At 34.4% G+C, this 72,089-nt stretch overlaps 2 protein-coding genes across 2 annotated transcripts; both read right to left on the bottom strand.

Annotated features, from left to right (window-relative positions):
• Positions 1–18,352: 18,352 nt before the first annotated feature.
• LOC133296054 (uncharacterized) lies at positions 18,353–20,389 on the bottom strand. Its single transcript, XM_061495008.1, has 2 exons — positions 19,481–20,389; positions 18,353–18,819 (listed from the first exon to the last, which is right to left on the bottom strand). The coding sequence occupies exons 1-2, from the start codon at positions 20,192–20,194 to the stop codon at positions 18,703–18,705; spliced, it is 831 nt and encodes a 276-aa protein (XP_061350992.1). The 5' UTR covers positions 20,195–20,389; the 3' UTR covers positions 18,353–18,702.
• Positions 20,390–50,687: 30,298 nt separating this feature from the next.
• Positions 50,688–57,213, bottom strand: LOC133296055 (5'-adenylylsulfate reductase-like 5). The gene is made up of 4 exons (XM_061495009.1): positions 56,683–57,213; positions 52,063–52,244; positions 51,788–51,912; positions 50,688–51,442 (listed from the first exon to the last, which is right to left on the bottom strand). The coding sequence occupies exons 1-4, from the start codon at positions 56,875–56,877 to the stop codon at positions 51,006–51,008; spliced, it is 939 nt and encodes a 312-aa protein (XP_061350993.1). The 5' UTR covers positions 56,878–57,213; the 3' UTR covers positions 50,688–51,005.
• Between the last annotated feature and the right edge of the window lie 14,876 nt (positions 57,214–72,089).

The following is a 72,089-nucleotide window of genomic DNA, read 5'->3' as shown; positions in this document are numbered from 1 at the left end:
AGATCCTTTTAATGGAACCTCTGCCCTCTCTTGGCAAGGTTTTTGCTCTGGTTATTCAAGAGGAACGTCAACGACATATTCAGACCAATTTCCATTCCAATGATTCTACAGTGATGTATCTCAAGGAAATGCTTCGATCTTAAATGGTTCTCAGACAAATCCCTTGATCGTGAATGCTTCTCGAGCAAATTCGGGCAACTTCAGGCAGCCTCCACGACGACCTTACTGCACCCATTGCAACATGAATGGACATACCATTGAAAAATGCTTTCAGATTCATGGGTACCCACCCAGTTTCAAGGGCAAACAGTGTCCACCTGGGTCCCATCCAGTCCATAACTCCACAGCCCTTGTGTCCATTGATGGGCGTACTAACTCTATTGGGTCGTCTAGCCCAAATCCTTCTTTGAGCCCAGGCCAAATATCTCAATTGCTGGCTTTTCTTCACACTTCTTCATCATCGTCTTCCAAGTCGTCTTCCTCGTCACAGCCTTCTGTTGAACCTGGACCTGGCATTTTTGCTTCAGTGTCCTCCGTTGCTCATGGGTCAGGTGAGTCATCTAGTCTTTTCTCTTCTTCTTGGATCTTGGACACAGGGGCAACACATCATGTTTGTTGTGACCTAAGTTTCTTCCATTCATCTCGTCCCCTTCATAGTTTCTGTGTTAATCTACCGAATGGCACATATATTCCTGTTACTCGTATATGGTATGTCCATCTATCACCTCTTTTGATTCTCTCAAATGTTTTATTTGTCCCTAATTTCCAATATAATCTCTTATCTGTGAGCTCTTTGACATCTTGTTTTCCCCTTAATGTTTCCTTCTCTTCTTCATCTTGTGTTCTACAGGATCCTACCACGGGGCACAAGATTGGGACTGCTGAACGTTAAGGGAATTTATATGTGTTGCATGCACTCCCTGCTGGTGATACGGCTCATGCTTTATCTGTTGATCTTTGTTCTCTTTGGCACCATCGTCTTGGTCACCTTTCCTTTCCTCGTTTACGGTTTTTTAAAAATGTTTTAGGATTGTCTTCTCTCTCAGATACGTCTGACTCATGTCATGTTTGTCCCTTGTCCAAACAGAGGCGCTTGCCCTTTATTTCAAATAATAATATTTCTAATTTTCCTTTTGAGTTGCTTCATCTGGATATTTGGGGCCCCTTTTCAACTATCTCTGTTGATGGATTTCGTTTTTTCTTGACCATTGTTGATGATTGCAGCAGGTATACTTGGGTGTATTTTCTCCATGCTAAGACTGATGTTTTACGCATTTTTCCAGAATTATGTGCCACGATAGGTACTCAATTTGGAACCACCATTAAGAGTATACGTTCATATAATGCCCCTGAGTTTAACTTCACTGAGTTTTTCAAACAAAAGGGAATTGTTCATCAACATTCTTGTGTGGACCGACCCCAACAAAATGCGATTGTGGAACACAAGCATCAACATTTACTGAATGTTGCTCGATCCTTGTTCTTCCAATCCAATGTTCCATTAAATTAATGGAATGATCGTGTACTCACAGCTACCTATTTGATGAACAGGTTTCCCACTGCATTCCTAGTTGATAAGTCTCCATTTGAAGTCTTGATGGGTAAACCGCCTTCTTACACTCATCTTCGAACGTTTGGTTGTCTCTGTTTTTCTTCAACACTACCTCGTGATCGTCATAAGTTTTCTTCAAGAGCTATACCAGTGGTGTTTCTTGGATATCCTCCAGGACATAAGGCTTATAAGGTTCTTGACATGACCACAAACAGAGTTTTTATCTCAAGAGATGTTGTTTTTCATGAAACAAAATTCCCATTTAAACACTTACCACCTGCCACTGATCTTTTCTCTTATTCGGTTTTGCCTGCTCATACATACCCTCACCTCCCTTGAAATCCTCCACTCGCACAATTCAACCTCCTTCTTACCTTAGGGACTACCTCTGTTCTTCAGTCAGATCAGATACTCCCTATCCGCTGCATACTATTTTATCCAAATCACATTTGTCTCCTTCCTATGATGTTTACCTCAATTCGGTTACTATGCATCCAGAACCCTCTTCCTTTCATGAGGCTGCAAAAGTACCTTCCTGGCAAGCTGCTATGCAATTGGAAATTGCAGCCTTGGAGGATAACAAGACCTAGTCCCTAGTACCCTTACCTCTTGGGAAGAAACCCATTGGCTGTAAATGGGTGTACAAAGTCAAGCTCAATGCTGATGGATCTTTGGAGCAATACAAAGTCCGTTTGGTTGCTCAAGGGTTCACTCAACAAGAAGGTATAGATTACTTTGATACTTTCTCACCAGTAGCCAAGATTTCTTCCGTTCGAATGCTTTTAGCTTTATCTGTTGTTAAGGGTTGGTCTCTCACTCATTTGGACATCAACAATGCCTTTTTGCATGGTGACTTTACCGAGGAGGTATATATGCTTCCTCCTCCTGGATATCACCATGAGGGGGAGTCTCTACCTAATCTTGTTTGCAAACTGCAGAAATCATGTATGGCCTTAAACAGGCATCAAGGCAGTGGTACATCAAACTTTCTAATGTTTTAACTGACAATGGTTATCTGCAATCAAAAGCTGATTCTTCTCTTTTTATTAAGACACGTGATGATTCTTTCTTGGCAGTTTTAATTTATGTAGATGACATAGTCATAGCTAGCAATAATGATGTGCTGGTTTAGTCCTTAAAAATTCTCTTTAGTAGCTATTTTAAACTTAAAGATCTTGGTGATTTGAGATACTTTCTTGGGGTTGAAATAGCTCGATCATCTAAGGGAATCAGTATTTGTCAACGTGGTTATGCTTTACAAATCCTATCAGATGCAGGATTAACTGGTTGTAAACCCAAAACTACACCAATGGAAACAAATTTGAAATTATCTCAAGAGGAGGGAGACCTAGTTGATGATCCTTTGGTTTATAGAAGATTAATTGGTAGATTATTATATCTAACCATCACAAGGCCTGACTTGTCTTATGCAGAAAATAGTCTTAGTCAGTTCTTAGTTCTGTTAGTATATGGATGTCCTAGAGACAATATTTTGATTAAATTAGGACATATGTGGACCTTTTTATATTGTCGCAAATAAATAATAAGCACTCTTTATCCTGTTTCATATTTTGTCTCAATATTATTGTTAATATATTATATGAGTAACTGGATAAACCCCTTGGAATAAAATAGGTATTTATTGAGTATCTGTGATGAGATCACGATCATGAGGATTTAAGGATACCAGATGTTTATCCCTAATTTTATGTTCCTGGTCTAGAGACACTGAGAATGGGGATCAGTAATCTCGGGTAAGACTAACACGACTTATCTACTTGTATTCGGATACAAGGTAAAGACCCCATGAGCTACAGATATGGAGATGTCTTAGCTAAATTCGTGGGTGGACCTATAAGGGTATAGCTCGCACTGAACAGACCCACAAAGAGACTCTATGAGGAAATCTTACAAAAGTATCATTAGAACAGTCTCTTAATATTTGGGTATGTCTTTCCTTAGACCATAAGTTGTCACCTAGACTGTGTTCTAGAAGGCATGTTTTGATTGTATACCTTGTCTGCCTGAAACATGGAGACTCATAGGTATACTTTTGGGCATGTCCTGAAAAAGCACAGGCCTAGGGTGATAAGCTGAAGGAATTCGTCAAATCTCTGTAAGGGATTAGGTTATCTATAAACCAGAGAAATCGGGATGACATTTACAAGACTCGGGAATCTATGCATAGTAAAAGAGATCATGAGATAATCTGCCTTTAGAGTCAGTAAATTGAAGATTCTCTATTTCGAATTAAAGCTTACCCTAAACCGCAAGGGTTGATACGTAACCTCACCCTAGGTTTAATGGGAAGGTAACCGAGACAAAAGAAAATGCATACGACAACCAAATATGTGTAATAGGATGATCAAGTCATTAATCTAACTAGTTCTGGGGAAACAAAGCATTGCTAGTGCTCTGTGTTGTCATTAAATGGGTTGTGGGCTTGTTGGGCCCGAGCCCATTTATGTCAGTGGCTATGTTGGACTTAATGGGTCACACACTAACACCTTATTGTCATGATGATCTAGCATTAAAGGTATTGGGCCTAATAATGGTTGTTAGCCCAAGAAGAAGTTTGGAAGCCCACCTAAAAGGGAAAAAGGCGCATGGATCATGTAGTGGGCTTGGATGGTCCAAGACATTCTAATTAATTTAATTAGTTAAATTAATTATCAAATATTTAAATTTTGAATTTTGAATTTTGAATTTTGAAATTTGAATTTTGAAATTTGAATTTTGAAATTTGAATTTTGAATTTCAATTTTGAATTTTGAGTTTAGAATATAAATTTAGATTTTGAATTTAGAATTTAAATGTTTGAACGTTTGAATTTGAATTTGAATTAGCTATGAAAAGTTATTTCATAACAAAAGGATAAGATAAGATCTTGTTGGAACAAATCCCTTGTATCAAGAGGAAATCTTTGGAGATCACCAAGAGCTAGTTGGGGCACTGATTTGGTGTGATCATAAGTGTCATCTAGTCAACCAAATAAGCTCCAATCAAATTTGGTTGGTTGAGAGAATCAGTGAGTGAGTTGGTTCAAATTTGAATGCAACTGCTCAACGTATCTGGACCCCTTTTGGGGCTGAATGGGGCGCATAGATGGCTGGCCATATGATGGCCATTAGGTCAGAATTTTGACTAGATAAAGATCTAGTCTCATGAGGATTGTATGGTAGGTTGTTGGGAATTTTGAATTACAACAACTCCACCCGTTCTCTCCATTTATGTGCGCCATTTGTGATCAGAATTTGGGGTAGAAAATCTGATTGCATCCTTTCTTCATCTCATCCTTTTGGTGCGCCACTTTTGTTAGGTTTTTCCTTAAGTGTTTTTGGAATTAACCTAGCCTTTTCTAAGAGCATCCATGCCCCACTTTTGTGAAGTTTTCATGCTGAAGACTTCACTCTTCTAAACACCTTTACCTAGCCTTCTCCTTCACACATTGGACGCCTAGCAAGCTTTTGTGGTGATCAATTGGTGGCTTTTCAAGAAGAGTTCTTGCATCTTGACGTGGGGTGGTGTGGATCAACGTTAGAGGGTTTGAACCCTTCAAACCTGACACTGATCTCCTTGGTGTTTGAATCACAAACAAAGGTAACATCATGCTGTCTTAAAGCATGAATCTTGATTGTATGTGTTATTCCGCTTGAAAAATTTTGTTTTTTCCTCTCACATGCTTCGACCTTCAAGGTCACTTTTCTATCAAGTTCATCCTCGGGTTCCTCATCTACAGGCAGTTCATAGAATACTTCACTATGTTAAAGGAACCATTGGTCAATGACTGTTTTACCCAAGTGCAGGTGAACTGAAATTAAAAGCCTTCTCAGATTCAGATTGGGCATCTTGTGTAGATACCAGAAGATCTGTGACTGGCTTCTGTGTGTTCTTAGGTGATTCTCTCATCAGTTGGAAATCAAAGAAGCAACCAACTGTCTCCAGGTCTTCAGCAGAAGCAGAATATAGAGCAATGGCAAATGTGACCTGTGAATTGGTTTGGCTACGCACACTCTTGTCAGACTTTGGTATTCTACACCCGGAACCTGCATTGATGTTCTGTGACAACCAGGAAGCCTTACATATTGCAGAGAATTCTGTTTTCCATGAGAAAACAAAACACATTGAGATAGATTGTCACCTAGTGAGAGAAAAGATCTTGAATGGAGAAGTGAAAGCTTTGCATGTTCCTTCACAATCTCAGTTGGCAGACGTACTTACCAAGCCTTTATTTCGAACTCAGTTTGCATCTTTATTAAGCAAGATGGGAGTACTTAATATCCATACTCCATCTTGAGGGGGAGTATTAGAGTTAATGAATATTTACTCTGATTAAGGGTGATATCGGTCATTGTACCTTAGCTAGTATGGTTTGTTATTTTGTTGATCTGTATTGTTATTTTGCTGATCTGTATTCTTTCCTTTTCAAAGTTTGTTAGAGTTTGTTGTTTTTCCCCCCTTTTCACGGATCGGTTAGCACTACCCTTATGGTTGTTAGATTCCTTTTTTTGGCTATATATATTATCCCTTTGTATTGCAATTCTGATTAATGAGAATGATCTCTATTTTTTCATTTCTTATTTGTAATAGTTTAAGCCTTTTTTTAAGAATTTCTTGGTTTGTTTCTGCACTTTGATTTCATGTAGGAAACTCTGGTCTTTCTTTTGGGTGATTTCCTTCACAGTATTCAATATTTTTTAATTTAGTGCTCTTTTTCTTGAACTGAGACCTTTACTATCACGTATGTCTAATTTTTACAAGGATTTTATTATTCATTTAACATGGATGATGACAGTTGAGGTTTGAACCTTGTCATGAAATCCTAGTTGAAGATGAGTGCTAGCATATAGTTTTTTATTTTTTATTTTTAAAAAAACTGCACTTGTGCATAAAAGAATTTCGTTGAGTCTTACACTCCCATTTCTCAACTTTTGTGTAAAGCAACCAATTTAAATTCACAGCTTAAGCCAGTAAGTAATATCCATATAGGATTTTTATATTAATATCTCTAATACATCTCATCACATAAGAGTTTTTGTGCTTGAAATTTGAATAATACAAAATCCATTATTTCGAAATCGCGACCACTTGTTGGTCATCAACTCTGATACTAGTCATGTATACCTTAGTAGTTTTTTTATTAATATCTCTAATAGCTTGTGTTTACTATCCAAAATCAAATCTTCTGTTCATACCGTATACTGTCCAAAGAAGCCTGCAAGAAGTTAACGTGAATGAAGAAATTTTTTCTTGAACTTGGCCATGACCAAGACAAATACGAGCTGAAACGTGACAATCAAAGTGCTATTCACTTGGAAAATAATTCGACCTACCACCCTTGTACTAAACATATAGATGTGAGGTATCAACTGATCCGAGATGTGTTAGAAGATTTCGTGCTCGAACTCGTCAAGGTGCACACTGACCATAATTGGTCCGACATGACGAAGTTGGTGCCAGCAAGGAAGTTTAAAAATTGTTGTCGAGATGTCGGGATGCTAAACCCAATGCATTAAAGTAGGAAAAGGGCAGATATATTGGGATGTGTTTCTCCATTAATGATTGATGTCTACAAAAACCCACACTAATAAAATAAGAAAATAGGATTTTGCCACGCTTAAGAGAAATTAATTAACTAAGAAATCTAATTAATAAGATAAAATCACTTTTTAGACAAAAGTTATATTTTAGTAATTTTTGGAAAAATACAGTAATTTTATAGTTATCAAAAATTTTAAATGAGATAATGAGAAAATATCTCATAAGTTGGGTAAATTCATGGGTTATGAGTTAACACACACACTTTTGAGTAAAATATTGAGTCATGGCTAGAAATCAATGTTATTAAACTCTGCCTGATTATTGACCCGGTCGAGGTACTGGATCAATGGATCACTAGTGTAACCAGTGGGTTATTGGTTGAACCGCATGACCCGATAAGTATATATAAATAATAAATGTATAATTTATATATAAAAAATTATAAACATATTTAAATATCTGTAAAAAATAATATCAATTCCAAATATTCTAAAATTATTAATAATAAATATCACGTTTCTTATTCCAAAAAAAAATCAGGTTTCAAATACAATTTGACATAAACTCTCCAAAAGCACTATGGCTTAGCAAACTAAGCATTCCACTTTCCAAGACAATATAATAAATGCAATGCAGTGCATTTCACTTTCCATGACAATATAACAAATGCAATCCAATGCATCCCACGTGTTGTCTTGTCTGTTTACCTACTCCTCTTCTTCTTTCCCATAGTTGCCATTGTAGTCATGGCCTTAACAAGTTCAAGCATCACCACATCCTCACCCTCCTCGTCGCTGCAATGCTTGCCCTATTGCTGCAACGCTCGCCTCGGTCTCCTTGTCACTGCAGTGATTGCCTCCGCCACCTCTGGTGAGACATCTATTCCACTATATGGCCTTCCCTAGTGGACCCCATTACTGGCCAAGTCATCTCCACCATCCCTGGCATCCACCATTCCATTTTCTCTGACGCTTTCCCTTCCTTTCCCTTTTGTTTTTGACTCGGAGAGCCACCGATTTTAGTAAAACCGGCCGGTTCACACCGGGTCACACCGATTTGTTTGCATGTCTTATTATTACTCTATTCGGATCGCTCACATAACCGATTTACCTGTTTTCAGTTCGAACCGGCTAGTCCGGGACAATTTTTATAATACTACATGAAATGAGTAAGAAAATAAAGGTAAAATAAAAAATTAACATGTTTAGTAGTGTGACCAAATACTACTAGCCACGTAAGTAACTAAAGAAAAACAAGAAAGAGACACAAGACAACACACTTCACTCTTCTTCTTTCTTCTCATCCGTCGACCAGCCATGGAAAAAGGGAAAAAGAGAACAAAACTTCAAAAATTTGTAGATTGAGCTAGACACAATGAAATTCAACGATTCCAAATCCAAAAGCACTTCAAATCTTCCCCTATTTCTAACCCATGGCTTATTTTCAGTTGAGGTTCATTGTGAAGTGAGATATTTTTTCCTCAAAGCGATGAGTTTGTGAGGATTTTGATGATTTTGGGGGTGTTTTAAGTGCAAGAAAGCCTGGGAAGTCCTTCCTCTTCGTTCTAGGTCGAATTGTGGTAAGTTTCCCCCACTCAAATATCATTTTCATGAATTTTCAAGAAAGTTTGGTTGTATGTGAATAATACCACAAAATTTTGATGATTGGAGGTGTTAAAGGTTATTTTGTATATGATGTCCTTTGTTAAACATGCTTAAAAATGTTTCTTGTGAGCGAAAAACAAGAGAAATCACCACTTTACTCACTTTGGAAAATTAGACTATGAACAAGTGTGGATTTCTTGTAATTCAAGTAATGGCATGAATGTAAATGAGATCCTAATGAATAATGGATGATATAGTCCTAACATGATGTTGATTGTTGTGGGAAAAACCATGAGATAGTTACCTTAGAATTTCGAAATGTTGGCCTTGAATTGGTGTAGGTTCAAATAGGTTTAACATGGTTAATTATGTTGGGAGGTGAATGAACCTTTGTGTCTTTACAAAATGTGCTAGGAATGTTGTCTTAGCCATGAAAAAATATTGAAACCATAACATGTCTCATTTTTGAAAATTTGACTAAAAATCAAATGTAGGTGTCTTATACGTGTAGTGTTGAAAAGGAATGTTATTGGTGATGTTTATGCTTGTATGATTGTGCATATATTGATGATGGAATTATATCCTTTAAATAGGTGATATTGGTTGAGGGGTCATCAATTGATTGCGTAGGCAAAGAAAGTGCTATAGCACTAGCTTCAATAGGTAAGCTTCTGGTCCTTAGGGTTAATCCCTCGTTTGTTCCACCAAAATCCGAAGGAGGGTGGTTCTTATATATGGTATGTTTTATTGGAAAATGATTTTGTGATATAATGCATTTCTATGTATGTATGCTTGTGTGCTACACTAGATGATGGTTCCTTATGTGTAGCATAGGATGATGGTTCTTTATGCATGGTAAAAGATGACAGTTCCTTGTATTGGTATGTTGCAAGGGGATGGTTTCTTATGCAATTCATACATTGTAGTGGTCAGTAGAATTCATTTGCTTGCACACATGCATGATATATATATATATATATATATATATATATGACGATGCCTTATGATGTTTTTACTGTGATTACACCTGAAGTGAACTTAGGGGTAGAGGAGTCGTCCAAGGACCCCTAGTTTACTGAGATGATTATCTCACCCTGTGCGAGGACATATTTTAGGTACAGAGACTGATGGTGCTGAGGCATCGCATGACAAGAGGCCATGGTAGAGACATGATATGACAAATGGACATAGACTAGTATTATGATATGTACATGACATGATTTATGATTTATTATCTTTTGAGATGTATATGCCATGTTATTCTTTTGGAGAGCTTAGGGATGTCTATGCCATGTTGATAGTCTATGCATATTGCTAGTAATGTATGTATAGGTGTATGTTACTTACATAATTACATCTCTTTTGGTTGGCTGATGTAATCATGTAACTAACATTATGAACATTATTTTGAGACACGTTATGTATGTGATAGCCTAAGCAACGGATTGCTAGGCAATATGATTTATGCATATATGTATGTTTGAGCCCTATATGTCAGAATCCATGGATGGATTTTCAGTTAGACTAATGGGTATAATGTGTTATACGTGGATTATATTAAACTATCAATTAGGTACCCTTTTTTATCTGGGATTAATCCCTAAAGCCTCCAAATACAAAGGAGATGTCGTCTGTTTTCTTTTAAATAGAACGTGAGGTGTAAGAGAGTATCTCACAGTATTAATTGGATTTGAAATAATTGGTGAATCGCAATACATGATGAAAAAGAAAAAAGTTTATTAATGTTTCATATTAGAACTAGTAGTGAATTCACAGTTGAACTTTTGCATTTATTTACTTAAACATACTGCATTTAATATCATATGTATGTTAATACATCGGGTGCAAACGAGGTGTTACAATGGCTGAGCATACAACACATTTGTTGTAGTATGGCTCAACATCTAAACGATCACCTTAATAAATGATACCTACCTCATCTATGATGAAGATTCTAGAAGAAGGTGAATGAATTCACCTTACATATATAAAGGAATGAGAACCCTTTGTGTATGGTTAGAGAGATTGTGTGAGAAATTCCTCTGAAGAGAAGAACTTTGTAACCACCATTGTTTGTGAAGTTTGAGTATAATCTTTAGTGTAACTAGGGAAACTTGAATCTTTGTAATGCCATTATTATCATAATGGAAGATTTTTCTGGAATAGATCATGTGATTTTTACTTCTTCGTATTATTGTAGGTTTTTCACGTTTAAACTTGTTGTATGTATTCTTTCTTTATATCTCAATTTCTCTACTTTTGCATTCTTCTTGTTTCTGCTATTTGGCCGACCTGGTGACTCTGGGCCGACCTCCAAGTGCTGAGTTACCCGCTCCACTAGCAAACCTATAAACCACTTCCATTTTGTTTGACAAACCCCGTCCCAACAGTGACATTTAAGCCAATGGTGGATTGGCTTGTGGTGATCCGGGTATTTGAAGATATGAGAAGTCAAGGTCTTAATGAGAGGTCTTGATGAAAAAGCCAATGTATTGATGAGAAACCAAACATTAATGAAACTCATAAATACTCGAAGAAGCTTCTCCTTGAAGGGGAAAGAATGTAAGCCTAGGACTCATACTTAAGGGTGAAGATGTTGAGGAATTCAAGTGTGAGTGAGTGAAGTCTCACGTTTGTTAAAAATAGACCGAGTAAGTACCATATAAGTGAAAACACCCGTATTAAGTGTTAATACACTTAATATCGTTACCCCCTTAGTCCATAAATAAAGATCTCTCACCGCCATAAACTCCCCGTCTGCCAACAACTATCTAACATTGAATGTATTAACCATATTGTTGCTGTCCCATATATATGTAAAGTCCTTTTTATCTAAACAATTATACCAAATTTATAGCATGCTAGCAAAGTACAAACTTGTTATCCACATAATTTTCTTTTTATTGTCAAAAACTTATGTTGCTATTAGAATCTTCTGTCATATAATTGCTGTCAAGAATTTTGTTTTACTCACAAGCTGTTCATCCAGAGTTCTTAGAAACCACTAACTATGAGTTATAAACCTTGCAAGTTCGTTGGAAGGTTTATTTTTGTAGTTAAGGGCTTAAGGCATCATAGGAAGCAAGCCTTCGGAGGTGACTCATGAAAGCCTTCCAATTGGTTAAGAAACTCAACTTTTTTAGTTTTTAAAAAAGTATTAACTTTAAATAAAATTGAAAGGAAAAGCTTTAAATTAGGTAAATCGGTACCTTTTAATAAAATATTTTAAAAATATTATAACAAGTTTGTAAAAATTAAATATATTACATTAATACAATTATAAATTTTAAAAATTCCTAATTATATATCTTAAACAGGTTAACCTCATAGGCCATTTATGCTTTTTTTAAGAGTGCAAGTCTTACTTATTTTGTTATCTATTTCTAAAAGCTTAAACATGATATATAGTTGAAGTTAAATTAAATTGTTTACCGAAAAAAAATTAAATTAAATTAAAAGCTTAAACATCGACAAAAGGAAAAGTGCCATACATCATTTAAAGCAGGCACTATCAATGGATCCTATGATGTGGGCTGCGTATGAGGAACTGTGCGTATTTGGTTTGTGAGATGAAATCACTAGATTCCCAAAGCTCATCTGGTATACTTGATGAACCAATTGGTGAAACCTAGTATAAGGGACTGCTTGCTAAGTCGTTATATTGTGTGTTTCCCCATTTGGATGAGGTTGTTTATAGCTTTGATGAGATAAGGCAGCCGGTTAAAGCAAAGGAAACATGTTATATATGATTTGAAAATAATACACCTATGGTTTAAGCATTTTAGGTTCGTTAACTGAGCATCAAATAATAGTTTTAACGTGGTTTGCCCATAACCGGTGATATATAAAAAATTTGACAATAATGAGGACCAGAAAAAATACTTGTTTTTTTTATTAAAGTTCTTATGGCTCTACCAAATATTGAAATTGTCCTATTACTCAATAAACAGCATAAGTATGCCAGCTAGCGATGCAAATTTAGACTTTGAGTAACTAAATGGTTGTTTTGCTTTTGGATGGTGCAATCATCTCAATAATTTTAAGACTTGATTCTTTATTTATTCTTGCTAGTTATCTATTTTATACTTTGAATTTGGATGAGATAGAGGAATTAACACAATCAACTTCAACTCTCTAAATGTGTGGTTTTATTGTTGTTTACCATTATCATTAGTACTAAAAAATAAATTGGCTAACAAAAATCAAGTGATGGGATAGAGCCCAATCCCCAAATTATGATATATAAAACTTTCAACTCATATACAAGCAGATTGAAGCTGCCACAAAATAAGACAAATAGTGAAGGTTTAGGGACGCCAAAAATGTTATACAAATTGTGACAATCTACACCCTCCAGGAAGTGAAACATTTTGTAGAGGTTTTTAACCTACAAAAAAAGTCAAATATATTGTGGAGTTTAGAGAATGCCATAAATTACAATATTTTGTGGAAGTTTTTAACCTATAGAAAATCAAATATATTGTGGAGATTGGAGAATGTCAAAAATTGTAACACTTGTGGAGGTCTATAACTTACAGAAAATACTCCAATAAATAGTTACATTCCACGGGCGCTTGGGAAGGAAAACCACAAATATATTTTTTGGAGGTCAAAGACCTCCATTATTTATAAATATAACCCTCGTAAAATACCTGAATTTTTATAATGGTCATATGGTATAATTACTATAAAAATCTGAAATCAAATTTTACCTTCGCTGATCCTCCTCCCAAGTGTATGAGTAAAAAGCATTTACCACTCAAAATTTACGGGATTTAATGAATCAACTATTTACCCTAATAGGCACCATGGGACCCAAATTAAGCTCATCCTTGATTAACACCACTATCATTGACGAAATTTTTAATCCTCACCTCTCATTCTATATGCTTCTTTTTCTTTTTCTGTCTTTATTCCATCGCACAATTTCTCTGTTAAAAGAGATTCTCTCTTAACCATAAGTCTCTATTTGAGAACAATAACCAACTAATCACGATTAAGGAGAAGAAACAAATAATAATTGAGTCAGTAGTAATAAAATGAAAATTACTGTTGCTTCTTGATTAGAAACAACATCAATTAATTTGTTATCCAAAAAAAAAAAAAAAACATCAATTAATTTTTTTCCTGTCAATTGGAAGCCACACAGGGAAACTTATTCCCTTTCCATGAATTTCACCACACCCTTTATGTATTGGATACTTTGTAAAAGATATATAAAAGATTTTCCTTTTAAATTTGCAACAAGTTCGAGGTATTAAATTTCAGACACTTGACAAACATACTAATATTTTAAATGGTAAATGAAAATGACACGTAAAAATGTTTGGCCTGATAAACCATCTAAACCCAACTCTATTTACTCTCTTTTGGTTTGGTTTGGGTTAAAGATGTTAAAATTCATTTGACAGGAAAAAAAATTAAAATAAAGCGAGACCTCTTAGGCTAAAAGTCATGAATAAGACAAAATTCGAGTAACAAGAGTAAACAACAAAATCAACCCTTCGACTTTCAAAAAGGAATTAAATTGTTCAACTTCTACTAATTATTTTATTTTTTATTTATATTATCCAACGATTTATTGACTATTTAACTAGCCCAATTCGAATTGGGCAGAATCACAAGTAGCAAAGTTCTTCTTATTAAATTTTAACACAATTGTATTATCAAGAACTCAAACTAGAGACCATTAGTTAAGTTGAAACATTAGTTATTTTATCTAATATATTCATGTATGAACATGTGCTAACAACTAATAACTGGTAGCCATGAAAACTCAACAAATATATGAGCTCAATTAGATCATTGATGAAAATTCAATAAATATTTGAGCTCAATTCGATCATTATTATAAACAATATTAATGTGAATGTACATAATCATAAAGAAATAACATTAAAATGTGTTACTTTTAAGAATTTATGAAAACAAATACTATAATTTCTTAATGTTGTATAATTAGGAGGATTGAATTTTGTTATTTATTTCATTATAATTCATAATGGTTGAAAGCTTATAAAGAGAGCTCACGTATAAAAAAATTTATAATAGACAAACACAATACATTAGAATTTAGAAATATTACTCTTATCTTGCCTTAAATTTTTTCTTATTTTTATTATATTTCTTGTAGTTATCCTTTAATTTTACGACAAATTATAGTTTAGTTTAAAATATTTAAATCTAACCTATACTTTTTTTAAAAAAAAATTATCAAACCAACTTAACCTATACAAAAAGGTCCATTATTTTTGCTTGATTTTGTTAATTTCTCAGTTTAATTTAAATGTTGAATGACCTTGTTAAGCTATTAGTAAACAAAAAACAAAGAATTTCCAAGCTGAGCACCACATAACTAAGATTCTTTAGCATCCTGTGTCTCTGGCCTTTTTCCTAATCCCCAAAGGACAAAGATCTGAATATTGAATTATTGGAATCCTTGACAACTACACATATTCATGAAATAGTTGGTGCGGTTGCTTCCGATTCCAAGTACATGGTATTCAACGCAAACGGGTCCCATTCATAATATGTGAGAATTTCCCATGATTTATTGAAATATTATTTCAATAAAATTGGTAAAATGAAAAGATCAAATATTTATTTTAATTATCAACCATTATTAATAAATGGCGGAAATTTTTTCCCTAACATAATTATATTAAAAATGAGACACTAAGAAGATCAATATTTCTATTCAACATATATGCCATCACATCACGGCCAATTTCTTTGATTCCAATTAACACACCACATGAAGTCACTTATTTTGACAATGAAACAATGTACACCGTGTACCATTGGTACTCGTCCAAGAAGGCAATTGGAGAGAGTCATTGTACAAAGTGGGTCATGTCTCAATAAATCTCATTTTGTTTGGATGGATTGGTTGTTCAATCACTCATTTTCTCTCTTCTTCACAGTTTGGTGACTTTTATGCATATCACAAATATCTTAATAGAAGTGGTGAAATCTTGCTGTTTGGATGTATATGTGCTAAGTCCCTTTTCCCTTAGAGACGTACGCAAAAGAGAAATGTAACTAATTGATAGTAACCCCTCCCTTGGCTAGCTGCTTTAGTATGGAAGATGGAACTCAAAAAGGAAACATATAGAAATAGAATAAAAGAATAAAGTACCCTGCAAATGTACTTAAGATCCTTCTATTTTCTAACGTCAAGGACATTACAAAATAAATAAATTTTAAAATTTTTATCTTAATTATTTCTTTGAAGCGAATTAGATTGTTCAATATTCCAATCATCCGGACGAGGAAAGGAACTCATAAATATATGAGACTAATCTCGAGTTAGACAATATGTCAATTATCCTATTCGACCCAAACAATTCAATTCATAATTCGAATTCCTTGCAGTTCGTCTGTGGAACTCATATTATCACTTGAATCAAGCATTGAGCTTGAAAAGATTTGAAGATATACTTGGATAACAAATTAGTTGTCTACTTTCATAAATATTACTGTTAATACCAAGGACATTTTTTTTAGACATAACAGGACATGATTTGATTATGTAAGACATGATAATATAAGGTCTTGGAGAATAAGGTTTCATAAAATTTTAATATAACACAATGTTTGATGTAATATTATATAGATTATTGTATCGTATATATAAGATAAAATATTATCTCATTTTTGGCTATGACTCTGTGACATTAGATAAATAAAAATTAACTTCTGTTTGCAAAAGTACCTTTTATTTTAAAGTATCATCTAAATTTTTTATGTTATTTTAATATTTGGAGAAATAAAAGTTCCTAAGTTCAAGGAAAAGAAATATGGGCACTATGTGTATTTAGTAAAAAAGAAAAATAAAATCTCTACACCTAGTTATCAAAATTCTTATAAGAATTTAGATGTAAAAACTAGTTATAGATTTAGGGGTTTATAGAATCCTTGCATCCATGATGATCTAAATTTATATTTATATGTGAGTGCGTAATAGTTTTTAATTTATAAAAATAATCATATGTACTATTTTTTTAATAGCTATACATCACTATATAATTAAGTATAAAAAAATTAATTTTATTCTAGCACTTTATATCGTTTATATGTATTGTTGATTAACTTTTTGAAAAGTATAATTAAAAAATTTGATACCTAGTTAATTCTAAGTTTAAATTTTTGCTGAAGTTGTTTTCCCTTCACTTAAGCTTACTTTCTCCCCCCTCACACTAATACCAAAAAATAAAATAAAATAAAATTAAACAATTAAACTACAAGATATTTGAAATAAAAAAACTCACTCATATCTCTAAGTACGTGAATTAAATAATAAGGAATTATTTCAGATCGATTAATCGATGAGCCGATTGATAATATTAAAAAAAAAAAAAAATCACTCATACAATATTAGTTTTGGTGGCTAATAAGTATGGGGCTTCCCTTGTTTAACAAAAAAAAAAAAAAAAAGGTAAGGGACTTCCTGCGCAAAACACGTGAGAGGATGCAGAGTTCTCTACGAGTCCTCTGTGCATTAAATAGGATAGTATTTAAAGCTTATATGCATTTATAATAAGTATAAAATAGAAACAGTGGTCAAAGTGTCACTCTTAGAAAAAAAAATATGGTCACGCTAATAGTAAATTTTGTCAAAATGTCACTGACATATTTCGCTACACTATGTAGCGAAATATGTGTGCAAATAATTCGCTACACTAGCGAAATATGCCGCGTCAGAATGCACAAGACCAAAAATTCCACGTGTCAGACAGGGAGAATTTCGCTACACTGTGTAGCGAAATTCTCCCTGTCTGACACGTGACATTTTTGGTTTTGATGTGGCATATTTCGCTACACTGTGTAGCAAATTATTTGCACACATATTTCGCTACACAGTGTAGCGAAATATGCCACGTGGCATTTTAGCAAAATTTACTGTTGGCGTAGTATTTTGGTGTTTTTTTTTTTGCCAACAGTGACACTTTAGCCACTGTTCCTATAAAATAAGGGAAAAAGAAGTATCATTTAAAAGGACACAAAGTATGACCGGTCATACTTTTCGTAAATCTGAAAAGTTATTTTTTTTCTCTCCTCAGTCACATCGCTGACGTGTAAAGTGAAAAAAAAGTTGTTATAAAAAAAAAAAAGTAACTTTTCAGAATTACGCAGAGTATGACCGGTCATACTCTGTGTAAGTCACTAAAAGGACATAACTTGTGTCCTTTTAAATGACACACACTAAACCCATAAAATAATTATCGAGCATTAACTTCTTATAATACCTTATCCTTTATCATTTCACAACAAATTATTAAAGCGATTTGCATTTGTGATTTAACATGATACAACAAACTTTCCTACACACACAAAATTTTGTGGGGCCCACACTTTTTGAAGAAAAAAGAAAAAGAAAAAATTACGGCACACAAAACGAATCTCTATAACATTACACAATCACTTTTCCTACAACATAACTCTTATAAAACCCGTTATTAAAATAACTTGACCCTTCAATTATCATCATATTAAAAGAAAATTCTTGTAACGATATCTTGATTTTAATATTCAAAAGTTTTACACTTTGAATTCTCGAAAATCTCAGTAATTGTTGTCACACTGAAATGAAATTCTACCTATGTGGGTATTTGGCCATTCACTGCCATTTTCAAATTTCAATACCATTAACACTACAATTCAATGGCTCAATTCTTTTCTTATATCCTTGCATTCTACAATTGCTCCTGACAAAGTAATTACCAATTACCAAACACCAAAACTAATCTTACAAACATATTGATTTTTAAAATTCAAAATTACTGAAACAAATAATAATAAAAGAGCTTCTAATGTTGACTTAATCTACAAGACCATAGAGAATATACAGAACAAACATGAACGAGCAATAAGGAAACAGCATCATCATCCTGCATCATGTTATTTACAGAAATATATGATAAAGAGCTAGAGACTAATAGATCTTATGGCACTGTTGACCCTTTGTAGATTCCAATTGTTTCAAGAAGGCACTTAATCAATGCTTCAAAGACCATCATAGTAACCACCAATGGTTACGCGAGCTGTGCTCACAGGAACACCTCTTACTACAGATATTGCTTCATTCAATTTGGTCGCATGCTGTACCACTTGCTTTATCCCCTGAAATCACAATCAAGGGTTAATTCAAATCCACTTAACTATTGAATTTTCTAATACCACTTGCTTTAATCTACTGAAATTTTTAACCAAATCCACTGAACTATTCAGTATTTCTACACTTTCTTTCTATATGCAGTTGAGCTACCTGTAGGAACCTAGGGAATTAGAATCACAATAACTAGGCCTTTTTGACTCATTAGGGCGTGCACATTCAAGTTGCATGTGAGGTAATATGTGACTATACGCAACTTGTGCGACAGAAGCGAGTTGATTTTTGCACAAATCATGCATTATTTTGACAAAATATTTAACTTTTGACAAAATATTAAATGTCCACACCCTATATAGATTTTACTACATTATTTCAACAAAATATTTAGTTTTTGAATCAACTATGGAAAATGTTCCCTCTTGACATTATTATGTTAAAAAACCCAATAACTCCTCAGTGATGGATTTTGATTGAATCCCTATTAATCAGAAGAAGAATAAAAAAAACAAAAGAATATCGTATAGTTGTTCTGCTTTTATTTTATTTTTTTCAATTTGATGGAAAACACAGCTTGTGCTAACATCGAAGATGCACATAATTGTGGAATTTTAACATTTTGGAGGCAGCAAACTCAATAAATAAATAAATAAATGTGAAGAACTTGCTGACCTTGTCTTCAGTATAGATCTGGAACCGAATCTTCTGATCATTCTGAGTTTTGTTCCTTTGTTTGGTTCCAAAGAACAGAACACAGATAGTAGCAGCAGCAACACCAAAAGAACAAATAGCTCCAACACCTGTCAAGCTCCACTTCCATATGTTGAAACCATTAGTGTTCTCTTCTTCCCAAGTGGAACAATCCTCTTCTTTATCACACTCCATCCCAATCATATCTTTCTCAATCTTCTTCATTCTTGGAGATGTTATGATCTCCATGGCCTCACCCTTGTCCTCAAATTTCAACAATCCCCTGCTACTTGACCTTGGTGAATCCATTTTCATGTCGACAAATTCATTTTCCTTGATCTTGAAAAAGACCTGTGACGCAGTTTCTTGTTCAGCTTCCACAGAAGGTTCAAACTTGAAGTCCTTGATTTTCTCAGATGGGACAACAACCTTAACTTCCATAGGATGATCCTTGGTGATGCCTTGTACTAATTCATCATCTGGGGTGTTACCAATTTTGGGTTCCAATGGAATTTGCAAAGGGACAAGTTGATTAAGCACCCTTGGTTTCCTTGGTGATGTTGGGCAGAAGTGATTCACATCAAGAACACTTTTTGACACCAAATTTCCTTTTCCTATGAAAATTTTCTTCTCAGAATCTTCATTGAAATCAAGGTAGCCATCATCGGAGAGGAATTCCCACTCGTCAATATCCATATCTAGGAGGATGATTCTGGATCTTGAAAGGAAGAGTGATTGGTGTAACAAATAGAAGGGGGGAAATAAAGTTCGATTTTTTACATATTGGGTGTTGATTTATTGAATCAAAGAAGGTTTCTTTGGTGGAATTTCATTTATGGTGTGTCATGTTGCACTTTGTGAAGAGTGAACTCATAGGATATGAGCAAATGAGTTTTGAGTGCTTATCCCTTTTGAAGATGACAAATTTGGTAATGGTCCATATGGCCCACCAAGGAGAATTGCCTCTACAAATAGGCTTCGTGGATATCTTCTCTTCAATTTTCTATTTGATTAATATTATTAGATATGATGGTTAGCTTTGGACAAAACTCAGCTTTGACTGTGTTTGCAAAAACAAGGGGGAGTAATAAGCAAAGTTAATCAAAGGTTGTTTTTTTAATTGAGTTTAGTGTTTTTTCCGTCATAAAAAAAATTAATGTTTTTTCTGTAACTTGTGATAAAATTATCTTTTATAATTTTCAAATAATGTCATTTTGATATATTTTTTCAAAATATGTCATTTTTTTCTCCCAAATCTCAAAATAATGTCATTTTTAAATTATTAAAAATAATTTTATTTTCTGTTATAAGAGAAATATTTTTCACTAAAAAATAAAATTAGTTCTTATAATCCCAAAACATCTTGTTAACGTTTGAAGAAAAAATTAAAAGTAATTTTCAAAAATATATTCTAAAAAAATAAATTTTCCAAAATTCACCATACTTTTTCTCATGTAAAACATTTTCCCCATTGTTTTGTTGATTTTAATGTGATAAAGAGAAACATAATAGAGAAACATTGTCGGTTGTTAGAAATGATAAGACAGGAAAAAAGTAGAAGGGAGCTAGAATTGACCATAGGGTTGTATCTTGGCAAAAAATTTAAAATGTTATTATTTTAATGACTATTTACGAATAAATCGTTGTTTTGAAATTAAAAATGAATCTATTACACTCATATTTAAAATAAGGTGTGACCGCTCACGCCGAGCATGAGGCGTGATCTAAAAGAGAGACATTCCCATTTTTCACTTTTTCACTTCACACATTCTTTATAAGATATTGCTCTGACTTTTCTCTAGATTTTTCCTTGAGTTTTTGCACTGCGAAGCTTTGTCAGTCAAGTAAGTCTCAATACCTGCTTTCTATATTTTTGAATTATAGCAATAGATATGTTATACTATGTAAGGAAATTGTTAATGACTTAGGAAATCTGTTAGTGATTTAGGAAATTGTTAGTGACTTAGGGAATGATTAGTGATTAAGATAATGATAGGGAATTATAATATATGCACACATACTTTAATAAAAAAAATTAATTTAATTTTTTTAAATATTGGACTATGCAGCATCCTCGTCTCAAGTCGGTTCAGTTAACACACATATGATACTAAACAGAAACAGCAGAAGACTTAACTTACAAAAATACAAGCTAACTTCTTCTTTTTCTTTTATCCTTTTCACATGATATAAATATTGCACCATACTTCTTCTAGTTTCCTTTTCATTTGACGTAGATGAAAATCGGACAGAGCATTGTCTGTAAATCGGGAAAATGAGGATTTACGAATCTCACTCTCAAGGTACCTTGATAAACAGTTTATACAATATATGATTTCAGAAATACCAGATATCCATCAAGGATCACATACCCATCCATGGGCGCATGCATAATTGGCTTCGTGCCACTAAATCTAACAGCATGCAATAACCAATGCATACACATATTTGAATACTACATCATTATATAAACATGCCTGAATATACAAATATACATGCATCAAAGCGGAAAAACATGTACAAAACATATACAGGCTATATACAAAGTAACAGATCAGACATCGTGATCCTCAAAACAAATGGAATACTAATGCAAAATAACAATCCTCCAAAATAATAGTAGCATACTGCTACCCAAAATTTGGTCTGTGATGCACTCTATCCACGGGTCGTATCCCTGCCCCGTGTAGGCTCACCGGCAATCTGTGCACCTGAAATGATGTCTTCAAACGAGGTGAGATAATAAATCTCAATAAGCTCTAGGTTTATAGTTAATTCTCCATACCCTGGGTCCACTCCTGCATGAAAGTCAGATACAGAGTATACAAGGCATCATATAAATAAATATCACAACTGAACAGAACATATATACATATCTTATGAGAGGCGTACACAGTCATTCCTAAGGGAGGACCCTAAGCGGAAATCAACGCACGTGTTCCCAAGGGAGGACCCCGAGCGGAACCAAACATATATCAAAGGTATACACAATCAGTCCCAAGGGAAGACCCCAAGCAGACATCAGTGCACATAGGATCAATAGCCAAAGATCATTACAGAAATCACATCAGAGCATAACATATCATATTATCAAATAGCTCTATATGAATGCATCTAAACAAAGCATCAAATACAATCATACAATCCAACCATAGTCCACTAATCATGGCAGAGCATTCAAGTAGGAGAAGACTCCTTAGACATAGAGCTTACCTCTTGGAGCTTTACCAATTTACTTACTTGTAGCACAAGTTACTTATCTTGCTCCACGAGAATCCAAACGTTCACAATCCCTAGGCACACCTAGAAAAGGAATTCAAAACAAAACTCAATAAAATGATACAATGCCATGTAATTTCACAAGACATACAATTTATTGTTTACGTTCATTTCTTCACACTTTTGCCAATAATATGCCAATCTACAAGTCAAGACCATAATTTCTTAAACTCATTTGATAGATCATTTAAGGATGATTACTTTACATAGGGTCTTAGAATGACCCCACCAAGCTTCTAAAATACCTTTTACAATTTCAACATTTTCTAGCCTCACAATTCCTTACAAGGCCAAATCCAAGACCAAGGGGAAGCTAGAGATTTGCATCAAATCAATTGATACAACCAATAGTTCCTAGAACTCACACTTGATCCCTAAGTTAATTATGTATCCACATAAGAATTTTAAACATAATTCATGCCCATTTTTCTTCACAAGGCCGAGGCGAGGGTACACATTAGGGAACCAAGATGTCTTTCATAATTTCTTAAGCCATTTCACTTCATAATCACACCAATGAACCACATTGGAATGTCAACACATCATCAAAACAACTTTTACATAATCACCCCAATTTGGACCCTAAAGGCCGAACCTACAAGGAGGGTTTATAAGGGATTTTTCTCTTTGTATTCACTTTCACACTTAAATCTCAACATCCACACACATACCAACCTTTATCAATTATGCATTTAAATTTTTGCACTCCAAACCCTTATCATCACACCATGGCCAAATCTAGTGGGAGGAGATGCAAGGTTTTTTTTTTCAAAATTACAACTCATAATCAAGCTCATCTCACATTAACACTTCATATACAACACTAAACCATCAATAAATTCAAATTTCAAACTCAACAATTTTCCACCAAAAAGTGCTCATAATATTCAAAACTTAAATCATGAAAATCAAACAATAGGAATGAGGATTTCTTACCTCTAATCACTTATACAAAACCAAGAGAACAACCTCCAAACAAAGCTCCTTCAAAAACTTCAATTTCTACACTTGATGAATACTAACTCAAAAAAGGGGAAGGGAAGAACTCTTCACACAAGCAATTATAGCCTAAACCAAGTAGTGGAATGGATTCCTTGGGTGATTTACTATAAATTTCGTGTAATGCACTTAAGGATTTGGTTGAATGTGGAGGCAGAAATCAAATGAAGAAAGGAGAGGACCAAAACCTAACTCCATGTAAGGTGGAGGTCGACCTTGAGGAGAGAGAAGAGAAAATTCTAATGTGAATAGTGCTAGCTTAAGTGACTTGGACTTACATGCACATGTGGCCTTTTACCGGTTGTTTTCTTCTCACTTAATTTCACTTAACTTGATCTGGTACTAATTTAAAGCTACAAACATGATTTTATTTTTCTGAACTCATTAACATTAAATTTTATTCCCAAAAAAACAATATTAACAATTCACAGTAGGATTTATGCACCATTTTTGATAAAATGCACTGTGAATCGCTAACTGTGCACTATTTGCATACGAAAACATAAAACTTATAAACTTATCACTTTTGGGTCTATCATGACTTGTTTGGCATATACTGGACTTTCTTATTCTTATTTCATCAATTATTTAGTTCTGGACTCTATTGTTTGCTTAAACAGCGGTACAAAATACCCAGCAAAAACACTATTCACGAGATTTTCACGAAAAGTGTCAGACTATACAATTTTTCGTTCTAAACTCATATTTGGCATCAGAATTGCCAAATTAGGTCTCTATCCTCATTTTGCTCATTTCCACCCTCTATCGGTTGCCACACATAGTGCAAAATACTCGGCAGAAGGCACTGCTCATGACCTAGTCATGATTACAGTCAAAACACTCGAACTTACGTTCTGAATCTAATTATGACCTTTAAATTCTTCAATTAAATCTCTAATTAAGATTTACTCGATGGGATTATAGACTAGGCTTGTAAATTATTTGAAATTAAATTAATTATAACAATCAATTTTTAATTTTTAATAGTATATTATTATGGTTGATTCGTCGTTATCTGAGTCTCCTTGGTCTACATTCGAGCACAAGCCTAAGCCTTTCAATCCCAACACACATGTCCTTTCTAGATCATACAGGTGGGAGGTACTCCGAAGAAGGACATAACGCACACACATTTCACAGACAATGTGGAACAAGGATAAGATCCGAGCACTAAAAGCCCAACGTGGTAAACTGCATGGGGGACGCCCTCATGATAATATTCCACACGTGGTTGCTGAGTACCTTACAGAGGCCGATTTCCTACATGTGGCATGCATGCGTCATATTCAGGTATGTATTTTAGAATGTAATGTATTATATTGTGTTTACACAAATCTTTAAAAATTAGTGAATTGTTTATATATGAATTGATAATTGTCTTATGTGTGCTTAATCAACCCAATTAGTGGCATGTTCTTGCCTCCTTTAATACATTGTTTATCAATTTGGATAGGTTTGTTGTCATATGTCCATATCTTTGTCCCTCTACGTCATATGCATGTGTCCACTTTTCCTTGGGGATGCTATTAATCCAGTCCGCAACTTGAGGATTGGTTTCATGAAATCGTGCAAGGGCTCTCTCAAAATACACCATAGAAGGAGTATAACCTGCATACAATGATGCCATTAAGACATTTAAATTAATCAATGCATTCAAAATTGAGATACAAGTTGTTAACCATACCTGAATTCATTAATGCCTTCTTCAATTTTTCATTTATGAACCGTTGATTAAAATTACTAGCAATATGTTGAAGGAAAAACACATGATGCGTATGCGGTGGCTGCCAACTACGATGATTCTCCACACTAGATAATATGCTAGGGTGTCGATCTAAAATGAGACATATATTTTGCCTTTGCGTAACATGCTTGTGAATGCTAGCGAGGAAGTATTCCCAAGCTTCCAAGGTCTCGCCCTCAACAATGGCAAATGCAAGTGGCAAACATTCATTATTTCCATCCTGAGCCGTGGCAATCAATAATTTTTCTTTGTACTTGCCATATAAATGAGTGCCATCAATTTAAATCGTTGGTTTGCAAAAATTGAAAGCCTCGCAACACTGTCTGAAAGTCCAAAAAATGCAATGAAATACACGTTTTCCACATACTAGTCGATTCGCCTCAAAATAATCATTTGTTAGAAGATTATAGAAAGAACATGGTGAAAACCAAAGCATATATTCACACCATCTAGGCAAAAAAGAATAAGATTACTCTCAATCACCATACATCATTGCAATTGATTTCTGCTTCGTATACCATACCTTTTTATATGAAACATTGAATCCATAGGAATGGGTGATCCTCTCATGAACCAGTGCAATTGAGACTGGTGGTTCCTTCTTTATCATCCCTAACAATCAAATTGTAACGTACACATTAAGACAAACAAAAATACCAATAATTTTTCATAATCATAAAGTTCTCTAATAACATACCCAATACAAGTGAAGCAATAACATCATAATCAAGTTGTTTGTGATCATGAGAAATATGGTCATTCAAGCAAATGTGATTTTCACCCCATTTAGTAACCTTCCAATTTTTACCGTAGGTTGATTTTATTACCCTTACCCTCCACGGGCAACCCTGCTCATGCACTCAACATTTCATGCTTAACTTTGTAGGCTTGCTCTCAACCACAATAGCTTCTTGGTGCTCCTTCATGATGTTCCGCTTGATTGCCATATGGGCCTCTCTTTTTTATTCAAATTCCCGCTTAACAAACAACTTTTCCCCTAATTGCCATAGACCCTAGACTGAATCCAAACCCTTAATATAAGATTTTTGTTTGCTCGCGGATGATTCTAATTAATGTATGTGTAATGCAGAATTCCATCCCAAAAAGGAGTAACGGCGTCATCACCTGCATGCATTGGTGGACCGATTTGGTTGCCAATGTGTGCAAGTGCACACATAAATTTGGTCATATATTTTTTTTTAGTAAAGAAGAGATATATCTTTTAATTAATTAGAAATGTCACTTAAGTAGCAATTTTAGTGGCTACATTGCCAGGAATAGAAGCACAGGTACTAAGAAAGAAACACATCTTATTTACTGCTTTTGTTGTACCATCTCACTTTCTTTAATATTATGTAACTTATCTTTTTTTTAACTTGACAAAAAATTTGGTTCATGTAACATGAGGGATATAAATCCCTTTTTGTTTATATTCTTTTCTTTTTAATGCATTTAAAACTTTGTTTAAAAAAAAATTCGAAGGCACTGCCCCCAAACTCCCTCCACTAAATATACACACATAAACAAAATTTTCTAGGTCCGCCACTGCCTGCATGTACAAATAAATAATAGTAACAAAAAGAAAAAATTACATAAACAAAACCATATATGTATATATGAATTGTTTACCAACATACCTTCTGGATGTTGTGGTAATTGACTCGAGCCCATGTCATGATGTTCTGGGATTTGAGACTCCCCCCGATCATGATATGGCTGGATTTGAGTCATGGACCGGCCACATTCCTCATCATTGTCAGAAGCACTAGCATCCTCCGCAAAAAGAGGATCTTCTATTGCGATATTTTCATCATCATCCTCATCCATAACCCAAGTAGGGTCATTTTTGTCTTCCTCAGACATGTTAACAACTGGAGCAACAGATGATGATGCATTACATGAAGAATTGAAAGCAACTAACCTCATGGTAAAATTACATCCTCTGCTCCGGCAATATCCACGTACATCTCCAAAAAATCTTTCCTTGATTGGTTGAAGAATTCTTCCTTTACCATATCTAAGTCTTCATCTCCATAACTTGAAATCACATGTATTGTTCAGATTGCCATAATCTTGTTGTGACCAAAGTGATAGATTAGTTACCTTTGAGAGCTAATTTTTGACGAATTTTCTAATGTAGTTCGCCAACTGTTGAGTTCTGCTTCATACATGTTTGCCTTTTCTCACCTTCAAAAACTACACTACATCAACCTTCTACTTTCCTATTATTATAATATAGAACAACACGAACAGAATCAGAATATAAACTCATTCTTAAATATATTAACCAAAAACACAAAAAAGAGTATGAATAATGTATGTAAGAGTAGGGTTTAGAATGGAGAAGGGTGTGGAGATGAGAGGGATTTAAATAGGGGAGAATCGCGTTAATCGTGCCAAAACAATGCAGGTTAGGGTCCCTGGTCATGCCCCACGTTGGGCGTTTCTCTCTCCTCACTCACGCAACAGACTGGGCGTATCTCTCTCCTCATAAATCATGCCCCATGCAGGGCGTGTGTCTCTCCTCATGAATCACGCCCTATGCAGGGTGTCTCTTTCTCCAAGGTCACTCCTTATGCAAGGCGTAACTGAGTGCAATAGATCCGTTTTTAGTTTCAAAATAGTTATGTTTTCATAAATAGTTATTAAAATAGTATTATTTTAATTTTTTTTGTCGTTGTATCTTTGATGGAATCCCCCCCCCCCCCCACATTTTCTATTCTATCTTAACTTTGAGAGCACTTTCAGTACAACGGGGATACAGATCATTGGGTTCAACGGGAGATTTTACACTATGCATTCCCGTGAATGCATAGTGTAAAGTAATAAGTTTTTTTTCTCTCTTCAGAAAAATATCAACTGATGTGGTGACTCTCATTGGTCCGTTGTACCTACGATCGTAGTACAATAAATTTTTCCCTTAACTTCGATGCGGAGATGTTGTTTAAAATATTAACAAGTGTAAATCGGCCTACGACTCGACCTACATCATGTCAGACTCTATCTATTATATATAGTCAAATAAAATAATTCAGGATTTAAAAATGTCATATTTAAAAAGTAGGTCATAGGCTTTCTTTTACATACTGAACATATATCATATTATTTATTTTAATTATAATAAATAAATTATTATTTTAATAATAAAGTAATATTATTTTAATTATTGAATGCCTAATAGGTTTAAATAGACTAACAAGCCTAAACCAAGGCTTTTGTTTTTAATTATAGGTCAGATCAGACTTATGATTTTGGCCTATATAAGACTAACAGGCAATACCAGACTTAAAATAGTTTACACAAGTCTGACCTGTTTAAGCCTAGGTTAAAGCCTAACTTCAGCTCAGCCTATTTACACCCTTATTAACAAGTAGTACTTTGAATTTTTGAAATTTAATTTGATTATGGTTTTTTTTTTTTTTGAAATATTAACATGGGACAAGATCCTTTGATGTCGGTGTCAAACTAAAAAATTTGACATAAAATTTTAACCATTAATTTTTGTAAATCTAATTATTATAATTTATTAACTCATACTTATTAATTAATTATTAATTCTTAATAATTTATTATCATTAGATTGGTGGAAATCAACAGTTAAATGGGATGTCAAACTTTTTAGTTTAATATGATGTCAAATGATCTCGTCCCTAATGACATATATAATTATGTCTAAATCCTATATTTATAGTGAACTAAGTACAATAACAAATGCATAAAATTACTTATGTTCCTGCACTTATCAGTTTACATTTTTTAGAAAATTGATTTTTGACATGATAACATAACAATTTTGATCAAGAGTTCAAGATTCTTAATCTTCCATCTCCAAATACACTGAAGGAATACATATTTCTTATTTTCTATGGATTTTATATATATATATATATAATGAACCTGATATGGTTCATATCAGGCATCGTCACTAAAATTATGTAAAAAAAAAAATCTCATTAAGGGGTTAATAAGAAAAAGGTGAAGGTGAATAAAAATATAAGGGTGTTGAAGTCCACATTGAATACTTACACACACAGACACACATATTTTTAACACATTTTTTCCGGTGTCCCATCCAATATGAGTTTACCTTAGAACCTGTGAAAGATTTGTAAAAATAAAAATATTTTCTAGAACTATTTTTGAAATAATAAAATAAATAATTTATTTTCTAATATATTTTAATTTTATTTCTAGTATTAATTATTTATTGATATTTTTTATCTTAATTTTTGTTTGTTTGTCATTCAAATTTTATTTCTAGTATTAATATATCTCAAGCAGCTAGCTTGAGAAATATTTTTCTCTATATATATATACTTGTTGCAATAATTATTGTATGAAATTAACGTTAAAATATGTGAAGCAAGAGAAATGTTTAACTTGTTAATAAAATATTTATAGTATTATTATATAGAAAAGTAAATACTTGACCCATTGCCAACTTAAAGTCTTAATTAGTAAAAAATATTTTATATTCTTTAAAGAGTTATCTACTTTTTTTTCACTTAGTACTTGGACTACTTTAGGGTGCACTCTGAAGTTACTTATTGTTGAGTTTCACCTAAACTTTTAATTTGAAGAGATTGATATTAATTGTTTTATTTTAGTGGTAAATGTATATATATTTTGTAACTAAAATTAAAGTATGTAAAAAAAAATGTGAAAGACATGCAAGATACGAGAGATTTGTTTCTAATAGAAACCCAACAAAGACATAAAAATTGTGCAAGAATGGTTGCTTGTCAAGTAGTTGCATCCAGTAATTATTCAATACATGAGAATAAGAATATGAAAACTAATATTAGAACTCATATATGCTATTCTCTGTTTGTTAGGAGTTTGACGAGTTGAAGTCATGCCGCGTATTCCATTAATGACAACAATATAAACACAAAGTGTTTATTTGAAGGTTTGCTTAGCGATTTGTATATTATTATTTTATTGGTAGATTCATATTTTTGTAATTAATATAAGAATATGAAAATGATATGTGGTAGTGAAAGCCACAAAGGACAAGAGGTTTTTTGCACATTGATATTTCCAAAAGAGCTCATGAATGACAATGTAATGAAAATAATTTGGGGGAGTGAAGAATGAGAGGAGATAGACAGATGCAAGAAATTTAGAGAGAGATATAGAGAATAAGAGAATTGTTGGGAGGAAATAACTTTCTTCTTGTTATTTATTCCTTTCAGCCAATTAACCTTTTATAACAAGAATTTATAATAAAATGGGGACGATAATAAACTAATTAATATTAATCATATTTGATTGATATTAGCCTAATCCTAATTAATTATAATATAATTTCAATTGATATCAATCATAAGTAATTGATATTAGCCTAATCATTTTATTAATATTAATTGATACAAATCATAATTAATTGATATCAATATAATAATTAACTAAAATTATATCATGAAAGATAGTTACCCTTCAAAATAACCTCATCCTCGAGGTTGAGTTGCGCAAACTCTACCAAGACTAAAGATCAATCGTTGCCCCACTAGTGTCGAACCTCTATTTTGTAGCTCAACAATGCAAATTATCACCATGTCATTCAACTTTCCCCTAGGAATTGGCATAACCATTTTGCGAAATAGTTAAAGAAAAATGACCTCGAAGGTCGAAGCATGTGAGAGAGAAAAACAAAATTTTTCAAGCGGAATAACACATGCAATCAAGATTCATGTTTTAAGACAGCATGATGTTACCTTTGTTTGTGATTCAAACACCAAGGAGATCAGTGTCAGGTTTGAAGGGTTCAAACCCTCTAACGTTGATCCACACCACCCCACGTCAAGATGCAAGAACTCTTCTTGAAAAGCCACCAATTGATCACCACAAAGGCTTGCTAGGCGTCCAATGTGTGAAGGAGGAGGCTAGGTAAAGGTGTTTAGAATAGTGAAGTCTTCAGCATGAAAACTTCACAAAAGTGGGGCATGGATGCTCTTAGAAAAGGCTAGGTTAATTCCAAAACACTTAGGGAAAAACCTAACAAACATGGCGCACCAAAAAGATGAGAGGAAGTAAGGATGCAATCAGATTTTCTTTTACAAATTCTGATCACAAATGGTGCACATAAAGGGAGAGAAAGGGTGGAGTTGTTGCAATTCAAAATTCCCAACAACCTCTCATACAATCCTCATGAGACTAGATCTTTATCTAGTCAAAATTCTGACCTAATGGCCAGCCATCTATGCGCCCCATTCAGCCCCAAAAGGGGTCCAGATACGTTGAGCAGTTGTATTCAAATTTGAACTAACTCACTCACTGATTCTATCAACCAACCAAATCTGATTGGAGCTTATTTGGTTGACTAGATGACACTTATAATCACACCAAATCAGCGCCCCAAACAGCCCTTGGTGATCTCCAAAGATCTCCTCTTGATACAATGGATTTATTCCAACAAGATTTTATCTTATCCTTTTATTAAGAAACAACTTTTCATAGCCAATTCAAATTCAAATTCAAACGTTCAAACATTTAAATTCAAAATTCAAATTCTAAACTCAAAATTCAAATTTCAAAATTCAAATTTTAAATTTCAAATTCAAAATTCAAATTTCAAAATTCAAATTCAAAATTCAAAATTTAAATATTTGATAATTAATTTAACTAATTAAATTAATTAGTAATGTCTTGGACCATCCAAGCCCACTACATGATCCATGCGCCCTTTTCCCTTTTAGGTGGGCTTCCAAACTTCTTCTTGGGCTAACAACCATTATTAGGCCCAATACCTTTAATGCTAGATCATCATGACAACAAGGTGTTAGTGTGTGACCCATTAGGTCCAACATAGCCACTGACATAAATGGGCTCGGGCCCAACAAGCCCACAACTCATTTAATGACAACACAGAGCACTAGCAATGCTTTGTTGCCCCAGAACTAGTTAGATTAATGACTTGATCATCCTATTACACATATTTGGTTGCCGTATGTATTTCCTTTCGTCTCGGTTACCTTCCCTTTAAACCTAGGGTGAGGAAGTGTATCAACCCTTGCGGTTTAGGGTAAGCTTTAATTCGAAATAGGGAATCTTCAATTTACTGACTCTAAAGGCAGATCATCTCATGATCTCTTTTACTATGCATAGATTCCCGAGTCCTGTAAATGTCATCCCGATTTCTCCGGTTTACAGATAACCTAATCCCTTACAGAGATTTAACGAATTCCTTCAGCTTATCACTCTAGGCCTGTGCTCTTTCAGGACATACCGAAAAGTATACCTATGAGTCTCTATGTTTCAGGCAGACGAGATATACAATCAAAACATGCCTTCTAGAACACAGTTTAGGTGACAACTCATGGTCTAAGGAAAGATATACCCAAATATTAAGAGAATGTTCTAATGATACTTTTGTAAGATTTCGTCATAGAGTCTCTTTGTGGGTCTGTTCAGTGCGAGCTATATCCTTATAGGTCCACCCACGACTTTATAAAAAGGTCCACATATGTCCTAATCTAATCAAAAGATTGTCTCTAGGACATCAATATACTAACATACACATCTTCTTTTTAGAAATGTCACCTGTAGTTGTAGTACAGTAGCTGCATCACAGCTTTGTATTGCTTGTGTCATGCGTTCTCTGTCAAGACTTAGAGAATGTGTGCTTTTGAACAATAGAGGGCCTGGAGGTGTGATATGGAGATTTGCATCATTATTATCTCTTGATCAGCTTGATTTGAATCAAGATAGAAAGAGGTAGTGTCCACCTTTAGATGAATAACTTGCCTTAATAAGTAATCGTGGTATGCCATACGAATCTTGATGGCTACTATTTCTTCATTCGCATTGATACTAGTTTTAATGAGTGTGGTTATCTCTTTCAGCAAGTGCAACCTGTGCTTATGTTGCTGACAGTGTTGCGCATGAAACTCACGAAGCTTATGTTGTTGTATAATAACCCAAATAATTAAATTATGTAAATTAGAATTATTTAATAATTAAAATGGGTTAATTAGATGAAAAGTCTAATTTCAAGTTAAAATATTTTTCAGGGTAAAAGTGCAATTACGCAAAGTAGGTGAGACCTTAAAATAAATTAGGGTAAGTCCCCTAAGCTATGCTTGAATGATATTAATCAATCAATTGATGCATTGTATGTTGATAATGTTAATTAGGTAGTGGAAATGGAGTAAATGATCAAGGTTGGTGTCTAGGGCACATAAATGGAACCTTGTGTTGCTGCTTGTTGGGTCGAAACCTGCTGGTTGATTAAAATATTATGATGAAGAACGTTCTAGTTTATTAAGAGAAAACACATTTGTTCTCTTAACTTCAACCCAAGTGCGCAAGTGCTCGCATGAAGTAATAAATGGGACTATTTGTGCCCAGATTATCGTTCCCACTAGATAGAACTCTAATTAATGCCTTAAACTATTTTAAAAAGGATAAAAATGAAAAGAAAAGTTACTGATTGACCTGTTTGGTCAAACGTTCCCTACTGTCTTGACAACGTTCCTCAAGAACAGTAAGTTCAATCTGACAGCAAACAGCTCCTTGCGTCGTTATATATGTAATCCTTCTTAGTGAAAGAAGGAACGACAGTGCTCATTGGAGATTTGTAGATACAAGATTGAATAAAGTAAAAAATAACAACAGTAATAACAGTAATTAAGAGACAACAATATCGATGGTTTTAAAAACAGTTTTAACACAAGGAACGGATCCACTGCTCCATTCTTAAATAGCTATTTTCTCTTCTCAAAACTTAACACTTTTGTACTTGTTTCGGTTTCTTCACTGTCAACTCTGATTCCTTAGCTCATGGACTAAATGGCTCACAAGTTTCCATATTCCTATGTCTTCTCCTCCCTTTGGTTAAGCTGTCTGAAATCCCTTTCTTATGGAAGTTCCTTTCTCAGTATGTGTTCAATTTCCATTGATACACAATGAATATAGCTTACTTAACCAGAGAAATACAAAAGCTCAGTACAAAAGTTTTGAAAATAATTATTTAAGAACTTTGTAGTTTTTTCGTTCCACAGATAGTTTAGCCCATGGCTACTAATTTAAACATAATTATTTTAAACTGAAATCTCATGTACCCGAGATTCAGTTCAAAGATAACGAGAGGAAAGGAGAGAAATAACACTTATATTTAACTGGAAACAAATTAGGTTACAATAAAATGAAAAGTGGAGAATATGGTTGCTTCTTGTAAGGAGTCTCAAGTGGGTGATACAGAATAGAGAAGAAGTGTTGTCACTTAACTACAGCTAAAACTATACAAAAGTAAAACTACAAAATAAACTAAGTGACCTCTTCTTAAGGAATTCGATGATGTTCTTCGTGCTGGGACGTCCTATTTATAGGCAGAAGAGCGAATGGAAAAGTGTGTAATTCCCTTGGAGTTATTTTCTTGACTTTATGAAAGGGGCAGTGTGAACAGTACATTGAGGGGCGCAAGTGGCTGGATGGGACAGTTATTGTTGAGATTTGTCTTTCCTTCTGATCTTCCCCATGCCTTGCTTTCCTCTTAGCCAATAGGAAACGTTTACTCCCTGTTGTGCATGTTTCCTCTTGCTTGATTGCTGCACCGCTTATGCTTTATGGAGACTTCTTCTTCAACGTTTCCTGAAAAGTGGTCAGAGAGATTGAGTTAGTGGAGCAGGTGTATTTAATGTACCAAAACTGTTCCCTTTTTGGTATATTTTCAAATGATTACGTCACCATCTGTTCCCCACTGTGTCTTTGTCATAAAGATATTAAACATGTGCTTTTAGTGCTAAAGTTGCTCATCAGATGAGGGAACGAATGGTATTTTGCCATCAAAATGGGCTTAGATGGGAAAGAATTTTCGTCCCATCAAGCCCCAACGCGTTAAAAAGCGCTATATGATCATTTTAATGCACTGCAATAAGGGGAAGGACCTTGGTCAAGGCCTCAATGCATTAAAATGCTTTGAGGAGGATGTTTTAACGTGATACTCCAGCAGCAATAATTTTCAAAAAAAATACTCCAGCAGCAAAACACATGTTTAGCGTGTTGGAGGTAGCATGGTAAAATAGGTATATCTTGAGCTAAAGAGCTCCAAATTATGTGAGACTTGAACCTATGTAAAGCTAACTCAAATATCTATAACCCTATAAAATATTAGATTATGGGAATTATAGGAATAATCTCAGTTCTATTTTGAAGTCACTGCCCTGATCCCAAAGTGCAAGTTTGAAACAGTTGGCTTGCGACATGCGTAACTTGATATGTTTAAATCCAATTGAGCCATATGATATGTCTCTAGAAAGATGAAAGAGTCTACTTTAACATATGCAAGATTTAGAAATTTTAGAGCACCCATGGTTTCCCAATAATTCCGTGAATCAGGCTGACTCGACTACATAAACCAGTCTAGGACAACTGCCTTGTGAGTTGCATAACTTAGGATATACTCAACCAAATGACTCATTCTATACCTTGTTGGAAGCTTGAGATGTCTAATTTAACATAGTAAAATATTAGAATTTATGGTAAAGATATAAAATCTCAGTTTTTGAAATAGTAATGGTTGTGCAGTGCTTAGTTTGTCAATAGAGTTTATTTCTTTTGATTGTTCTTTAGTGAAGGATTTATGGACTCTATTGCTCCATTAATTGATGTTAAGGGTACGAGACCCTAAGAGAGGTAGGTAATCTCTCTCATCATGACTTACGGTTTCTGGAATTATAAGAAGTATTTAATGATGTTTTACATTATCTTAGGCTAATTGGTGATATTCTACTCGTAACTATTATGGATTCATAATGATTATGAATTATGATTCGTGGTATTGTATTTAAATAAGTTGCTTTGGTAGCCTTGAGTTTGTGACAACTTTGAAGAGCTAAAAGAAATGCTAAAAAGGATGGAATTCAAGAGATAAACTTTTGGACCTTGGGATTAGTCCCACTTAGTGTTCTACCATATACTCCTAAGGAGTGTTGATTAATGACTTGAATGGGGAACAGTGACCGTCATGCCACTGTTCCCATTCTTTATTACCTAAATGCCACGCCCAAAAACTTATTTCTCAAACTGCCACGAGGGCAAGTTCGCTGGGACAAGAGGCGAACTCGTTTTGCTGATGTGTCAGCTTCCTAGTGGTGCACAAGTTCGCTACCTGATGTAGCGAACTTGTCTGCAATAAATGCTCTTGCAGCTTCCCACCTGCCCAAACACGTGGCAGACAGCAATGCAGTTCGCTGGGAAGGCAAGCGAACTCTTCCCAATGGCTCCAATGACACGTGGCAGCCATGCACCAAGTTCGCTGGGGTGGGCAACGAACTTGGTCCAACGGATATATTTCCCCACCCCTATATAAACCCCCCCTTCCCATTTCTCCATCTCCTCTCTCCATCTTCTTTCTCCCTCTCACTCTATCTCTTTTCATTCTCTCTCATTCTCTTTCTTTGTCAACATTTAAGGTTAGTATCTAATAGCTTTTTTTTATAGTTTAATATATTATATTTAAATGTTGTTAATTTTTATGTTTAGCATGAAATCTTAGGTTAGTTGACTTTATAGCTTTATGTATTGTATTTAAATGTTGTTAATAAATATTATTACCATGAAACCTTAGGTTAGATGATATTAGGCATTATTTTATATAAAATTTATATTAATGTTGTTAAATTAAGTAATTAATAAATTGTAATTATGCATTAGTTTGTAAAATATTATTTGTTAATGTTGTTAAATTTAGTAATTACTAATTTGTCCTTAGGCATTAATTTATAAAATATTTTTTGTGAATGTGGTTAAATTTAGTAATTAATAATTTATCGTTAGGCAACCCATTATAAAATAATTTTTGTGAATGTAGTTAAATTTAGTAAATAGTAATTTATTCTTAGGGTTTAGTTTATAAAATATTGTTTGTGAATGTTGTTAAATTTAGTAGTTAATAATTTATCCTTAGGCATTAGGGTACCAAAAATTTATATTTATGTTGTTAATTTAAGTAATTAATAATTTTTAATTAGGCATTAGCTCGTAAAATATTACTTGTGAATGTTGTTAAATTTAGTAGTTAATAATTTATCCTTAGGGATTAGGGTACCAAAAATTTATTTTATGTTGTTAATTTAAGTAATTAATAATTTTTAATTAGGCATTAGCTCGTAAAATATTATTTGTGAATGTTGTTAAATTTAGCAGTTAATAATTTATCCGTAGGCATTAGGGTACCAAAAATTTATATTTATATTGTTAATTTAAGTAATTAATAATTTTTAATTAGGCATTAGTTTGTAAAATATTATTTGTTAATGTTGTTAAATTTAGTAATTAATAATTTATCCTTAGGCATTAGTTTAAAAAATATGGACATGTGACTGTTGTTAAATTTAGTAATTAATAATTTTTGATTATACATTATTGAATAAAATTAAATTAAAAAATATTATTAAGTTATAGGGTTGCAAAATAGGTTACATTGGTTTTATAGATTAATGTTCTTAAAATTTGATATTTATTATTTTTTTATTATGCAATTGTTAGTAATAGTAAATTAGATGATTAGTAATTGTATCATATTATGATTTTAATAACATTAAATGTGTGGATTGATTAACGCGTTATTTAATTTAAAATAAAGTAACATTTATTTATATTAAATTTGCCAAATATATATGAATGTTGTAATTTTGTTATTAATTAATGTTACACTTTTATTATTGTAATATAATTGTTTTTGTAAATAGATCGATGGACCAGCACGACCCGCAGCAGACTTTCATCGATCCGGGTCCATCCGACCGTTCTCTATTGGTGTTGCAGGATAAACATATTTCCACCCTTGTGTGGAACACATCAGATCAGCCGTCGACACGTGATTGTGTCCTTAATGTTAGGCACGCTGCAACGCACGATCACACAGATATACCCGAGGATATCGAGCCGTACCTTCGGCAGGATGGTTTTTATCATGTTGCGCGTCTGCGCAACCACGAGGTAGTGTATTATTATTGTACAAGATGCATTTAAATTGTTCGTTGTTTTATAAATTTGAGTTAATTATTACTATTGCGTATTTACAAAAAAAAAATTATTACTATTGCGTAAATAGATTGATCATTCGCTAATATCGGCCCTGGTCGAGAGATGGCAACCTGAGACCCGTACATTTCACATGCCGATGGGTGAGGTGACAATCACCTTAGAGGATGTTCACCATTTGTTGGGGTTGCCCACAGATGGGGAGGTCGTATGTGGTCGCGCTGGAGGCCATCCTTTCGAGCAGATAACTGCTGATTTCTTGGGAGTTCGGCCCCGGCGAGCACGAGACTTGCATAAGAATCAGTTGTCGCTAACATTTTTTCGTGAGAAATTTCTGCATTACGCAGACCATGCCGGCAGTGAGGTTGATCAGATGAGATACACACGTGCCTTGATCCTGTGCATATTGGGTGGGATGTTATTCATTGAGACAACATCCAGTTTCGTCCCGGCCCGATATTTATTATTCCTCGACGATTTCCAGCGGACGGGGACATATTCTTAGGGTTCAGCCGTACTTGCGACCTTGTACAGGGAGTTGTGCAAGGTCACAGAGCCCAGTCGGTCAGATATGGGAGGATGTTCTCTATTGCTGCAGTTGTGGGCATGGATTTATTTTCTTCAGCTCAGTATATTTGCAACGCGGACTCATGCGGAAGATCTTCGTATCTCCTTCAAACACTTGACCGTTCGATCCAAAATATCTTCTCCCATTGTAATATAGAAGGCATATTACATCGTTGTTACTCTCACTCATTATGTACTGAAATAGCAAAAAATAACAAACAAAAATGGAAACTTTAAAGGAAAATGGACGAGAATGACTTCGGGACAGGAAGAAGGGTGTTTATATAGAACTGAGTTCGCTACCTAGGCCAGCGAACTGTAACTGTCGGCAGATAGTTCGCTTACCCATGCAGCGAACTTCTAGGGGACTGCCACGTGGCACACAGTTCGCTACAGGGCCCAGCGAACTGTGTCAGTGTCTGCCATGTGGCACTAAGTTCGCTGACCATTTCAGCGAACTATGTGCCAATCGACACATGGCAAGCAGTTCGCCTGGACCCCAGTGAACTATATTGGTGTCAGACACGTGGCAAAAGAAGTTCGCTTGGAGGATCAGCGAACTTGTCATACGTGTTAGCATTTATTGCACTCAAGTTCTCCTGTGTCAGTAGCGAACTTGATCACTATCAGGCTGCTGACACATCACCATACCTAGCTCGCTACAACCCCAAGCGAACTAGCCTGCGTGGCAGTTTGGGAAATAAGTTTTTGGGCGTGGCATTCAGGTAATAAAGAATGAGAACAGTTGCATAACGGTCACTGTTCCCTTGAATGGTTGGTTAATTGTTAGTTGCATGACATAATTAAATTCATATAGAGTTTTTGTATCATTGGTGGATAAACCAATGAACATGCACTAGGGGCTGTTAGTATATAGGTGTCCTTGAGACAATTTATTTTATAAGATGAACATCTTGTACTATTTGATATTTCATGATTTATACATTTAAGTATACTTTATCTTTATTATATTTATGTCTCGCCTATATTTTACGGTTAATAAGAACAAGTGTTTCACTCAAGGATCTATGATAAGGATCATGATCATAAGGACTCGAAAACACTATATGTCTATTGCCTGAAATTTGCTCCTAATCTTGAATCACCAAAATAGGAAATTGGTGATCTCAATAAGACTAATACGACATCATCTACTTGTGTAAAGATACAAGGTAGAGACCTCATGGAATGCAGGCATAGTGATGCCTAAGCTAATGTCGTGGGTGGATTTGTTAGAGAACATATGGCACTGAACTGACCCGTCGAGAGACTCCACAAGGATTCATTGTAGAGAGTATAATTGGATTTGTAAAGACTCTCATTGTTTGGTAGTGCGGACTGTCCTAGACTTGAGGATGGCATCAAACATTATGTCCTAGGGTTATACTGTGATTGTACAACTCTATCTGCTTGAAAATGGAGAGAACAGTGTACTCTTGGGAATAACTTGAATATATGAGTATAGATGGACATGCCGAAAGGACTCACAGTCCCCTACAAGGGATTAGTCGTTCACAATAATCGATAGCACTTGAATGACTTTTAGTTTACTCAGGAATCTATGTATAGTAAACGATCATGTGGAGTCATGATCTATCTTATAGTCAATAGAAGAAAGTTTCTAGTTCCATAAAAAGCTATATTTGGTCAACCAAGAGAGATAATACTATATCATTGCTCTCGACTAAATATGAACGATGATGTGAGCGATGATGTCGGCACGGTATCCATATTAGAAAGGTGGATCACTTGATCAACTCGATTAGTTTTGGGGTCACAAAGCATTGCTAGTGTCTTATGTGGACATTAAATAAATTGGGCTCGTTAAAGGAGTTTAATTGGTCAAAGTTTATTTAGGTTAGTGACTAATTGGGCCTAATGGGTTACACATTAAGGTTGTTCTTGATTTCTTAATTTAGCAAGTTAGGGCTAATAATTGTTATTGGGTTTTTTCAATACTATAGGTGTAAATGGATTGGAGTTGGACTCTAAGCTCAATTATGTCATGCGCCCCATTTGGGCTTTTAGTGAGAAATTAGTTTATTCACTAATAGGCCCAAATATGTTAGTAGGCCCAATAGGGTCTTAGGCCATGAGTCCTAGTAAGTTAAATAGTTGACTTAGCCAAAATAAGTTTTGGCGCAATTAGAAATTTTAATTTTGAATTTTGAATTCAAATTCATATTTAAATTTAAATTATGAATTAGGACAAGATTGAATTTGAATTTAAATTTAAATTTGAATTTTACGTTTGAATTTTAAATTTAAGATGTTAGGTTGTTACAGATAATTTTGAATTATCCAAAGCTATATCCAATGGAGATTAGATAAGGCTTCTTTCAACAACTTTGTTATTTGAATTATGAATTCAAACAAGGTTGTTGAAGCAATAATCAAAGGATTTGATGAAGATGCTAGGCGATTTGTTATAAGAAGCTCCTAGATCCCATGTTCAAATTCGAACTACTTGGATATAATCCATTGGACTTGAATTTCGAATTCAAGATCCTTCTTGATTGGAAGACAAATTCAAGAGGATTCTAGAATCCTTCTTGAATTTTAAATTCATAAAGTGTTATCATTTGAATTTTGAATTCAAATGAGGAGATTCTTTCTCTCACTTCATGATAGAACAATATCCTAAAGTGAACAACTGAATCTGAGGATATGGGCTGAACTAGTGTTATTCAAATTACTGATCATAACCCTAATAAAATAACAAGAAAGTGGTGACCCACATAAGTACTTCCAACCAAGAAGCCTAGTTCCCTATTCTTAGACCAAGAAACCCCAATCTTGGTTCTTCACTCTTCTTCATCCTATTCCTCCATTATTGCCCTAGACCTAACCTCAAGACACCGTCTTTGTCTTGAGAAAAATAAACCCAAACACTTGAAACCTTCACATTGCCATTTCCTAGCAAACATCCAAGGAGAAGAAGGATTCAAAGGAGAAAAAGTTCTCATGGCAATCAAGGGGCAGCCGTGTAGATTACCGTTAGAGGGTATCATCCTCTTTGACACCTTCAAGTGATCAAGGTAATTCTAAACCCTAACATGTTTTAACGAGTAAATTCTAGGCATTACTCATGAAGACTGTAAGGAGTTACAGGTTCCGCAACAAATAACAAAGATTAAAGTTTTTGTTTTTCACCCTTATGAGCGAGTTGCTTGAATGTCAAGTAACTCCTATAATTAAATTTCAATAGCTAGATTGTATAATTAGTGGAAGAGATAATATGCATTTGAAAACTTATATGATAAATTGATTGTTTAGTTCCTTAGCCAATTGAACTCATACATGGACTTTCCTTGGGATTTCATCCATTGGGGAAACATTATGTATAGACCTTCCTTGGGGATTTCATTCGTTGGGATAGCCCTTGGAAGTGGATTTTCCTTGGGGATTTCATTCGTTGGGACAACCCTTAGAAATTTTATGTATGGACTTTCCTTGGGGATTTAGCATAGCAGAGACAACGATGAGTTCTTTACCACTACAGGGATGGAGCAAAAGAAGTTTTGAGAAATCAAGAGAAGGTCACGACGAGACGAGTTGTTTCTCATTAAACGATAGGGGACAAGTAAAAGTACAGATTCGTTGGGATAATCCTTGGAAGTTTTATTATGGACTACCTTGAGGATTTCATCCATTGGAAGATCCATATGGACATTCGTTTTGACAGGCAACTCATCGGAGTGATCCTAGTGTACTAGGTGCACAAGTTCAATTGTTTTTATTTTGATCTAACCCTTAGCTATATGTTATATTCATACCATGTGATCTAACCCTTCATGCAGGCAAGTGAACTTAAGGGCAGAGTGATCTTCCAAGGACCCTTAGTTTACTGAGATTTTTATATGTTATATCCATACCATGTTTAGGATATGTTGCAGGTCCTCAAAGAGGAGGGACTAGCTAACAAGAAGAAAGGAATACTCTTAGCTTCTTGGAGTATTTAAAGTGATATGATGTGTGTGGAGATATAGCATTGATATAACCATTTTGTTAAAACCTTGTAAATAGTATGTATAATAAGATTCAATTTCATATGTTCTGGTTTGTAAAACAAGTGATTAAGTAACATGTATATAAGAAATTTGATGTAATTCCTTAGAACTAGTATATGAGAATGCATATGATGTACTTTTTATAGCTTGAAGTCAAAATTGATGTATCCATGGATGGATGTCGTATGTTAAGCTTTTGGGTAGCTAGATGTATGAATCATATGGTTTATGATTGAGTTAAATTGAGGTTAATATCATGTTAAGGAAAAGAAAAAATTGACTCACCCTTTTGTATATGGATATTTAAGGGAATTTTTCTTAATTATTTTGTTGCGCTTAATACCATAATTAGTTAATACACTAATGTACACAAGGTGTTACATGTTGCACCAGAAACTGATTAGCCATGGCATAGAACATAGTTGTGAGGCCTGTTGCATGTGAGCAAGTAAAGCTAAGATGCTAACTTTGATGTTGTGAAAGGATTATAATTTGAAAGAGCACAAGAGCTAGTATTTTCTGCCATAGCGGAGGAGTTCTCTCAACGAAAGCACCAATGTAAGGAAAAGAATTCGAGGGAGTAAAGAATGAGATGAGGCAAACAAAGTAAGGCCAGAAAATTAGACAGAGATTAAAAGGATGAGAGTTGTTGGGAGGAAATAACTAGCAAAAAAATTAAAATATTACTATTTTAATAAATAATTACGAATATATAGCTATTTTGAAACTATTTACGCAATATTACACTCATTCATGCCCAAATTAGGCGTGACCATTCACGCCTAATTTGGGCGTGACTCGTCTGGTGTTGACACGTAGAAAAAAAAAAGTCAACTTATGAACCGTAAAACTTTGGAAAGCCATAACTTTTAACTCGGGTATCCAAATCAGGTAAAAAAAAATTGATTTCACAAAACTTTTCGATATCTACGCAGTGACACTTCATTTGACATATTTTATCTCTCGCAAACACAGTTCAAATTTACAATAATGATATTATAAGAACGTTTAAACCTAGAAGCCTCCGAGTTCTAAGTTTGTGATTTAATATAAAAAAATAAATAAAGATTTGGTTTGTGATTTAAATTAAAAAAATCAAGTTTTTAAGTTTTAATATAAAAAATAAATAAAGATTTGGTTTGTGATTTAAATTAAAAAAAATCGAAAATATCATTATTAATAAGGAAAACGTAATAAAGATTTGATTTATGATTTAAACTCAAAAATCAATTTGAAAAATCTGTATTAATAAAAGAAATAATTAAATAAATATTTTAAATCTCTAAGGAAGAAGGATTTTATTTTTGAAAACCATTCAGAGGCTATAAGCTTCCAACGAATCTAGCCAAAAAGACCTAGCCATTGTTTTGTATCAGAGACCGTTTCCAAACTTCAGAGTTCAGGATTCGATTTCAAGTGTAGTTTTCTTTTCTTATACCCATTAGTCCTTTTTTATTTTTCTTTTAAATGTATTTATTTTTTCTTTCTCTTAGGTCATACATAATTTAAATGGCTTTAAAGAAAAAAAAGTCATAAAACAAAAGGATATAACTTATGATACAGTTCGATAAAAGTCATAAAAAAGTTATATATTTTTAAATTATTTTTTGTTATATTTCTACATCTTACAATTCGATATGATTCACGATACAAAAAATCGGCCAAACGATATACGATACGTATTGCGATTCATTAACCTTGTACACTATTTTTTTAAAACACTTGGTAGAAAATATATATTTTAATATGACATTAAGTATCCTTATTTATGGATGGACTAATCCACTTTGGTGCCATCTTTAATTTCAGACCACAACTTAAATGATAAAGTCTCTATTCACAGTGATAAGAATACAGCCCATAAGATAGGGATGAGAGGTTCTAGTAGGTAGAAGACTGTGTTTGGTGTTGATTCGAAAAGAACTTGGATGCTTCTAGGTTTAAATGTTCGTATAGTATCATTGTTGCAAATTTGAACTGTGTTTGTGAGAGATAAAATATGTCAAATGTGATGTCATTACATAGATCTCGAAAAGTTATGCGAAATCAAAAAAATTACGTGATTTGGATACCCAAGTCAAAAGTTATGGCCTTCTGAAGTTTTACGGTTGAACTGTAACTTTTTGTGCCACTTGTCAACATCATATGAATCACGCCTAAATTAGGTGTGAATATCTTGTGAGTCACGCCTAACTTAGGCGTGAATGGTCCCGCCCAATTTGGGCGTGAATGAGTACAGAATATTCATAATTAGGTTCAAAATAGCAATTTATTCCTAATTATTTATTAAAAAAGTGATATTTTAATTTATTTATTTTTTGCCGGAAATAACTTTCTTCTTGTTTTTTATTCCATTCCACCAACTAGCTTTTTATAAAAAGAATTTACAATAACATGGTAATGGTAATAAATAATAATAATCCTAATGGATTTCAATCATAATCAATTGATATTAATATAATTAGTTTATTAATACTAATTGATAACACTACAATTATTTAATATCAATATAATATAATAAGCAAAGTTATACTTACAACCTTATCTATGTTGGATTGGTGGGTGTATTCTCCAAAGTACATAGACAAAATTGTAAGAAAAAATAGTTGTAAGTATAACATACCCGTGTAATGATTAACTAAAATGCTATCATGAAAGAATTTGTTATAGAGAATGAGCTTTCTTGCGCATCTAAACTTTCAAAAGGTACGCATGCATTAGCGGTTTGGGACCGTAATAATTAAATTACATATCATTCACAGATACTTTTATGATTCCACAAAATCAATTATTCTTCCATAGAAATACGTAAATATAAAAAATATTTATTTCTACTACAAAACTAAAAAAGTCATAAAGAGTGTAAGGATGATTGCTTTTCAAACAAGTTCTTATAGGTTGTAATGAATTGTTTACGCTATGAGAATGAGAACGCGAGGAAACGTGTCTTGTAATGAATCTCAAAAACTATGACTTCACAAGGTTTTGAGATGTAAGAATAGTGGAGTTATGAAGTAAAAGATTTATTTATTATTCTTTAATTTTTTTTATTTTGACACTTGATTTAACCTTATTTGTGGAAGTAGACATGTTAGAACAGGTCACATTAAAATTTTAAATTTTGTGCATAGATTAACGTGGCCATTTCCTTAGTCATATATATTTATGCAAACGTGTCAAGAATGGATTATAATATTCCCCAATACTTGTTTTGGCCTTTTGGGTAGTTCCATGGGAGCTATGCTGTAATAATTGATGTTTATCTCCCGTCCTTGTTTCTTGCAGCAAATTATAAGCAACGTTGGAATTATATATCATAATGTCATAGTTAAATATCATGGATCATTAAATACTAAAAAAAAAAAATATCATGGATCAATATAAAAATCATAATGATTGTAATTAAATTCCATAATGATTCAGTAAATTGTGGACGAAAGAGGTTAAAATGGTTGATGTGGGTGAAAGGAAAAGAAATTCTTTAAGCACAAAGAAAAATAAGGAATTTAAGTAGAAGCTAGGTGAGATCATGTTGTAATTGAAGGGAACTAAAGTGGCAGTTTTAGAGAGATTCACATGACTTGTATTCACACACACACACAAATTATTCCCAGGACAGATGTTGGGCTCTCATTATTTGCTAGCCAGACTTATATATTATAAATATAAAGATGGACTGAAAATGACATAAAGAGAAACTTCAAGAGAAAAAGATCCAAGAAGATAAATACAACACTCAGTGTTTGACGTTCTCCCTCCCTTGATTAATTGCTTTCTAATTTTTTAAGGATAAGGATTTAATGTTATTAAGGTTATATAAGATAAAATTATCTCGTATACAAATATAAAAATATATGAAATTTATATACGATGATAAAAAAAAAGAGAAGTAATTTTATTCGCTGGGAAAATTAATTAAACCCTTTTTTCCTTTCTTAAAACAGATATTTAACTTTGGGTTTCTCAAGTGTGTTCTTTATTTTTCTCTGTTCTATAATTTCTATCGAAAGTATATTTTAATTCCTAGTTAATTCTTAAATGGATTTTTTTTAATTAGTCAATATTAATCTCCATTATCGCGTGATTTTATAGAAAATCTTATGTTTTTGCAAAATAATCATTTGCATGTTTATTGACTACACTTATTACGAACTGACATGAAGAATGCAAATTGGCTAATGATCAATCTTCAATTATCGATTGTTATAATCAGTGGTCATAGTTTTGTAGTCATTTTGATATTATAGCAATACAGAGGACTATTAATCAATCATTTCGACAGAATTTCTCGTTGGTACTTACCATTTTCAAATGATCTAGGTAACCTAATCTCAATAAATATTAAATAAATATAAACTCTGTATTTATCTTTTCTATTATATATATCATATATGTGAAATTTATTAGAGTTTACAAAATTTTAACTTGAAAATTTGACCATGTGAAATCTTAGGGAATCAATTCGTTTAAGTTTTATTTTTTTGTTTTTTTGGGTATCCCGTTTCAGTTTTATTTTAGCATGAAAAAGTTCAAATAATCATTCAGATATTAATTAAAAAAAAAACTTTATATTACTAACTTTCTCATTAATATTATAACCGTTAATATACTAATAAATAGTAGAGAGTTTTAATGATATAATTATGTTAAAACAAGTAAAAGAAGATTTATCCTGAATTTTTTTTCCTTTTTGATATGCTGATTCTAATTATCGTTTTGAGGCAAGTCAGCTTTAGATATTCCCACAAATTTTAACTCTTCAAATTATTTATGAGACTAATCCCGAATAAAAACTTAGTTATAATTAAAACATTTCATCCCTTCTCAAAAACATATTTGGTAGCATGTTATTTTTCCACTTAACTTTGAAAGATGTATTCTCTATTGAAGATAGTACAGCTGTAATAACTTAAAAATTTATAGCACAATGAGCATCAGTTAGAGCAGGGTTAACTGGCAATAGTTTTATATGGTTTGGCTTCTCATTTAGTGATCTCCTGCGTCAATGTTAGCTTTCTCTTCACTATGTTGAGTGACTTAACGGGTATACATGAATTCTTCTTGCAAGTTACTCTTTGAATTACAAGTTTATTTCAACAACAACAACAATAATAATACAAGTTTATAGTTCCTTTTCCACCAGCATGGAGTATTGGATTTTTGGGTCTAAATTTCATTAATTATGAATAAGAAATTTGATTTCAAAAGATGTATTTTTTTGTTGTCGAATGAATGTGTTTTTTATGTCAAATTGATATGTCTTTTTATGTCGATCGAATGTGTTATTTCATCTACAAGAAGGTTACCTTTTGAATTTGAATCGTGATGTTATATTTTTCGTAAATATATAGAGTTCAGAAAGTGCACTTTAATTGTAGATTTAATTATATCATTTTTATTGTACGGATTCAAAAATTTTGATGATTATTCACCCTCTCTCTTCGACAACACGGAGACCCAAACCAAATTGGTTGTCACAAAGCCATGTCGGTGAGTATTTTAATAGAAAAGCTTATATTAAAAATTATTTTTTATTTTATTTTCCTGACACAAGTATCCGACAAATGTAAAAACCACGCCATAAGGGTCTAAAAAGTTCATTAAAAAATTACTCTTAAGTCTTATCATAGCATTGAAATTTTCAATTAGAGCCTTTCGCGTACAAATAAGAAATTGGTTTTCGTGCAAAAAGAGCATTACTCTAACCAACAGATCGATACCCAATTATGACTGATATGTCCTATAAATGGAAAAAGGGAAAACTCCGCTTTATACAAAAAGAATGTGCTATATTAGAGAATATGTATGCCAGCTTAATATAGAGATTCACAAAAACTTAAACCAATAATATTAATTGTCGCGAACCTTTTAATTAGTATATATAAAATAAAGAACTTTCTATTTTCATAAATGGTTCAAAATTAGATATTACCATCAGTTGATAACAAAAAAATCAGCAAACAGTTTAACCACATAAAAAAAAAAAAATACCATTTTTGATCCTCAGCAAATTTTACGATACTCGCCTTAGTCTCTAGTAAATGGAAAAGCTCATCGTGGTCCTTAAGAAATTCAAAATGGATACCTTTAGTTGAAATTATAATCTCTCACAAATTCAAAAAAGACTCATATTAGTCCTCAAAAAGACTAAAATAGATCTATTTTGAATTTCTTAGAGACCACTATGAACCTTTTTATTTGCTAAGGACTAAAGTGGACATCATAAAATTTGCTGAGGACCAAAAAAAATATTTACTCAAAAAAAAATTATCGAGCAAACTTGAAAATTGAAGAGCTTATCTAAAGAGAAGTTATATAGAAATTTAGATGTTGTCAATGAGACACATTTGATAAGAGACACTTAATAAAAGGGAAAGTTCTCAGAGAAACAAAGCAGACACGTTTCTCAATTTAACCATTCATTGTTACGGCAAAAGTCCAAATATGAAGGTACTAAGCTTTAGACAAAGATAATTTGACAAAAGACGTTGTCCTTGGGACACGATACACACTTGACAAATCACAAATAAACAACTCATGAACGCCGACGTATTATCGATCGGTTACATTATATTCTTCTTAGAACAATACACACTACGGGTATCCGGCCTAAGCTGCCATATATCTTGACACCTTGACTCCTTCAAGCTACCAAGCTGAGGGACTCCTGTTCCGGATGCTATTTTCTAGGCCCACCAGATGGGCCCAATCTCTCAAAGCCCACATTCTAGAACCTTCTAGAGGACACCCATGGGAAGCCATAGAGACTCACCACTAAGACATTCTCCATCATGCACTGCTGCTGCTGCCCCTGTACACTGACAGTGGACAGCTTGATGAGACAGCTCATGGGCTGACCAGCTCAAGCCCCCATGAAGAGAGGACTCTCCTCTCTAAATACCCCTCTCACACATGGAGAGAGGAAGTTCTTCTCCACTCAGCCACTACGGCTGTGACTAAGGAGAGTCACCTTAGCCACTTCCACACACAACCCCCCTTATGCACCATGGGAAACTCCACTAGTGCTTGGTCTCTACCATTGCCACTATGAACACCCCCTATATCAACATACTTTACCCTCAATGGGAGACATCTATGTAACACTATGAGTACAGATTTCATGTACCTTTAATTTCAATGCAATGGAATTAATATTTCTCGTCATTCCCATTGATACAAGTTCGTCTTTGATGTATCTTTAAATTCTTGCTCATTTACTTATACTGTTGTTTTACATTCAACACTTTGCTTCCATTGCCTTTATATTTGTCAGCACCTTTACATTTTTGCACATTTCTCTTGCTACACCCTGCATTTTTGCACTTCATCTTTCTATCAATTTACTTCTGGGTAATGCCTGAATCACTCTATTCTTTTTTCAAACTTAGTAAATTAAGATTGGTAGTGGGCATAGAGAGTGAATCCTCTCATGTCATTTGACCTTGTGAGACAATGGCTGTAGTCTATAAACAAGTCAACTATTATTCTTTCCTGATGCTTTCTCGGATAATCGTTGATTTGTATATAAATATCAAAAATCATCCACATAAAATCATGTGACATGAGATGATTCATTCCGGTAATGGGTAATATGTGTATGTATGTATGTATGTTTTTTGTGTGTGTGTGTGTGTGTGTGTATATGTGGGGTGGGGAGTAGAATGCTTATATTACAGTAATGTGTGTGTAATTTCATTCAGAAACAACTAATTTACACAAAAGGAAAGCAGTACTCAAAATATACATGCCTGTTCTTCCTCCCAAAACCCAACTTCAACAGAAACCAACATTTGGCTATTACCACTAATATTAAAATTAGCAAGAGAGAAGACTATTTGCTGCCAAGCTTCACTGCAGCTTGAGGATATTATCTGATAAAAATAAACTCTTTAACTACCCTCAAAATCACATGATAAGGTTGTTAGTTCAAACCTTGAGATGATGACCTAGCTGACGATGACTCACCCAATGAAACAGAAGCCAGAGATGAAGCCCAAACCTGGGCACTCCTTGCCCTTTCATGAAAACTCCTGGTCTTGCATAGTCTTAGCTTGGTCCAAATCCTCCTCACATCAATCGCGTGAAGCACACGCCCCATCACTTGGCTTGTCTCACCAAATATTTGCATGTTCAGATGAGGAACACATGAAACCCAGAATGCTCGGAGACGCAATACGATCTTGGGAAACACAAAAAGAAGTATCCTCAAACAGAGAAACAATACTGAGAACACGAAGTAGGGTTCCTTGCTTGATGTTTCTCTCAGAGACAAACCCATCAATGACTTTGTAGTTGGATTCTCATCACTCAACATACTGCTTAGTTGACCAACAACAACATCACTATTTGCTTTGAATCCTGAGACATGCAGACAGGTCAATGGAGGCATGAGCTTTACATGATAAGATTATGGGTAATATTTTTCTTATATTGCATAAGAGAAATATTATCTCCTACACTCACATTTTTTAAATGGGTCCTACAAGATTTTTTTTCTCTCACCTTCAACTTTTTTCTCTCTCTTATTTATTGTTTGAGTAGGAGATAATACTTCTCTTATGCAACATAAAAAAAGTATTACCCTGAGATTATTATCGGTTATTGAAGTTTCTCAGAATTCACCTGAGTTGTTAATCAAGGTAAAATATGGCTGTCTTAAATAATCCATTGGAAATTTACAAAAAAGATTCAGGATGTGCTTACCGGTGTTTCTCTCATAAAATCCCAAAAGGGAGAGAACATCTTTTGGACCATGATATCTCAACCTTGATGTCTGGTTCACCAGCAATATAGCAGGCAAGCTATGGATTCCATATTTTGAATATAAGCTGCAAAGAAAAAAAATGCAGACATCAACATACATTTATAAAGGTAGGTAACTAAGTATGCTAATCTCTCAGGATTTCACATTCATATATAACATACAAAGTACAAAAGGAAAAATATATTCAAAATTGCTTAAATCACACTAGCCTAACCTTGGCAAAGCTGATGATTGCTCAAGAGCAAAATGTTCCACTTGAGGAAACATGGAACTAAGAATTTCAAATTTAGGAAGCATTCTGCGTGAAAATGGGCACCAGGAAGCATAGAAGAGTATGGAAATATATTCAATCCTCTTTTTGCCAGACAAAATTCCTTCTATGAAATTTCCATCCACCTGACAATTCAAAATAAAAAACTAAATATATGTCACCATAATATGCAAATTGGTATAAGTTAACAAAACACACAACCAGAGAAGTCAACAAATAAAATAAAATCTTTAAAACATTTAATTAATTGCTCAAACTGTGAGGCTGAAAGACAAATAAGCATTTTGGGGAACTCTAAATCACAACAATGCAACGATAGGAAAAAAAAACACAAATATTTCTCCAAAGTCCAAACCAAATTTGTCCCTTTTTCCATCACAAAAGAAGCTTTTCCGGAAATTCAAGTGCGGGTGAAGAAATCATATATTGGAAAGGAATGAAGTAATTAAGAACCATGAACCTAAAAATTGGGCGTTGTGTCAAGATGTGATGTTAAGCCCACAACTATCATTCCTAGCTAACCACATAAAAAGGAGACCTCCCAAATCTTTTGAGCTTGACCCGATATGTGACCTGACCCAATAAACCCATGGTGCAACCAAATAAGGAATTTATGTGTCGATTTAATTCAATAGCTAAGTTAATCACATAATATCTTTCAACGTGAGGCATTTGGAGAATTAGCATAAGGATTTGAGTGTTGAACATTTATTCCTTGAAATCTTCATTAGCTTCATATTGCTCTTGGAAGTAGGCCTATGGTTCACTGTTGGTTTAACCAAGTTAAATTTTGTGTTGATTTCTCTTCTTAATTTCAGCTGAGCATATACTTTCAATAAGTTACCTTCTGCAACCAAGTTCCATGCACACCCAAGTTGATTTGGCCCCCCTCATGGGTTAATACAACAACCATAAAAAATAAACCACATTTTCCATGTCAACAAAAGATGACACGATTGAATTAACATCACCTAATGGGGTAAGAACTAAAGTAAGAAGTATATAGGTAATGGATGGTTGGTAAACAGCTTCTTTAGGAAGAAAGAGCATGGCTTTTCAATTGGTTAGTTATCCATTGAAGAGAAGAAACAGAGTAGTAGTGGTGGTATTATACAATCCCATTCCATGGTTTTACGAAATCAAATATTAGAGCAAGCATTTCTACTTAATCCTGAGGATGTTATAGTCCCTATCGTCATCCTTATGATTTTGGTGTTCAAGATCAACAACATAAATGCCAACGGAGCAGAGGTCAATTTACTCAAAACAATCATTTATTTTCATCAACTGAAAGTAACAAGACATATTAATGAACTACTACGATTCTGGGTATGTGAAATTTTAAGTGGGTCATCTCTTGGTTGTCAATGACAGGTTTTGCAGTACATACGAGTTCAATTAACCATCTGACCAGGAGATGAGAATGTACTGTCAGTGAGGAGACCCAACAAATAACCCAAGGGGGAGTGTGGGGGAGGGGGGAAGAGGAAGAATATAAAACAATGCAGTTTATTTGGTTTGCATCTATTTTCATCAATGGGATTCCTTTTAGGGGCTGAGTCAGAGAAAAAAGGGAAAGGAATCAGTAGTTTATCAATGGAAGAGAAAAAAAACTATTTTTTATTAGTCAGATCAAGCCTAATTACTTGTTCATATGCTTTCTGTTAGATTTGCCATTTCTTATCAAAAGATGATGGGAAAATGATCACATGCAACTGTAGGACTAGAAAATTTTCTACATACACAAAACACCTGTGCTTCTTAAGTACTAAAATACCAACACATGTAACACTATTCAATTCCAACTAGTCATTACTGATCAGTATTCAATCCAAAAAAAAAAAGTTCCCAAAAGCCGTAGCACTTAGTTGCTTAATCAATAGCAATCTTTTGCTAATATGTGATTCAAAAGTTCAGTTTGATACATTGCAGATCTCACATTCCAGAAGGACAGATTGAAAATGATGACCAACCAATGAGCTATGATCCAGTTAAAAGGAAAGACAAATAGAAATCACGGTCCACAGTGATTAAGGCTCATAGCTGAAGCAAATTTATTCACAAGAACAAATAGTATTATCTAGGTAATATGAAGATTTCCAATACACTCCTTTTGGTATTTTGAGCTTCTGGTAAAGTTGACTGATTTCAAGCAATGAATATAGCATGTGTTAGATAATCAATTTTGCACTAGATCTTAGTTTAATTACATGCTTATCATATTTCCAAGCATATGACCAATGGGTCATGTAAAGGTTCAACAAATGCAAACTACATTCAAGAAATTATTTAAACGAGCGTGTATAACTGACTTAATGGTCAACTTTTGTAGTAAAATGAGAAGTTTTAAAATATCCTCTGTTTTCTTGACTTTAAACAACATTTTGTTTTTGTTACCCGGTTATGTAACTAAAGGTTTAATAGAATGGCAACTAAATTGACGACATTATTTGGAACTACAGTTACAGTGTGAATTACTTGATTGACATCATCAAAATGTTGTCTATTTTCTTAAGGAAAATATAATCATCATTCACAAGTTTTCACCGGAATTTTTTTCCCCAGAACAGAGTTACCACGATGGTGTCTCATCGAGTGGTTAAGAAGATGCTAGAGAAGATCATAGAAATTAATAGCATTATATTTGCCAAGTTACATATGCATGGCATATAATCGGTAAAACATTTCATAGTAAAAGTTAAAAATGAGAAATTAATGCAATCTCCACATGAATCAAAGCTATAATTAATACAATATATTATCACAAGTAAAATAATTTCAAGGATATTTAAGGATCACTCTCTAGATGTTTACTAGAGGACCCCAAATGGAGGTAATTTGTTCTTAACACCAGTGTTTTAAAACCCCGCCCCTCCCGAGGTTGACTCTGCCAGGTCACTGACCCCCTCTCTCTGAGGGTTAGGGTCAACAGTTAGACCCTGCATGTACGTTGACCCTTCTGACCCCTCAAAAACAGCCCGAGTCTCGATGACTCCCAGGTTAGAGGGATCAGAGGGGGTCACTGCATTTTATTTTTAAATTTACATATGAAACGACGTCATTTGGTGTGTAAAAACAAAAACTCGTTGCTACCTAAATCTAGAACTAGATCTGAAATCTGAATCGTTCATCTACTTCTCTTCCAGACCCAGACCCAATCTCCCTGATTCGGTGACCTCCTCCGCCTATCCTCCGTCATGGTGGTGGTTCCTCCAATCCTCTTTGGTCTTCTCTCTCCCTCTCCTCCCTCGTGCTAGTTCTTCTCTCCCCACCATTGATTCGTTGCGCCGCCACCTCTTCTCCGTCGTTCTCTTTTGGGTAATGGATCTCATTTCACATAATATTGTATAATTTTTATTCATGAGAATCATGACGTCAATTTTCAGTTGTTGCTGTTTGTGACTTCAAATGATATAGAGAAGTTCATTCTGGTATTGCAAGAAGCAGCAAAATTTTTGAAGGGGAAGGACGACAATGGTGGAGAAGGACAAGGAGGGCTTGAATCTGATGATATAACTTTTCATTAACTCCATTGGAATGTGTTTTATACTTTGATACTTTGATACTTTGATTATAATATTAACTTGTGGATGTAATTGGTTGAATTATGTTAAATATATTTTGAATCTTTGATGATTGGTAGTTTGATTTTTTTGAATTTTTCATATATGATATATATTTATATTTTTTTAATATATAAAATCGGGTCAGCGAAGTAACCCCGTGACCCCCCGATTGAACCCGTGAGCCCTGACCTCGGCCAAGTCGATAGTCGGGCCAAGTTTTTAAACAATGGTTAACACCAATGAAACCATGCCACCCAGTAAAAATAATCAACTACAAACAACACAAATGGTATACTTATCTAGATGTTAGTGAAGGCTTTAATTAATTCCCAGATGGTAAATTAATTCCTGCGAAGGCTTTAATTAGATCCCAAATCTTAAACTCACAATAATTACTTCTCTAAATGTTTTTTCTTAACAAGCCAACTTCTGGTTTGATGCCGTAGGATCCAACAAAACTGACCCTGATGTACCAATTCAGCCAAAAGCACAAATAGTACAATAGTTAATTGCTTCCAAGCAATAACCATATTCATGGTTGTCCTCCTCAAAAGTGGTAATACAAATCTTCAATGTCCAAGCAGTACAATGAATTCAATTGCTTGCTACCAATTATAAATAAATAAATAAAACAAAATTAGGAAATTATCCCAACATGTTTTCCTTCAGTTTTATATCATTGTCAATAGTCCAAATTCAGGAAATTTCAAAAAGATTCCCGGCAAGGAATTGTCTTTGTTAATTGTTATTTCAAGATGTGAACCTGATTCCCCATTTTCACATCATAATCAAACAATAACCCCAGTTCTTCAAACTAGCAAAACATTGAAACAAAATTCAATAAATCAAAAAAAAAAAACAAAACAAAACAATATAAACATCCAGAAATAAATAAATAAAAATAAAAGCTACCAACCAATCAATACCCATCACGAAAATTACCCCCAAAAATGAAAAATGAAAAAGGGGGCAAACTTGAAATCAGAGAAAGAGGTACCTGAAGTGGTGGATTCGATTGGATCAAGATGGGGCACTGAGATTGAAGATTATAGAGAAACGAAGGAGGCTCGGGAAGGCACAAAGGGGGAGAAGAAGACGCAGATGAGGAAGATGCAGATTGAACCAAAGACATAGCAGTCAAACAAAGGAGAAGAAGCGAAGAAGAAGCCATGGATGGAGGAGAAGACGCCATTGAAGAAGGGTATGGAGAGTAAATACAAGACGAACAAAAGGGTAAAAAGGGGAAACAAAAAAAAAAGACTTTTGGTGTCTCGCGGCGGCGGTGACGGTGACGGTGGCGGTTGTGAAATGAAATGGATGAGGTTAGGTTTGGACGTTTGGTTTGGTTTGGTTAAGTTAGGTTGGGTTGGGTGATTTGGTTCTAAGAAAAGAGAGGCAAAGGACAGGGAAGAAACCTTTTCCAGCTCGAAATTGGAATGATGGATATATTTATGGTTCTGGTTATGCACTTTCTCTCTCTTTATCGGAAATTCGGATACTATAGCTTTCTCTCTCCTACTCCGAGTATACCTCGTGTGTGCTTGCTTGCATGAGCATCATTTTTTTATAGCATTTTTTATATATAAAAAAAAAAAAACATATATGTCAAATAACAATGTTATTAAAGTAGTAATATGGAGATGAAAAGGAAAGATAATTTAGTTTAATTTGAGCATAAGTTGCTTGACCAAATAGTGTAGTTCCCACGCAAGACTTTTTCTTCTTATGATTAGTAATCTTCATTATATTTTTTTTAGTACGAATAATCTTCAATATATTTTATAGTTGAATTGTATAATATTTTGTTTGTCAATTTTTTTTTTATAAAATAAAGAGCATTTTTATGTGATTTATATGCTTAGTGTATGAATTTTTTTAATTTTTTATAAAAGTGGAGGGCAAGGCCCAAAGAAATTATATAGAAAGATGTTGCATGTCAAATGTCACATGCTCCATAAGCAACTTAGATCTAAAAGCATTCCAGAATGAAAAAATAATAACAGTGGGAGAGGAACAAAACATTAACTCTTCAACCTGGAAAGTAAAATCTAGTTTGGCTAAACTATCCGCACAATCATTATATTCCCTAGGAATATACTCCAAGTGAAGATGATCAAAAATCTGAGTAGCATTTTTTATTCGACTTATCAAAGATGAAAAACCACACAGATCTGATTGAGTCTCTAAACAGAGTAGAGCTTCTTTGCAATCACTTCCAAGCCAAATATTAGAACAATTCATCTTACCAGCAAGCTTGAGACCTTGAAGCAAGCCCTACAGTTCAGCTTCCAAGGCAGAGCAGGGGCCTATGTTCAAGGCAAAACCACTCATCCAAACTCCAGAGGAAGCAAATGAAACCACCACAGGCACCTTTATTACTACATATACTGAAAGCTCCATCAACAAATAACTTGGTACTGGTATGATAGTCATACTTCCCAGAAAAATCAGGGGAGCTAGGTGATTCAGGCACAACCGAAAAAAGGTCAGCACTACTACTATTCTTCATATCAACCTGGTATAACAGAATTCGGTGAATTGGATCTTGAGACCTAGAGAACAGCTCGTCGAGAATTGTAGAATTTCTCCATTGCTAGAGAAACCAGCACACATAAAACACTTATTTCCAAGAAGGCCAGAAATTCATGAAGATTGGTTGAAAAAGATTGAGTTTAAACCACTCTAGACCATCTGCAGCAAAAAATTAGGTGGAGTATTTTCAGAAAACCATCTCTCCCAAATATTCCTAGCAACATTACAATCTCTAATAGTATCGATAATTGTTTCTTGGCAAATATGACAAGAAGGACAACGAAAATCCCCTCCACTCCAGTGACAAGTTTTGTTTCTGACAGGAAGTTTGTTCAAGCAAGCCATCCATAAGAAGACTGCAATTTTGAAAGGCCATTTCCACTTCCAAATTGTAGACCAAAGTTTATCCCTACAAGTGTTAGTCTCTGTTAGATGGCAATAGGCATTTTTCACAAAAGATTTACTTGGGCTACTCCTCTTCCAATTAAAGCAGTCAGCAGTATCACTAGAGGCAGGAGGAGCAAAAGCTTTCAGCTTGTTGAGAGTTGAATTATCAAAAAAGGCTAAAAGATAATTCCACTTCCAATCACCTGTAATAGGATCAACAATATCATGAACTTTGTATAAAGGATTAGAAGTAGGGGGTGTATATAAAGCAAGGTCGAACAAGTTGCTTTGCCATCCTCCCCAACAGTCAGTCCAGAATAAGATAGATCTACCATTACCAACCAACCACTCTAAATGTTGAAACATTTTGTTTCTGGTTGTACAAATATTCTTCCAAAGAGAAGAATCACTATTTTTTGCAATTAAGCTACGGTTGTGATCATGATTCCTACCATACTTTCCAAATAACACTTGGGCCCAGAGACTGTTATGGTCATTAATAAGTTGCTAAGCAATTTTTTGCATAAAAGCTTTATTTTGGGTTCTAAGATTGATGATGCCTAGACCACCACATTGCTTAGGAAGGCACATTTGTTCCCAAGCTGCATAATGGGCTCTTCGTTTAGAATCTGAATCTCCCCAAATAAAACTACGTTGTAGTTTTTCAATATCTTGACAAACATGAATGGGGAGTACATTGTTCTGCTTGTGAAAGCAAGGGATAGCTAAAATAACACTCTTGGCTAAGGTGATTCTCCCCGCAAGAGATAAGCACTTAGATTTCCAGCCATGGAGCCTATTCTACACTCTAGAGATGACATTAGCATAACGGTCCTTTTTCACTCTACCATGTCTCATCAGAGAGCCTAAATAGCAACCAAGATTGTTGACCTTTTTGAAGCCACTAACAGTAGAAATAGCATTCGCAGTATCCATTGGCACATTCTTAGAAAAATAAATGCAAGATTTTTCTACGCTCACGCATTGGCCAAACATCTTTGAGAACTTATCTAGACAATGAATAATAGAGTTCAGTTGACTAAGAGAAGCTTCAGCAAAGAGAATGATATCGTCAACAAACATTAGGTGAGAAATATGGGGGCCAGATTTGCCAACTTTAATCGGAAGCCAATTCTTCATCTCCACTTCATCCATGATTAAATAGGTGAGTTTCTCCATGCATAGTAGAAAAAGATAAGGGGGGATAGGGTTCCCTTGTCTAATTCCACGCTGAAAATGGAAACCCGGGGTTCTAGCACCATTCCAAAGGATCTCCAGGTAAGGACTAGTAACACAACCCATGATAGCTTCGACCATATCACCTGGTAACTTCAGATCACATAGAACTAATATGATGAAATCCTAGTTAAGCTTGTCATAAGCTTTCTCTAATTCAATCTTGATGGAAAAGAATCTTTTCTTACCTTGCATTCTATGCATAGAATGAACAAGTTCTTACACAATGATGATATTATCCTGGATGTGCCTCTTAGAAATAAAATTGACCTGATTAGGAGAAATAAGATTCCCAAGAAGAGGTTTAATTTTGTTAGCTAGAATTTAGCTAAGCCCCTAATAAGTTGTGTTACGAAGAGAAATAGACCTAAATTGCTTCATCAAACACGGTCTGTCAATTTTGGGAATTAGAACAATAAGCGAGTGATTTATTTCTCTAATCTGATCCGGAAGATGAAGATAGAAAATCATACTGTGATAGATTTGGGTTTTGAGAAAATCCCAATTCCTATGATAAAATAAAGCAGGGAATCCATCAGGGACAAGGGCTTTCAGAGGGGCCATTAGGAAAAAAAATGCTTTTTCACTTCATCAAGAGAAATATTTAAGGAAAGCAAGTCAATTTGGTCCTCCATGAAAGCTGGCCAAGTGTTTCTGGTTTGGTGCCAAATTATATCATTAATTCCCTCCTTGAAAAGATTTTGAAAGAAGTCACGAGCTAGAGAATTAGCTTTTCCTCTCCAATCACCCAGTGACCAGCATCATTTTGAAGCTTTACTGTTTTATTTCTTTTTCTACGAATTAAAGTCCTGGTATAGTAGAAATGGGTGTTTCTATCACCATCTCTAATCCAATCACCCCTGGATTTTTATACCAAATCTGCTCCTCATGATCTAGAATATTCGTGAGCTCATTCCTCAGATTAGCTTCCAACTTCTCTAGATGATAGCTACCTTTAGTACTGAGCTGTTGTTGTATGCCATCAATTCGAGCAAAAACTATATTTTTCTTATGGTGTGTAAACCCAAAAATATTTTTATTCCATTCCTTTAACAGTGGAATAAAGGAATTCAAGTTGTCTAAGAGGTCAGACGAAGAGTTCCAATTGGCTTTAAGAAAGGGGCTAAATCTAGGGTCATTTTGCCAAGTAGCCAGAAATTTAAAAGGCCGATTCTGCCAACAAGTATCCTCTTTTTCCAATCTAATCAGAATTGGGCAGTGATCAGAGAAAAGAAAAGCCTAGGGAGAGTTATGACATCAGCTTCCTCAAAGGCAGCTCTCCAAGAATCATTAGGCACTGCTTTGTCAAGTCTTTTATAAACCCAATCTAAGTGGAGGATTTTAGGCCCTTTCCAAGTGAATCTATTTCCACCACCTGCCAGGTCCAAAAGACCACAAGCACTGAGGACATTGCAAAACGATTACATCGATTATAGTCCATAGGGCCACCTCTTCTTTTCTCAGAAGCCGAAGAGATCTCATTGCAGTCCCCTGAGATAAGCCAAGGATCATTCATATTTCTCCCAATATGCTTCAGCTCTTCCCAAAGAAATCTGCTTTTATCTTCTTGGGCATTTGCATAAATAGCCGTCCAACAAAAACTTCTCTTGTCAGGAAGCTCAACCCAACAATGAATGAATTGGTCGTGCTTCATAAGAATAGTAACATTTATTTCATTGGGATTCCACATTACCCAAATGCCACCAACAAAACTGTAAGCATCAGCAATAGCCAATAAGGTAATTAGAGAAACCTAAACTACAAATAATATTGATAGCTATTTTACCACTAGCACTAGGTTCCAAAATAGCATCCATTCCAACCCTTATTTCTTACGGAATCTATTGAAGGTACTCTTGAATTATTTTTTTGCAGCACCCCTATAGTTCCAAGTAAGAACATTCATAAGGAAGTTTGGGGTTGTTGTAAGATTGTGAAGTTCTTGCTACTCAAATCTTGTGCTTCAACAGTAACTTTTAGAAGTTCAACAATTCCCTCAACACAATCAGTAACAGTTATGTCATTAATGGATTTAGTCAGAGTTGGACAATGAGACGAATCCACTTCCATACCTGGTTGCGCTTCTACCATCTTTGAGGATTCTCCCATAACTTGGTCAGGAGTAGAGTTATAAAATACCATGGTATCAAAAACTTGGTTATTGATGGGCTATTTAGAGCTACTAGCCAAAGAAAAAGGTTGAACTACCACAATTGAGTCAAAACATAAATTGTCTTTTTGTTGCCCAAGAGGAATTTGGGTTGAGTTCAGATTGGAATCTTGCAACTTTGAGCTACTTCCTGAAGAAAATTTTGAAAGGGGAAGGTGGTGAGCTACTTTTTCCTATAACCGAAAGAGACCTAGAAGAAGATTTCTTGGAGAAAGCTGTAAGAACCCGCACCGTTAATTTAGGAAATTAATTGAATAAATAGAAGAATTAGGAAACAATTCCATAATTGACCCTAATAATTATGAGAAGTCTTAAATAATTATAGAAAGTGATTAATAACATTGAAAGTCGCTTTTCGGACGAAAAGTGCAGATACCGATTCTGATCCACGGTATAAGTGTGTACCGATGAAGTATTCCGAAAAATTATAATAAGTATGGGAATGTTCCTAGAATAATATATAGGACTGGTAAAACAAGTTTAAAGTCGAAATAATAAGGTTTGGTGCCAGAACTGATACTAACTAAGTAAAAGCGCATACCGAAAATGTGCTGCAAAAAATAAAATAAAAATATAACAAATCTTAGAAAAATGAGTAGGTTCAGAATCCTAAGATTGAGATTAAAATGGTAAGCGTAGCCATTAGTGCTAATACAGTGCGATTAAACTTAATACTACTATATAAGTGAAGGCACAAATTTCTAGGTCAGAAATCTCACACCTTACGTGCCTCCATTCTGAAGCTTGGTGTCTCCCAAGTTTGTCACCTTCCCTTCTCCTTCATTTTGTGAACCTTGAGGCCATTTTCTTCATGGAATCCTCACCAAAACACCTTGGGGTAGTGTGAAGTAGCATTGTAAGTGAGTGAGACTCCTCATTTCTGAGCATACAACTACTGTGAGTGAGTGTTGGTGGGCTATTTTCCTTGTTGGTGAAGTAGGAGCCATTGCCTTAGCTTTTTGAGCTTCAAGAAGCAACCTTTGGGAAGAAAGGACCTTGCTTGTGGAGTATTTTCGTACTCCCTTAAAGTCAGAACTTGAAGAGCTGTTGTGAGAGCTCCAAGAGCCATTGTTGCTCTGTTTTTAGCCTTGGGTAAGTGGTTGAACCTTGATCATGAGTTTTTCTTGTTTAAAGGTTGAGTCTTGACATGTTAATGAGTTCAATAAGTAACCAACCTGTATATAAACCCAAAAGTGAATAAAAATGCATGCTTGGACGTTCTAATGGGTTAAAAGTTGAACCTTTGGAGTGATATCTCGCGAAATGCAGAAACTGCATTCTGTCGCGAAATATCCGGATATGATATCCAGATATGAGTCTTGTTATATCCGAATATGGATATCCGGATATGATATCCGGATATGCATATCCGGATATTGCCCCGACATATATCCGAATATTCTGGGTTTTCGAGAACAGTAACGGTACTGGTCATGCAGAATGATAATTGGGTTTGTGGACCCATGATTGGTTGATGTTGACTTCTGTAATAATTAATCTAAGTCAGAATCTAAGTGATTAAGGGCTTATGACTTTGTAAGAAGTCTAAAGACATGAAACGTAAAGGAAAGGCGTTGCCTTTATGTCATATGCTTATAGAGTATGAATATTGATATGATTATTAGTCCAAACAGATTGTGATTGTGCTGTGTGTGGACTTTGAGCGGGTGTGGACCTTGGATTGGTTCGATTGCTTAGAGGTAAGCTTTCGTGTCCTCGGTTTATCTATTGTTGGTTCTACCATACCCCATGGGGGGATGGTTTATATGCATGATGTGTTTTCATGCTTGATAATTGAAAATGTTGTTGAATTGTTAAGTGCAAATGCCTTATGATATGTATGTGATGTTTCGCCTATACGGTAAGCCGTAAGGTGACATTGTGGTCGCCTATACGGTAAGCCGTAAGGTGACATTGTGGACAGGTACGGCATGGGCGTGTACTATTGTGGGTTGTAGACGTACGTACATCCTGCATTCCTCTGATCAGTAGAATAGTTTACACACATGACATGATTATATGCTGCATTGCACTAATTTTGGAACTGATATTGTAAACTGCTTTTAGAACTTATATTGCCCATGTAAGTGAGCTTGGGGTGGAAGATTTTTGAGGATCCCTTGTCTTACTGAGATTTCTGTTTAGAGATCTCACCCCATGTTTGGGGCACCATTTTCAGGTTCAGGTAACTCGGGGTTTGAGACCTCGGGCGGCAAGAGGCCGGAGTTGAGTTAGATATATGCTGCTATTGATTTATATGCATGGATGCTGAACTGTTTACAATTTTATGACTATTGTTGTTTGAGCTGTGACTCTGTTGGGCTTTGTTGCCTTATTTGGTGAGCATGGGGATTGTCCATGCCATATTGATTTGACTTTGCTGTTTTAGTTTCGAGTTTTATAATGTATCAGGATATTGTCCGGACTATGTATTGTGGATCCGTGACTTAGATACTCACCTATTTATATATGAGGTTATTCAGTGTAGATAACTGTCTAATTGCAATTTACGTACAGACGATGTTTTGAAAATGATTAAGTAATCAAGTTGGTAATTGACAATGACGTCATAATTGAAAAGAAAAAGTTATTTCGCATTTTAAATTAAGCGCAGCTTAATACGATGACATGATAATAAACTGGATATATACGGGGTGTTACAAAAGCCATCAAAGGTGTGGCTCCAGATGCTTTATTAGAGGGGGCGGAAGCCACAACTGTAGACTTCATCCCAGATGCAGGGGAAGGAATTTTGTGACTCGAAGAGATGTTTTCCTTATTTACTATAGGGGTGACATAGCAGCAGAAGATTGCTTACCAGTGTTGGCTTTAAGAATATTTTTCTCTCTACTAGTAGCTGTCTTTGGACCAGACATATTCTTTTTATTAGATATGTCATCTCAAAGAGTTCTACTATTGCTTGCATTTTTCTGATAAGCTTGTGGGGTTTTTTCCTTCGTTGAACTACCATCCAAGGTCCCACACCTTGCGGTAAAGGTTTTTCCACTAGTTGTTCCGAAAGCTCTTCAGTATTGGTCATTGGAGCTAGTTTGGCATAATTGGGGCATGTATCAGAGTTATGCCCACAACGACCACACTTGCGACAAATAAGGAAGATACCTCCATATTCGACTCTTTTCCTACTTCCATCTAGAATATATTCACCTCTCAACAGTTTAGAGAGGTATATTTCTATACAAACTCTAGCAAACCGGGCTCTGTCCCTGGTAGATGTGGTTTTGTCCACTGTAATGACTTTACCTATCACTATTCCTAGATACTTAAGAAAAGGAAACTCATAGTACTCTTGTGGAATACTTGGCAAACGGACCCAAGCTGCTACTTTGTGGATGTTGACTTTTTCAGGACCAGAGCAGGGCTCCCATTTTCTAGTTGCAAGGTAGTGTCCCAGAATAACCCAAGGTCCACCCGTGATGGCTAGGTTGAGATCTTCAAGACTGCCAAATCTTACTGAAAAAATTTTGTTCCCAAGATCTGCAACTGTTATACTTCCAGATTTAGCCCCAAGAGACTCAAGCTTTTTTTTCATAAATCCAACACCGATCTTTTTGCCCAAGAGCTTTACAATCAACGCATTCTTCCAACGTTGACGCATTCTTGCTTTGGCTTTCCTATTGCTCCTTATTTCTACTGAACCATCATCCTTGATTATGGTTTGGAAGCCCTTCTCTATTATCTCTCCCAGGCTGGGGTCCAAAGGCTCCAAATCTGACTCTTCCACCTCTGTTAACCAGGGTATGTTGTCTCCTGACACCCCATTCTCCTCGCCCATAACTTATCGAAGGATTTTTGTTTCTCAGTCACTAGAGATCCAACTTGGAAATCCTTAATTGCTTCTCGCTTCAATGTTTTCGTTGGAATTTCTTGCCCAATCTTTGTTCGTTTGGTCCCCTTCCTTAACATGGATAGTGACTCATTGTTATTAGTTGTCGTATCTCCCATGGAATCTAGAGAAAGAAACCCTAGTAGAAAGAAAGTTTTTCACGCGCGTACAACTACATGCCTAACCTATCCTTTTTTAATCTAATTGTATGAATTCTTTTTATGCTTAAATATATATGGGAGAAAAGTTTAAAAAGTCTTATGGTTTGTTATAAATCATTTAATCTCCTATAACTTTTTTTATTACTGACTTTTTTTTTTATCAAAATTCATCGTTAATGTTGTTAAATATTGGGTTGATTTATCCATTTAGCCCCTATAAATAATAAAAAATACAAGTGATGTAAGTAATTTAAAAAAAAAGTACAAAGGGACTTTTGAACTTTTCCATTACAATAATTAAAAAAAAACTTGATATGAGGAATGATATGAAATTGAACAAGCTAATAAGGAATATGTGTCGCAAACAAAATGGTGTTATCTTCAAATATCATTTTCATGTGTATTTTATGTTTGTCATTTATATATGTCTTCTAGGTTTATTTAGAACACATGATTGTTATACATGTAGATGGTTGCTAAAGAAAAAATTATTATTTTCCTAATAATTATTTTATTTTATTAATTTTTAAATAAATTAATAACTAACATTCAAAAAAATTGAAGATTAAAATAATAGAAAATAGAAATAAATAAAATAAAAACTTTTCGTAAGGAGGCATTCTAACTTTTTCTTAGGAAACAAATTATAATGGAGGTTGAACATAACACCCTTTTATGTAAATTGGTCATATACCTCATTAGCTTCTTCATTTCGCACAATACCAATGTGGCTGCGTTTGTATGGACTTTTTAATAAAGTCCTTTTTATCACTTTCTTATTTTAAAAGTACTTTCTATAAAATTTACAGCTATTTATATTTTTAAAAAAATATTTAATTTTCAAAAAAAATATTTGGCTTTTGACTTCTGCTTTTTTTAAAAGTTAAAATTTTTAGCTTTTGAAAATAGTAAGTTTTTGACTTTTTTTATGACTTCTACTTTTTTTAAAAGCAGACATCCAAACAGACTTTTTTCGAAAAGGACTTTTTTTTCTTAAAAAAAACAGGTTTTGAATAAAAAAAAGCCCATCCAAACAGGCTCTATGACCCGCTTTAATGATAGACCATTAAATTGCATATATCAACTCGACTCTAATCCAACCTTTATTGGTGGTTTCCAATGCATCTCTCTCCTCTAACTAGATCTTTTTGTGTTAAGAAGTTTTCCTCTTTCAACAAAGATTCCTTTTTGCAATATAATTAGATATAATTGTTAAGGGTTGATTGACTTTATTGAAATCAACATCATGAATAGTTTTATTTCTCAACTTATAGCAATATATAAATCATATATCTCTCAACTCTAAGCTGCCTCTAATTCATTCCTCGTTATCTAATTAATTGATAAACCCAACATGCTTCCTGCGCTCCAGTAAGCCTTTCTAAATGACTTGAGCATGTGTACAATCACATTGAACATTAATCAATCTTAGCCTTTCATCTAGATCTTATCCTACGATTCTCTTTACATAAAATTACAACCATTAGATCAAATTTCATCTAAGGGTTCATATTCATTCCAATGGAGCTAGTATATAAGGTGACATGTCAGTTTATTTTGCATACATATACATTCATTTTGCAAATTTCAACCTTAATAGCTCAAGAGAGGAAACCAAAGCTTTCATTGAGGGAAAAGAAAGAACACTATTACAGGGCTAGCAGAGAAAAGATAGTAAAAGGAAGGAAAACTCGAACAAAAGTGAAAGGAAATTCTTTAATTTCTTCATTAAGAAAACAAACTAACAACGTACATCCTTTTTATAATATTCGTACAACAATTACTACTTTACACGTGTTATTCTACTGACTATTATTAGCTACTAACAAACTAGCTTCCTATTTCATGTGTCAATCTCATACTTAAGCTTCCAACTGTGTGACGTCTTTAACCTCTATGCAACTACCATTCCATGGTTCATGCCCTTCAATTAAGCCACAAAGTCCCTCGGTAATTTAAAGCTCTTTTTCTTCACGTTTAGAGCATCAAAGTATAACAATCATTCCCTTTTCAAGAAGGTCTTTGCCCTTAAGGTCCAAGGTGGGGAAATATTTAATATGCTCTCAGACCACTCAATGATTTGGTGCTCTCTCTCGTAACACTAATTTTTTCTTTTCCTTTTTACCCCTGTTATTTTTCTTCTTTTTCAATTTTGCCCTTCGATTTACATTAAGGGACCACTTAAAAAATGGTGATCCCGGACCAGAGTAAATTCTCTCCCAAGGTGGATGATATGTCCATGAAAGTCCTGACTCAAATTCCCACGAAGCATCTTTGGTTACTGAATTTGACAATTGCACCATAAATTGTCATTGTAGGCTTCCTCACATGAGCACTCATCTAGAAGGAAGGACAACTAATGGCAATTGGACTGGACGATTATCAATGACGAGTTTTGGTAACTGTACATGTTGAATTGGTGTATATCCCACATACTGATTTAGTAAAGAGAGACATGGAATATGGGGTGAGTTTGGCACCCTTAATTGTGGCAAGTCTAACTGATAAACAATATGATTAAAAACACGAAGAACTTGAAATGACCCATAAAATCTCTTGGCGAGTACTTTATGATTTGCACAATATGCCACTGTGACTTGGTGTTATGGTTAGAGTTTCACCCATACAAGTTCACCAACTTAAACGTTCATTCTTTTCGAAAATGATGTGCTTTAACTTTCATCTGATTTTTGGCCCTTTCCAAATTCTGTTATAACTTCAACAAGTCTTGCCTTTATATCAATACAAAGTCTACTAGTTTGACTCGAATTGAGCCACGGTTATAAGTAGGAATTGTTAAAGGAACTTTGCTGTACACAACTTAAAGCGGTGGCATTCCAATGGAAGAATGAAAAGATGATATGTAGTGAAATTGAGCCTAACAAGGGATCTTGGACAAGTTATTAGGTTGGTCATAGTAGAAAGCACAAAGATACTGCTCCACGTACCTATTCATGACTTCCATTTGGCCGTCAGTCTATGATAATACATAGAGCTTGTGCGTAACATTATTCTACTTAATTTGAATAATTGAGTCCAAAAATAACTCAGAAAAATATTGTCTCGATCTAATAATAATGATCTTAAAAGGCCATAGTTTTGAACTGCCATATCACAAAAGAGTAGCATCAGATGTTGTTGTATAAGTAGTAGGAAGGGATCCAAAATATGGTTATTTGCTGAGTCTGTCAAAGATCATAAGGATTATGGTGTTCCCTTAGGATGGTGGCAAGTCGATAATGAAGGCAAATCTTCAAAGATCCCTTTAGGTACTGGTAAAGGTTGTAACAACCCTTACAGTATTGAGGTTTGTTTTTTGACTTGTTGACACATATATATGGCATCGATGCACAAAATCTCTAACATCCATATGCAAGCAATGTTACCTTTTGAGAAAAAAAGAGTGACGTTGAATCCTTCGTCTAGCTTCAAGATTGCATCATTTCATTTATACTTTTCAATGTTCTTGAAGCAATGGATTCATGAATTGATTGATCATTTCACAAGATGTTAGGCTTCATGCTATTGTTGGGTTTGCTCTTTTACTAAAGCCCAAATGGGTTATTAGTATGAGAAGAGCCCAAGGAACCTAGAGCCCAATGAGCTAGGGTTTCTTGGAACCCATATAAATAGTACCTCTTAAGTCATCAGCCTAAAAGGTCTTTTTTGTGAGAAAGAGACAAACTCAGAATCTAATAAGTGCCCACACACTTCCCCTTCCTCCTCGAGAGATAGTTTGGAAGATCTGCCACAGTCCAGCTTCAAGGAGGTTGTTCGTGTTGCGGCGCTGAGGTGAGCTGTTCGTGAAGAGGAATCTTACAAGGGAATATTCTACACGAGACCTGCGCACCGAGAGAGGTAATTGTGAAACAAGGATGATTCGGTAAGCATACCAATGTACTAGGTCCTAAACCGCTTCCGCATAAATCTAAGATTTCCTACAATTGGTATCAGAGCCTTGGCTGTACATTGGTATGTGAATCTAGTTTCACTATTCATGTAATTAGTTTTGCTTCTTGAAATGTGGCACCTAGGGTTCTAGGATTATGGTATGAATCTAGCATGTGCATTTTATAATTCATTTTCATAAAAGTTTAAATTTTAATCGATAAAAATGCTTTAATCCATGGTTAGGGTCTCTCGTGTATTTCTCGATTTGTAACAAGGAGGCTAATCCCATATGATTAGGTTTCCTCCTTGCTGTTTTTATTTATTTTCGGAATTTCTGTGTATTTTTCCAATATTTTGTAAAAGTTCAAGATCGAGAAACCGCGAGTAAGATGCGCAGTCAGTACTGTCGGAGACTTTTCGAGGACTTCCCGATCTCAGAATGAGGAGATCTATATATGGTTGGAAAGAGGACGGAAAGACGAACGCAACGGTGGATGGATCGTCGCCATCGGAGTCTTAACGCTCCTCCACGCGCCTCCACAAGCTTCTGAGAGTGGCCGCCACTCTCCGGCAAAGAATGGGAGAGTGAGAGAGCGTCCGGCCACCTTTTTGGGTGGTTCCGGCGGCGGTGCACTCGTCTCTATGTGGCGGTCCTTCCCCTGGAGTTTCAGCCTGATTTGAGTTCGGGTGACGGCGCGGCAGACCTGACGGCTAGGGTTCCTCTTTCGCGTCCTAGGGTTTCTCGCCAAAGGATTGGGTCTTTGGGCTTTTGGGCCCATGAAACCCTAAAGGGGCTTGAGACAGATACTATGGGCTAGGCGAAAGTTGAATTCCAAAGTTGTATTATTTAATTTTATTTTATTTTATTTTCTTTAAAATAGGAAGGCCATGGATTAAAGTAATTATGATTTATTATTTAATGCTTTTATTGATTGGTATAAATTATATGATAGATAACATGCTTTATTGCGATAACATGCCATATAGAATAGGTGGTGCCATATTGTTGCATAACTTGTATGATTGCATGAGCATAATAGCTATTATGTCTTCAGCGACTAGTATGATAGTTATTATGGGATTATTTTGATTTTAAATCATCCTAAGAAATTAATTAATAATTATTATGATTTTTATTAAAAATCTAGATTAATAATTGAATTAATTAATTTTGGATAATTAACATCAAGACAAATAATCGTTATGGAAATTATTTTGATTTCAAATTATCCTCATAAATGATAATTATTATGATTGTTGCAATCTAAATTAATAATTAAATCAGCTATTTGGATGATTTAAATCTAGAAAAATAATTAGAGAAAATTTCCTAAGAGAATTCTTTTATTTTGCGAGTAATTTGTGGGTTTTCTGAAATGGTCATGGAATAACACACGCTGCATACAACATTCATGTATCATGATTGTTTGGAGCACACGCTGACGTAAAGTGACCGGATTTCAGGACCTTAATGCTTTCAAAATTATGTTAAGCTTAGTGCACGTTTATCGGTGCTCTTATATAGTTTTTAAAATCAAACAAAGGATACTCTCAATTAAATAATTCTTGGAAATTAGAAAATGTTGCTTATGTTGAATGGAAGGAGATTTAAATTAAGAAATTAATTTAACCTTCAAGCGCATTATAAGGACCATTAATAAAATAATCATGTGAAGTCCCATCGAATAAGCATGATTGGATTTTATTAGATTGGACTTAAATATCTATGGGAGGAGATTTAAATTAAGAAATTAATTTAACCTCCAGGCGCATTGTGGGCCTATCAATAAAATAATCATGTGAGGCCCCAACGGATAAGCATGATTGGATTTTATTGGGCCTTAATAATTTCAAAATTTTAATAAAGTATTATACGGCCCATCGTCGATAATACTAAGTTATTAAAGATAATTTTGAAATTAAACAATGAATTCGACTGGCCTTATGAAAATTCTCAAACAAAAATGTTGAATGGGTGAAGGTTTTAAAATTTAATTAATTCTAAAACCTGCGGGCTCCATTTGTGGGTTTATTAGTGAAATGGTTATCGCTGAAGCCCCATCGGATAAGGATAATCAGATTTCACTAGATTAAATCTTAATAATTTCAAAATTTTAGTAAAGTATTGTACGGCCCATCGTCGACAATGCTTAGACACTAAGGATAATTTTGAAATTAAACAA

This window comes from Gastrolobium bilobum, unplaced genomic scaffold, assembly GCF_033153095.1.
Source record: "Gastrolobium bilobum isolate Gb01-03AN ecotype WA unplaced genomic scaffold, APGP_CSIRO_Gbil_v1 utg33257, whole genome shotgun sequence".
Classification (NCBI taxonomy): Eukaryota; Viridiplantae; Streptophyta; class Magnoliopsida; order Fabales; family Fabaceae; genus Gastrolobium; species Gastrolobium bilobum.
This window is presented reverse-complemented; position numbering and strand designations above follow the sequence as displayed.

What these genes read in the sequence shown, in the direction of transcription:
- LOC133296054 (XM_061495008.1), bottom strand. Translation starts at nt 20,194, where the DNA reads ATGGATATTGACGAGTGGGAATTCCTCTCCGATGATGGCTACCTTGAT. An exon ending in AGATCTATACTGAAGACAAG is followed by an intron (nt 18,820 to 19,480) that starts GTCAGCAAGTTC and finishes TTGTGATTTCAG; the next exon opens with GGGATAAAGCAAGTGGTACA.
- LOC133296055 (XM_061495009.1), bottom strand. Translation starts at nt 56,877, where the DNA reads ATGGCGTCTTCTCCTCCATCCATGGCTTCTTCTTCGCTTCTTCTCCTT. An exon ending in AATCGAATCCACCACTTCAG is followed by an intron (nt 52,245 to 56,682) that starts GTACCTCTTTCT and finishes TTGAATTGTCAG; the next exon opens with GTGGATGGAAATTTCATAGA. An exon ending in CAATCATCAGCTTTGCCAAG is followed by an intron (nt 51,913 to 52,062) that starts GTTAGGCTAGTG and finishes TTTTCTTTGCAG; the next exon opens with CTTATATTCAAAATATGGAA.